Raw genomic sequence first — 67,439 nt, 5'->3', positions numbered from 1 at the left:
ATGCACATATATTTTGCAAAAGAACACTTACTTCCCCTTCGTCAGCTATTACGTTTGCGCGGTGCTTGGAGTCGTAGAACGTCTCCAGTAGGGGGAACATTGGATGAGCCATCCTGCATAGATGAAACGAAGCTTCATTAGTACCAACAATTGCATGTCCTCAAGCATATTCTCGAACTAATGGAATTAAATCTTATCAACTGCACAACTATTTTATGGCATTGTGATTCTAAAGTCATTCCATACTAGTATGGAGCCTATTATCCATTACTCCAAAAAAAAACATTATGATTCTAAAGTCATTCCATACACAAAAAATCATTAGTGCAACTCCGTCATAATTACAATGGAGCCCAAGGATGTCACACCCCATTTCTTTCACTAGTTCTCTTATTTTTTTTTGCCTTGCATTACTCCAACTAATACTCTCATTGCCACTACCTAGCCCTAACAAATGTAATATTTGAGACATGCAAATCATTTCTCTTGTTAAATTCGGGAGCAGAGAAGCAACTGAGTATCACCTAAACATCCATTTATGAGTATACTTTCATATACAACATATATCTTCAAATCAAAAAGCTAACCCTAATTAAAAAAACCACTAAAATCTAGCAATACACAAGAAAAATCGAAGGGAGAATGAGGGCAATACCTTCGGGGGAGGGGCCGGAATGTTTCCACCCACTCCCCCCCTAAAACGACGGATCTAGGAGGTGGGGGGAGGGGGGGTCGCCGGCGGCGGCAGGAACAAGCCGCCAGGCTCGGTTTGGAGGAAGGAGAAAGGGAGGGTGGGGGAGGAGAGGGCCGGCGCGGGCCCAGGACGTAGCGCCTGTCGCGCCAGGTGGGCTGGCGCGACAGGCGTACACGTCACCACGCCCCGCTGGCGCGCCGCCGCCCACCGCCGCCAGCGTGGCAGCCCTGTCGTGCCATCCGCAGTGGCGCGATAGAGGCTACTTGTCGCGCCACTACAGCTGGCGCGACCAAACGGGTTATACCATGTAAATAAAATTCATAGCAGGTTAAAAATAAAATTTTATTAAAAAAAGTTTTAAAAAATCCACTGCTAGCTCCCACTGATGTCCAAGACTTGAACAACTCCTCGAGAATTTGGGAGACCTCTGCAACCATTATCTGGGACTGGGACAGAGCATTGGAGCAGACCATATTCAGATTCCATCACCCCTCGCGTTAGCAACTCGAAGATGGCCCAAGTCCAGCACTAACTAGTAGTTCTTCGCATTATTACATAACCACCACACCACACATGATCTTTGCCCTGTCAACCTGGAGATTATATAAAAATAGAAGATGAGCAGGTCTTCTGCTCCAGATGACATGAGTGAATGCTAGAATATTAACAAAAGACACTTTATGAGTGAGGGTGTGTTTAGTTCGTAAAATTTTTTGGAATCGGATACTGTAGCACTTTTGCTTTTATTTAGTAATTAATGTCCAATCATGAATTAATTAGGCTCAAAAGATTATCTCATCATTTACAGCTAAACTGTACAATTAGTTATTTTTTCAGCTGCATTTAATATTCCAATGCATGTGTCTAAAAATTCAATGTGACAGAATCTTGAAAAATTTTGAGAACTAAATATGCCCTGAGCAAGATTATCCAGATGATAGTAGCATCACATCAACATTCAATACTGGACAGCACAAACAGCTGAACGAGCAACCATGTGAAATTACTGGAGTCTCATCTTACAAACGGCACTGCAACGCAGCAAGTCACACAAGCTACACCGGACAGGAACACAACACAATCTGTATGCAGTATTATTAGTAATAAACAACTCTTCATCCTATCGTCCCAACCATGCACAATGCACTTATTATTACTCAAGCGATAGAGATGACTTGTAAACCACATCCAAACAAAATTTCAAAAATATAATGTGTGCATATCAGGGCAGCATATGTTATATCATTCAGGTCTTTGTGTTACAACCAGTAAAAGGAACAATAATATTTCTACCATAGATTCCAACCGGACAAATCACAAATACAATAGCAAGATGCAACAGGTCTCCTTGAGCCTTCAAAACTGTGGTCACCTCCCTAAAGCTCGTCACAAGGAAGATGTGAGACTAAGCCTTTTTCTTCGATGATTTCTTGAGGGATTTTTTCTGAGGCTTAAGCTTATCAGATTTTGAGAACGTCTCTTTGTCTTTCCTTCTTTGCTTTTCCTTCTTCACCTTGTACATTGTGATTGCCTGCTTACAAAATTGTTCACAGATGCTGTTAGCTCACTCAAACAAAACAAGGAGCAGTACCAATAATGCTGGGGAAAAAATTTAATATACACCATGGAATCCAGGAACTTGCCTTGCCAACATCAAGCTGCTCGTCAGAGTTTCTGGCAAGTAGAGAGTTCAGGATCTTATCGTTCTGCTGTTTCTCCAGGTTGCCCATTCCCTTCCCTTCAGCAACTGGGAGGAACTGCAGAAACGACATGATTCAGCTTGTGCACAAAATCAGCATGTTAAGGCAGCCTGACAAATCAAAGCCACTCAGATATAAAAACCTTTCTATGTTTGCCATGATGCTTTGGAGGTTTCTCGCCAGGCAACTTCGCATCAAACTTCCCACCACTTGCTGTTGCTGATGAAGCCATGCCAGCAACATTCTCAAGGTCCTCTTTTCTAGATTTTTTCAGAAGATCAGCTTTAGTTCCCGTGATCGGCAAGGCCTTTGCAGCAAGCTGTATATGACTGCAATCAAGAGGTATAGAAGAGCTGTTAGATTGTTATACTGGATAATTTCACAAAGTTCCTTACTGATACAAAGAACAAAATTCATTGGAGAGAGGGGGGCAGAAGTAGTAACTAGTGAAGGATTACAACCTTGGCAAAGCGCCAACTTTTGCAGCTTTCTTTAGGTTCTCCAGTCTGTTTTTTTCTTGCATTTCTACCCGCTTCTTCTTCTCTTGTCTTCTTTGTGCAAAAGGATCAACACCAGGCTCTGTAACAAAGGAAATTGTCGATTTAAAGGGTATATCAGATTGCCAAACCAGGTTTAGGACACATTCTCTTCTACTCCCTCCGTATTTATTTACATGTCGTATTAGGTTTGTCCCAAGTCAAACTTGACCAACTTTGACCAAATCTATAGAAAAATATAGCAACAACTATACTTATCACATATATGCACTATCAACATATATTTCATGGTGGATTCAATGCAACAAATTTGGTATTGTAAAGGTTATTATCTATTTCTGTAAATTTGGTCAAAGTTTGCCAGATTTGACTTAGGACAAAGCTAATATGTACTGTACATAAGAACAGAGGAAGTAGATGAGAATCATTGATATCGAGTAAATATTTCAGATTCGGATCTTAAACTATAAAATGACTGCTTATCGAGGGTAAAGCATTGCATAAAAAGCTGGAAAAAATCAGCGAACACAAGCAGATGGCCATGACAACCGCAATATGCTACTGGATTGGGGAGACACAACAGTCTTCTACTCTTGTTGCATAACAGTCAACAGGATTGTTGGTAAAAGTTCATGAAGACAAATTACTAACCATCAGTGGCTTTGGCATCAATGATCGGAACATCTTTGTCATCGTTAACACGGTCATAGCCGTAAGTCCGTTTCCAGGATTGAGTTTGCTCGTCCCATTCACGCTTGTTCTTCTTGCGCTTAGTAATCCCTGCATCATGGTGACCCAGTCAAGGATAAAAGAGTAAGTAAATTTAAATTTGCACAGCAGAGTCATGAAAATATAACACAGGCAATGGTATCACCTTTCGCCTTTGCAAAGAGCTCCCACTTGGTCGGTGGCTTTGGCTTGGGTAGCTGGTGAGAACAGAAACAGGGTTATTAAACATGTAAAACACCTGACAGTACAATCTTTAAGGCATACATCAAGCCAAAGAACTGGGCGACTGAAAATGGTTTCGCTCGCATTCATGGCAAACATTTCTTCGAATCAGTAAGAGTTGAATCAACTAGTGCATGTTTCACAGTAAAAGATTATAATTTAGGGACGAGATTTAGAAAGTTACAAGCAGAGACAATGTGACTAATTCTACAGCAAATCATCATCAGCGGATGGTTCACAGCCACACAGATTAGATCACAAGAATTGATGAAGCAAGAGATTCTCACATGCTTTTCGCGCGGAAGTCGGATGGTTGGCGGCGGGAGGTGGACGATGGGGCCGTCACGGTCCTCGCTGGGCGGCAGCGCGAAAAGGGAGTTGGCCACCGCCTGCGCCAGCTCCGTCGCCTTCTGCAGGCACACCTGCCTCAGCTCCTCCCTGCGTCCAGCCGCCAACCCCAAATTTCGTCAGGACGTTTACAACTTAGCAGTAAAGGTAAGCACGGCATGCAACTCAAAATTATTGGATAGCGAACATTCGCTGCTACCAATCGCAGCGAGCAAACGAATTATCCTCCAGAGCGTTGCCGTCGGAGTGGAACAGGAGGGCCGGGTGGAGGGGGCTGCGGCGGGAGGCGGGCGGAGCAGCGCGGCGGTGAGGTCGCCGGCGGCCGCGGGCGGAGGTCGAAGCCGGCGGCGGCGGGGTGGGAGGGGGTTAGGGTTAGAGATCTGGGTTTCGAGGTGGGCAGTGGGTTTCATGCCCGAGCAGCCTTCGAGGCTAGGTCGCCGGCGGCGGTAGGCCCGGCGGTGGAGGCAGGTTGTGGGAGGCGGAGGCCGGGCGTCGATGGCGCCGCCGGCCGGGCGGTGGAGGATCTCCGGTGGGATCCTGCGCGGTGCCGGCGGCGGGGGCGGGGGCGGCGGAGAGCGGTGGTTCGGAAGGGCGGGGGATGAGGCGAGGGCGGGAGGTGGGAGGAGCGGCACGGCGACGAGTCGCCGCAGGCTGCCGGCGGTCGGCGGTGGTGGAGACGGGCGGCGGCGGGGTAACAGGGAGCTCAGAGGTGGAAGAACGTGAGGTAGAAGAAGATCAAGTAGGAAGAACGCGACAGGGGTGAACCTGGAGGCGGCGGGAGGTGGAAGAACGAGTCAGGGGTGAACCTGGAGGTGGCGGCGGCGTGGTGCGACGGGTCGTATGCCATGAGGTTGCCGAGGTCCACCTCGAAGCTGGAGGCGGCGGCGGGCGTAGGGGCGGCTCCGTCCGCCATGGCTGCGCCGTTGCGTGGCTGGCGGTTGGGGGAACGAAGCGAAGTAGCGAGCAGCTAGGGTTTTACATGGGGGTGGCAGGAAAGATATCTACGAGGCTATTCCTCTAAAGCCATTATAAAAATTCTCAATTCTAAATATATCACTAAAAAAATGAGCTCCTATCCAACCACTAGCCTAATTTTCTCTAGACTTCACTACTATTGTCATCCAACTCCGTCAAGTTGACTGTTAGTCAGACTCGATTTGAACTATCAGGGGAAGAGAAAGTGTCCATTTTACCTCAGATTGCAGGCGGGGCGGGTTCTTAAACGAACCCGCTTACCCGCCCCGCTAAAACAGTTGTGGTGGCCTATGCGGCCCAGCTGCAAAGTTTTGGTGGCCGAATGTTAGCTTACCTACCGAAGCCCGTGGACAAAAAGCAGAAGCCCGCAAGACCCGCAAATACCCGCGGAGTAGCTCCTGCTCCTTCCACCCCAATCCTGTTCTCTGCCGCCACCACCCCACCGCCGTTTGCCGGCCGCCGCCCACCACGCGCTGCACCACGCACTGCCCGGCCGCCGCAAGAACCACTTCACCGGCTCCAATTCTTCCGCAATCCCGTGCTCCGCCTGTATGCCACCGGCTAGGGTTTTCACTGGGATTCGTCGTGCCTGCTCGCGTGCCCGTTGCGGCGCCCCCGTCGCCGGCCGCATACAGGCGGCCCTGCGCCGACCACCTCGCCCTCTCCCTGCGCCGCCTCCGTGCCGCGCTGGCCGCGCTTGAGGCCGGCGACGTCCCCGCTGCGCTCCACACCGCCTCCGCCTTGCAAGAGCCGCTCCACATCTAAATCAGTCGCGTAGTCTCTTCTTCCCAAGGTGAGTGTTGGATCATCACGTGAATGTGATTGGCCCCTAATTGAACTACTCAGATGTGCTTTTTGGTCTGGTTTGTTTAGATGTGCAATCCTAGGCTCTAATCCTACCTTTATTCTTATTTGATTAAATTTGTAGGTGTATTTTACCGTGTTAATGCTATATAATTGTGCGGAAGTTGCTGACAGAATGCTAAAGCAACTGGACGGGCCGATGTCTCTTTTGGTATTAACAGAAGGTCAAATCAAAATGTTTTCTTACTCATACAGATCGAATGTATTTATCTAGTTTTCACTGCTCTTCTGTCAGCAACTTCCGCACAATTATATAGCATTAACACGGTAAAATACACCTACAAATTTAATCAAGTAAGAATAAAGGTAGGATTAGAGCCTAGGATTGCACATCTAAACAAACCAGACCAAAAAGCACATCTGAGTAGTTCAATTAGGGGCCAATCACATTCACGTGATGATCCAACACTCACCTTGGGAAGAAGAGACTACGTGACTGATCTAGATGTGGAGCGGCTCTTGTAAGGCGGAGGCGATGTGGAGCGCAGTGGGGACGTCGCCGGCCTCAAGCGCGGCCAGCGCGGCACGGAGGCGGCGCAGGGAGAGGGCGAGGTGGTCGGCGCAGGGCCGCCTGTATGCGGCCGGCGACGGGGGCGCCGCAACGGGCACGCGAGCAGGCACGACGAATCCCAGTGAAAACCCTAGCAGGTGGCATACAGGCGGAGCACGAGATTGCGGAAGAATTGGAGCCGGTGAAGTGGTTCTTGCGGCGGCCAGGCAGTGCGTGGTGGCGTGGTGGGCGGCGGCCGGCAAATGGCGGTGGGGTGGCGGCGGCAGAGAACAGGATTGGGGTGGAAGGAGCAGGAGCTACTCCGCGGGTATTTGCGGGCTTCTGCTCTTTGTCCACGGGCTTCGGTAGGTAAGCTAACATTCGGCCACCAAAACTTTGCAGCTGGGCCGCATAGGCCACCACAGCTGTTTTAGCGGGGCGGGTAAGCGGGTTCGTTTAAGAAACCGCCCCGCCTGCAATCTGAGACATGAGTGAATGCTCGAATATTAACAGAAAACACTAACTATATGGAAAACGTAGGCCACAATGATGAGTGAGCAAGATTACCCAGATGATAGTAGCATTACATCTACATTCAATATTGAGCAGCAAAACAGCTGAACAACCAACCATGTGAAATTGATGGAGTCTCATCATACAAACGGCACTGCAACGCAGCAAGCCATACAAACTACACCGGACAGGGACACAACACAATCTGTATGCAGTATTAGTAATAAACAACTCTTCATCCTATCGTCCCAACCATGCACAATGCACTTATTATCACTCAATAACTATAATAACACTATTATCTGAACCTTTGGTGTCTGAAACACAAAGAACAAGACACCAAGCTGAGGCCAGACAAGAGAGAAGGCACGGCACTCCCAGTCTGCCCCTCTATGTGGTGAGGATGGGTGGGAGGTAATCCGACTTGGTGCCAAAGACGCGGGCACGGGTGTCGGGGAAGAACTCCATCCCTGGCATCTCGGTGACGTTGCCGTCAGAGTCAATGCCAATGGGGTAGCTGAGGAGGTGGCCCGGGAGGTCCTGCTCCAGGTCATCGCTCGAGTACATATCCCAGTATTTCTCGGCAATCTTGTTCACCTTCTGCACGCACTCCACGCTCTCCGGGCGCTGGAACACATCGTCCAGCATGCCCAGGTGCTCGTACCACAGCGCCATCCGGAAGCCATGGATCTGGCCACGGGCAGGCTGCCTGGTTGCCAGGTGGTACGGCTGGTATCCACCCATGGCGATCTCAGAGTCCCTGGAGCCATCCATGGACCTCTGGTTGATGTTGGCGGAACCGATGATGATGTACTCGTCGTCAACTGGAACCAAAGATGAGAGGTTATTTAGCTTGATCAATAACTGTAAATGGTTTAAGCAGGAATTCGACTGTTCAGTAATTTGCTATATAGAATAGCTGACTATATACCTTGAATTTCTTTGAACAATCAAGAAAAAGTATGAAATCCTTGAAAAACTATATAGTTATTGGTACATTGGATATTTCATTTCTAAGATATTTCTTGGTTTTAATTGCTCTAAACTATAGTTCTACTTTAACAAGAAAAATATGCTGCTCCAAACATATGTACTCAGAAAAGTATGATTCATAACATTAACGCTCTTGGATCTTGGTACCGACATATAGTGTCATGCAGGGATAAAAGTAGAATCAACTCAGTACCTATCATCATTTTGGTGTGAACATAGATCATGAACCTCCTGGCCTCCTGAGCCCGGCTGTAATCAGTGTCAGATTCTGGTTGTTCCTCAGGTTCATATTCCCCCTCCTGCTTCACCTCTCGGTTACCTAGGCAGAAGAAAGTGAGGTAATCCTTGGGGTTTGCAACAATTCCCTTGGCCTGGAGAGCTTGTGTGATGTCAGTGTACATCATCTCCATTGTTCTCCTTTGCCAGTCAAGGATTGCCTGAACAGAACCACTCTCTGGAACACCCTCAGGCCACATTGGCACCACAACATAAACAGTAAATCGTTCCCCAGCTTCAATCTTGCTGACGATCTTCAATGAAAGCTCCTTCGGAATCAAGTGAAGAGCACCAATGTCTTCCGGCTTGATGCCCTCAGGCTTCCAGCCATATGAACTTCCAAGGAAGTACTGGTTCTCAATGTAGATGAAGTTCTTAGCCCTCCGGATGGCATGTATGTATGCATCCTGGATACTCCTGTCGATGATTTGATCCTTTCCACTCACAAGCCCAGCTCTAGCAGCTTCCTCAGGAGTCTCGGGGAAGCCAAAAGCCGCACCACCATCAATGGATCTGAAGAGCTGGACATTCCATGTTTCTCTGTCCTCTGGGAACATCACAGGAGATGGGGGAATAATAATGTCAGAAAGATCCCTGAGATGTACAAGGAGGTCCTTACCACCCTGCTTCCTCCACCTCTGCTCAAAGTTGTAAAGGACATCCCAAGCAATTGGCCCTTCCAGCCGTGAATGAATATCATGCCATGGCTCTCTCGGACCACCTTTCTTGATTGACGCAGTCCCAAAGTTAGGCTGGTGGAAGTCATCATGATGGACAGTGTCAAGTGTCCTAAATAAGGAGTGATACTGTGTATCATATCTTCCATCACAGAGGTCAATACCACCAACGAAGCTGACTATCCTCCTTTGCTGGGAGCCCTGGTTCGGCATCTCATGGTCGACGACTACTATCTTCTGATGGTGTGTGAACATAGTCGATATCTGCAGATCCTGAACAAAGCTGCCAGAGTCATCAGGGTTGCGAGGGCACAGAACACAGTGGACATCCGTGCCATGAAAGTAATTTGCAGTCTCCTCATCATGGGTGGCCATCAAGCCATCTCTCTTCAGCAAGCCAACTGAAGTCCTATCATCCCACACTAGCATGAGGACCCGGACACCTTCACTGGCCTTCCTCTTGAGCAACTCCCCAAGAGTAACATCACCTCCAGGTTTCGGCCTGTTGGTGTCCCTAACCAAGGTGATCTCGGTGTACACAGACCAGCCGGTGATGTAAATCAAGTGTTGAGCATTGCTTATGGCATCAAAGATATCCTCCCAGCATCTGTGTGGCTCATAGTTCTTGCCATCAGCAAGAGGGATCTTGGGAATAAAGTTGTCTGGGACATGAGCATCCTGGTATAGAGTAACCTTACATCCCTGTCTCTGTGAGAAAAAGGTGTAAGGAACACCAGGATACTTGGTGCTCCGGACACCTCTCGCCCAGTTGCGGTCCGTGGCAACATCAAAGTACTGAAGCTTGACATGGATCTTGCTGTCACCAACAGGCTCACGGTTGTCATCACAGATTTGAAGCCACTTATCGATCTCCTCACCATCCAGGAGGTCCTTGACAGGCAGGTAAGCCCTCCCAATGAGGGACGCCCCAATGGGGTTATCGATCTTGACGGTGAAGATGACATCGGCGGCGAGGTGGGCGCAGTAGATGTGGAACGACTCGTACCACCGAGGATTGACGGGCTCGTTGGAGATCATCCGGGTACGCCCGACCCGGGCTTTCTCTAGATCAATGGTGGCATATATCTTGGTGGTGCCTTTGCCGACACCCACGGTGTCCTCGATCCCCTCCACAAGCTATTGAAACGAGCATATGACGTGTTAGATACATCAGGCGACACAAAGAGGCATACACAGAAAATTCGAAACGAGCTCTAGCTTGAGATTTAGTGCGGTAGATTTTTTGTGAGCAAAAACTAGTTTAGTGCAGTAGTATGCCGGTCAATCTAGAAGTCACCAACAGTATAGGCCGATCCTGCACCATGAACTGTCCGTTTTGTCTCTTTCTTCCCAAATCGCATGGCCCATCACGTATTACTGTGCACTCATGGCCGGCGTCGTAGAGATCGTACCTTGCGGATGAACTTGGGGGCGCCGCCGGATGCGCGGTGCGGGTTGGAGAGCGACTCCGCCTCGAAGATGGTGGCGTGGAGCGTGCCGTGGAGCAAGATCTGAGCCATGGCTCCCTCCTCGCGGTCAGCCTACCACCAGTCCCCTGCCTGCGCAGCAACGCCACACAAAAAAAGCATAAGCAAGAGGGTACTATACTAGCAGTCTGCTAGAAGGAAGAAGGAAGCCCGCAGCGAGCCCCGCGCAGATCGGCCCTCGCAACCGCGAGACGAAGGGAAGGACGGCACCGACCAGCCCGAGCAGCGGCAGCCCCCGCCTTGCCCGGCCGAGACCAGAGCAGCGAGCAAGCAGAGCACGCACGGAGGAACCGCGCCGGCAAATGGGGGGAACGGGGCCGGATCTGGGCGGAGCTGCAGCCTTGCAGAGCTCCGCCTGCTAAGCACCACTTGCTTAGAGGATAGCGAGAGGGTTAATGGAGGGCTTACCGGTTCCGTTGCGGGCGGGCAGCGCGCGGCCGTCTCGTGATGATGGTGATGGTGATGGCGATGGCGAGAAGGGCCGCGCTGGGAGGGCGACGCGGGGTAGAAAAGGAAGAGAGGCGGGGTGAGGGAAGCCGATCCGATCCGATCAAGCCACGATTGATTAATGTTATAAAAATGGCAGGTGGGGCGCCGGATCCCGGCTGGAATGGATCGAGCGAGGAGTGGCGCGGCACGCGGCGAGGGAGCGCGGCCGTGTGGGGCAGGGCAGGCGTGTGCACGTCGCGGGGGAGACGAATCCAGCGGCCCAAACCACTCGTCCGTCGCTCCCCACGCGTGGCGTCGCCCCCGCTGCGCCACGGATACGGAGTAGAAAGGGGGAGGAGGACTGTCCGTGACGGGTACAGGATACTCCGTCGCCCAATCACCCATCGCTGCGCCTGCCTGTCGGGTACTCCGGTGGCCCACCACCCGGTTAGACCGCGGCTTGTCGCCGTCCTCCGGTCACCGGTCACCGGATGCGACGTGCCGATCATATACCCACACCAATTCATTTTTGTACGGAAATTAATATTATCCACACCACTCCAAACTACCACCACCACAAACCAATTCGACCCAAACATTTCAACTCATGATGTAATAAACTATTAGCTAAACTATAGTTACAACCCAATAAGAACACATTTCCCAAAAAACAAATTATAGTATAGATTTTACTACACCGTTTTGCACAGAGTAGCTGTCAGTTATAACGAGTCATCTCCAACAAATTTAAGTCAATTTCGATAAAATTTTATAATGTGAACGCGATGTTTTATTTATAGAGTCCGGCTCTTGATGTGGGACTCACGTATAATTCTAGCCACACTGTTTTGCAAAAAATAGCTGCTAGCCATACCGAGTCATCTCCAATAAATTTCAGTCAATTTCGATAAAATTTTATAGTGTGAACACGAGGTTTTATTTCTAGGGTTCGGCTCTTGACGTGGGACCCATGTGTAATTCTAGCCACGCTGCTTTGCACAGAGTAGCTACCAGTCATACCGAGCCATCTCCAACGAATTTTAGTCAATTTCGAATAAATTTTATAGTGTGAACGTGGGGTTTTATTTTTAGGGTCCGGCTCTTGACGTGGGACCCACGAGTAATTCAACCCACGCTACTTTGCACAGAGTAGCTCCTAGTCATACTGAGTCATCTCCAACAAATTCCAGTCAAGTTCGATAAAATTTTATAGTGTGAACACGAGGTTTTATTTCTAGGGTCAGGCTCCTGACGTGGGACCCACGTATAATTCTAGCCACACTGTTTTGCACAGAGTAGCTGCTAGTCATACTGAGTCATCTTCAACATATTTCAGTCAATTTTGATAAAATTTTATAATGTGAACGCGAGATTTTATTTCTAGAGTCCAGCTTTTACGGGACCGATATTTATATATAATCATACTGTTTTGCATAAAGAATTCATTTCAGCTCACCCCAATCTACTCCAATCCATATTTACAGAAAACCCACTCCACCCCACCCATTAAATAATATAATCCATTTAAATGTACCTAAACACAATTCATATTAAAACACAATCTATTAAACCCATTTTAAGCCAAACTGACGTGCCGACGTGCCGACGTGCGACAAGCGCGGCATGTGGAATCCAAGTCCACCTTGCGTGCCCCTAAATCCTCGGTTTTTTACTATAAATCAAGCCAACTTGCGTGCCCCCTAAATCCTCGGTTTTTTACTATAAATCAAGCCAACTTTTCTTGCAGTACTTGTAATTGTTCTAGAAAGCTTTCTTTTTTTTCTTTTTTTCTTTTTTTTTTTTGTTTCCGAACCCGTAGCAGCACGCACTCTTTCTGCCGGTCAGCCGGTCCGTCCGGGTTGAGATGCGAGAGCCTCGGAGCTCGCAGCCTCCTCCCGTTCCGCGACCCCGACGGGCGACGCCGCCCGAGCACGCCACCTGCGCCTCTTGACTTCCTCGGTCGCTGTAGCGGAACTGAATCCGGCGCCTCGGTCCCGACTTCGAGAACGCGAGAACGGTGGCCGGCGGGGCATCCTGAATTCTTGATCCTGGACGGTGGATTCCGGCACGCGGCCGTGCCGACGCCGCTGACGGAGACGGTAGCCGATCGCCTCTCGCGGGTCGCGGCTCGGGCCGAGCGTCCGCCACGTGCCGGCCTCGCCGCGCGCCCGCGCCCGCGCCCGCGAGCTGCTCGATCGGCCGTCGGCGACGCGCCTCGTGGCCTCACCCGTCACCCCGCGTGCCCGGCTGGTCGTTCCTCTCTCGCGCCACGGCTCCATTCCAATCATGCATCCACGTCAGGTCAGGCGACGTTCCCGGCCGGCCGCCCAGGCCACCTCGCCTGCGGTCACTTTCGCCACGGTTCATGCTACTACTTCATTTAGCCTGTCCACATGGGCCATGGATGAGCTAGGTTGTGGTAACGTAATCCATTACTGTGCGAGAGAGTTCAATGCTTGAATGATAGGTCCAGTGATGGAACCATAGGGGACTGACAAGGACCTTGCCCCCTCATCATTATTTAATTCAAATCATGAACAATTGCCTTGTTTATTTTTTTTATCGCCAAGAACATATACTCTGTCTCGCTGCCGCTCCGTCAAGGCTGCGTTTGATTGGAGATGGAGGTAAAATGGAGCTGTTCCAATCTTTGTTTTCTAGGATGGAATGGTTCTTGTAAGAGGTGTTTGTTTGAGGGACGGAAGATTCTATTTCTTGTTTGGTTGAAGGAATAGGATGTCAGAAGTTTTGGATCCGTCATCCTCCGTTTATGGGTCCCACTTATTAGGTTATCTTCCTCCTCTATCTTCTACTCCTTCTCACACGATTCCCATCCTGCCGCTCATCCTTGCTGTCGTGGGCAGTCCCAGTCCATCGCTCGGGCCCTCCACCTCCAGTCGTCGCGCCACCGTCGCCCTACGCTCCGGGTCCGTGGCGCTGCGATCGTCGGGAGCTCCGCCTCGGGTCCGCAGGCACTGCCATGGATCTTCGCCCGCGGTCGCGCTCCGACCGGGCCGCTGAACTCCACGCGCTCCCGCGCCGACGAGGGGGGGTAGGGGCATGGGCGGTGGCTACGCTCCAACCGTGCCATCGAGGTGTAGCCCGTGTAGGGGGACGGGCGATGGCTCCATGCGCTCCGGTCGGGTAGCCATTAGCCAAGCTCCACTTGAGCCCACGCCGTGCCGCCGAGGGGCAGGGGGATGGTGGCTCCGGCAAGCGTGGGCGTTGCAGGGAATTGCCCCACGACGAGGCGTGGGAGGGGGCGAGGCGCTGGGATGGAGCTGTCACCGTCCAAGTAATACGAGTGCATTCAGTTGATTTTTTGGAGCAAGCTCGTCCTGGCATCTGAGAGTATATTTTTTATTGGAGTCGCTCCATCCTACCACTCTCCAACCAATCGCGGGGGCAGAATGGCTCTATCCTCACCTGCTCCTGAACCAAACGCACCCTAGCTAATAGGACACGGCAATAGTGAACTCATTTTTCAGGCTTTCTGGGTTCAGGGGCGTATCTAGGGGGAGGGCTAGGGGGATTAAGCCCCCCTACCTCTCTAAGACCCATGGATACCTCCCTAATCCCCCCCTTCATTTTTTAGATGAAACAATAAAGAAGAAGGGAGGAGGAGGAAGAAGAGAAGGGGAGAAAGAAGAAGAAAGTGGACATGAGCCTCCTATATATTTTTGAGCTAGATTCGCCACTGTTTGGGTTATCTATGGTGCCAAACTGACCACACTAGAAAAAAAAAAGGTTCACTTGTCTGTAAGAATATACTGCTCCGTTCACTATGTTACACAAGCCAAAGATTTTGCAACGTGCTTGTCACTTCCGGTTACATTTTTTGCGGCTGGGTGGTTTACATACACGTCGTGCCCAAATGGCTAATACTGTGTGCTTAATACTATAGTTGAGTGCAAATCATTGATCTGATTTACTTGTTAGATTGACAAAAAATACTCTCCTACTAAGTACTAATTATCTAATTTTCCTTTTCTTTTACACAATAACAATGTTCCAAAAAATGGCGCCAAAGCACACCCAGCAAAAATTATCACCCCGTTCGGATGAGCTGCATCGGCTGGGATGGTCAGCCAGCCGCACTCCAGCCATTTGGCAGCATGATCGGCTGCCGCACTACAATTCTCAGCAGTCCAGCCATTTTTTCCAGCCGAAGCAGCAGCTTCCAGTAGACCCAGCCATCAGCCCAGCCAATTACAAGCAACCGAACAGACTATATGTTATCTGCAATTACAAGAACCACGTGCTAAAACATCGTTGTGGATTTGTTATCTGCCGGAAATGCGAGGCGACAATTGTGGTGGAAGCACACGCATGCCAAGCCCACTGGTGACAAACCTTTCCACCAGCTATAGTTCCCCATGTTCTTCACGGGTTGTGCTAGCAGGCTTTTCTTTCGCAGTTCTGTGTGACTGCGTTTGTTCCAACTCTCTGCATCTGCAAGCAGGTCTCTTTTGCCAGGCTATCATAGAGCACATGATGTCAGCACATGACCTTGTATACGTGTTCAAGTCTAAAATGGGAATCTAGCGACGAATTTCTACTGCTTTCCTACTCGGCAGAATTTTTTTTTTCAAAAAAAAACTCTACCAGATGGGGTATGACGTCCCAACCATTTTTCATTAAAAGGAAGCCTACTCGGCAGAATTTAAATTGAAAATTTAAACTCACACATGGTTCAGCGAATGAACTTGTGCTCCTGACATGATGACAATGCAGTTATTAGTTCTTGCACGACTCGACGACAGGAGCCAGGAGGGGGCCATAAAATATGCATGTCTGCAACTCTACATACTGCCTGTAAACCACATCTTTCAGTAGTGCATGATCCACTAGCTACTCCACTACGATCACGAAATGGCTATAGCAATTGGATGATAGAGAGTAGCACAAGCTCAGTGACGCTATATAACGAGCTATCAGATCACAAAGGACTGCCACAATCAGAATTGTTCCCGAGCGATAACTCGCACTGATCAGAGATTCAGAGCTGAGCTGACCATGGTAGCATCAGAACCGGTGTCTCTTCTCTTTCTGTGCACTGCTCTGCTTCTGCTAAGAGGGTCCTTTGTTCACAGCCAAGGCCTGCAGATCGGATTCTACGACTCCTACCCCTGTTTAGTTGACATGGTCAAAATTCTAAAAAAAAAAATCCAACACCTGCATGGAGACTTAAATCTAGACGAAATAAAAAACACATTGCACAGTTTGTCTGTAAATCGCGAGACGAATCTAATGAATCTAATTAGGATGTAATTAGACGCTAAATTGTTACAGTAATGCTACAGTAAACAGCCTCTAATAACAGATTAATTAGGCTCATTAGTGTGACACCCTAGGTGTCTGCACAGTAATTGTGTTTTGATTATATGCATCATGTGTTTAATTGCTTGAAAAAGGATTTTTTTTGTAATTATAAAAGGTTATTTGTGTAATTATGATTTTATACAAGGTCCTTTCTGTAGTTTATTTGAATAGGGTGTGCAATTATTGCTTTTGTGGAGGGTGTTTTTGCAAAATTCAATGCATTTATTACATGGCAGCAAATTTTGCTTTTAAGTCTAAATTTAAAGTGAAATTACCTTGAAAAAGACAAAATTCCTGGAATTCAAAATCCTTTCCATGTTTTCAAAATTAGCTCTTTATCCTTTGTTCAAATAAATTTTTGCACAACATCAAAGTTGTAGATCTTGAAAAATTGAACAACTTTCATATTGGGCACTTTTCCATTTGAACCCTGGTTTAAAAGTTATTGCTTATTTACAGTTTGGCCCCTGAAACTTTTGGAAATTGCAAAATAGTCCTCATCTTCTTCTCCAGCCTGCTTGCCTGCTCTGCTCCTCTGCGCCGCCGCTGTCCAGCGCCGCCTGCCGCCGTGGGCCGCCCCCGCGCCACCTCCTGCTCCTCGTGGCTTCCACGCGTTGCGCCTGAGTTCCCCGCCGCTCTACCCCTCGCGCTGGTGCCCTCTCCTCTCGCCACGCCGCCCAGAACCGCCCGCGCAGAGCCATCTCGCCGGCCGCCCACGGGAGCACGCCGCCGTCCCCAATTTCGCCTTCTCCTCGGCCGAGCTCATCCCCGAGCCCTTTTCCTTGCTATTCCTTCCACTCTCGGCCTAACAAATCGCTCAGCAGAGCTTTGCTTCAGCATCCCGCCGCCCCTTCCCTCCATATGCGCCGCCGCTCGTCGGCCGCCGTGGAGCGCCCACCTCGAACCTCCACTTCCCCAATTAGACCCTTGAATCGAAACCCCTTGGTCCCCTTAGTCTCCTCGGCCCCACCCCTTCCACTCCCCCTCACCGGACCACCGCCCCCGGCCACCACTCGCCGCCGGCGTGCCCTGGCCGCCGCGGACAGCCCGCTACGGGCTACCCCTACCCCAACTTCGAGCACCTTCTGGTGCGCCAGGAGCCGCTCTAGCTCCCCAGCCCTTTCTTCCCGCCAATCCGTCGCCGGAGCGCCGCCACCGCTGAGCCACCCCTCCGCCGCCGCCACTGTCACGCCGACGAGCCACCACCGGCCGTCCCTGCTCCAACCAAAGCCACCTACGGGTTCCTCTCGACGCCGTGGTGCTTCTCCACCACTTTCCCCCAAACTCTGGTGAGCCCCCTTGCCGGATTTAGGCCGGCCGAGCCGCCCCTGTCTTTCCCCTGCGGCCAAGGACCTCGGGTTGGAATTCGAAGAAGCCCAGGGGGCTGTCTGCAAACCCCAAGACTCATATGAATAGTGCCAGCAGGGACTCCTTTGTAATTTTTGCAGTGAACTTTGAAATTCCATAGAAAATCGTAGGAAATTCAGAAAAATGAAAACTTGGATGTTTTGGAATCCTTGAGAGTAGATCTTTACAGTAGAATCATAATATGGTAGGTGTTTGTTGCAAGTTTTTGCTGTATAAATGGTTTTGTGTCACTAGGTAAATAAATACTAGATGTTTAATCTTTTTCTTATATGATGATTGAAAGCTTGTATTGCTCTGAAATTTTTATGGTAGTTTACTCATGTGACACTAGTTTTTTTATAAAAATTTCGTGATCAGTTCTCTGGTGTAGCTATTTCTTTGATTTAATCCTTGTTTAATAGATTTTAATTATGATAAATAGTTTATACTGATTATAAATCATGGAAATATTTCTGAGTAACCTGTTTGGATAGTTTAGATTGTCCATGAAGTTTGAGCATCATTTCATGACTAGAACAAGAGCTAAAAATAAATCTTGCTAATCTGATGTCTGTTTTGTTTATTTTCTCAGAATTAATTATGTGTAGATAAAATCATTAAAAATTCAAAGTAGCTAAATCATCCATGTATAGGCCTCCTGTTAAATTTTTAGATTCTACTTTGTTCTAGTTTGACCTGTATAATTCAAGTTTGTTCTATGTGCTGTCTGAATGATTAATTTGTTTTGATTAAATAGTTAGATATTATGGCATGATTTTTACAGTGTAGGTTACTTTGTTCATGTTCTGTTTAGTGTAATTTTGGAAAAATTTATTACTGTTTGTACTCTGAGTAGTTGATTTATTAGCAAACTATGTTTTGTTTGTTATAGAAAACCACCCCCACTTGTTTATGAAGTTAGTAAACTTCATTTGTGCTGTTGATCATGATGCCTTGTGTAGTTAGATTTATTATTTAACTACTCTATAATCGATTGCCCATGTGTGTATTTGTTTTGTTTGCTTAGCTTCACTACATTGCGAGTGTGTTTATAATTCTGTTCTTGCATTACATATAGATACGCCTGCTTTATCGGACGGGACGTACAAGCTGATCCCGAAGTCTGACGGAGGTGATCCAGAAGTCCAGGTGAACGCCGCTGAACTAACTGAAGCCCCGAATCAAAGTTCGAAAGAGCCTAGAGCTGAAATAGTTAGCGACTACCGAGAAGGCAAGCCCCGGACATAACCTATACTTCAAATTAATATCATTTATTGTTTTATTTACTTATGCATTTACAGTTCTTAGGATTTGAATTGAAACCCTAGATGCATGATCCTAGGAACCTATGTACTGAACACTAGACCTGAGTTCGACTACTTGCTAAGCTTATAGGACCGGTAAAAGTCGAGTGATTGCCTGTCACTCGCGGGCTTTATAGGAACTGTTTGTTTACTTTCTGTTATCAATATAAGGACGACAGACGGGGTTGTGTTCGATATCATGACCTTTTGCGAGACCCCGTCTGTGTTAATGAACTTGCTAAGATCGCGGTGTGTGGTAGCGGTGGTTAAGTTTTTGAAAGTACTAGCCACATGCCGTAAATATGATACGCGGCAAGCCTAGTAGCCGATTGGACCGGGGAGTGGATATACCTCCCACTCTCTCTTAGGGATAGGTTTTATTTGCGCAACACTACGACTATGAGGGACGAGGTATAGAGTGCCCTATGGGACGAGAGAATGTGCCCTGTGGGACGAGGGGGAGCCCTATAGTCGGGGAGAGTGGCACTATCCACAAGCCGGAAAGAAAGATGAACGGTTGTTTGGGAATGACCCGACGGTGTTCCAGACGTGTGTGCTAGGTTTATCCTTGCAAGGTTGAATTTCGATTCAGAATCGTTCGCCTCTCACGATGATATGAGACTGCTTGATCCCTTTGCCACACAGAGTAATAAGAGCAACAATATTATTTATCAATCTTGTTGTTTGCTTAGTTTTCTACCATGATTGGATAGTAGTTGCTTACATAGAATGGTTAATCAACTAGAATCTTGAAAGCTAAAACTTGAAAGTAAGGACCTACTCTTTATTGCTTTTCAGCAAAAAGGAAAACCAGATCCTCACAAACCTTGCATAGTCTAGCTAAAGTGGGTTAAGTATACCCGTTGACGTTTAAGTCTTGCTGAGTATTAGAATACTCAGTCTTGCTGTTGAAACCCTTTTTCAGGTTTGAGTTTCGAAGAACAGATCGCTAGCTTGACCTATCCTTGCTCGTTGCCTCCTGGCTGGTCCGTAGAGTGGGATACGTCTGCGACCGGCAATGACTATGACGAGTGATACCATACTTGGTCTAGCCTGGTGTCCTTTCACGACGTGTTGTAGCCGTCGTGTTTTATCTTCCGCTATTTAAACTCTGAAACTGTACCCTTATGGTTTGTATAACTGTTTACAAAGTTTGATTTTGTAATAAGTACTTTGAAACATGTTGTAATCACTACTTTGCTTATGTTGTAAACTTGTGGTTGTAATATCTCTGGACTCGCCTTCGTGCGGGGTATGCTTGTTCGATCCGAGAACCAGTGGTTGTATCGGGACGTTACCCGACAGACCAAGAATTGTTCCGTTTGAAGTGTGTTTGAGCTAGTGTTGCCTTTATGGTGATGCCCTGCGCATTTGAGCCGGGATAATTCAGGTGGTTCTGCCACAATTAGATTCGTCTCGCGATTTACAGACGAGTTCTATAATTTATTTTATAATTAGTTTATATTTAGTACTTCAAATATAGAAATATGCTTTTTCAAAAACTTTACAACCTGCAACTAGCCCTGTCGTGACGCCGAGGATATCGTGAGATCGACTGTCGAGCAGTACTACGACAGGGATGCCACCATCGCCCCAGCCCTGCTCAGACTCCATTTCCACGACTGCTTCGTTCAGGTTAGCTCCATCTGACAGTTGCTCAGGCTGCTACTGCTTCTGGGTTTTGGGGATTCTTCGGTTCTTTTTCTTCCTGTCTGAAAATTGTTGCTTGTGATTACTTTTGCAGGGGTGCGATGCCTCGGTCTTGATCTCTGGAGCGTCCTCTGAAAGGAGTGCGCCGCAGAATTTTGGTCTGAGGGGGTTTGAGGTGATAGATGACGCTAAATCTCAGCTGGAAGCCGTGTGCCCTGGGGTGGTGTCCTGCGCTGATATACTGGCTCTCGCCGCACGTGATGCTGTTGATCTGGTATTTTAGTTTTGTAAAAAAAAAGTTTCTATTTTAAGGTCAAGTATCTTGAGTTCTTGACCCAAGTTTCTACATTTTAATGGGAGCCTGATGATTGAACTGTTCTTGTGCCATTTTTGGGGGTTGGGGTACTCAAATGCAAGACTGGTGGCCCAAGCTGGTCAGTGCCACTGGGGAGAAGAGACGGCAGAATTTCATTGGCTTCTGGTGCTAGTGCCTTGCCTTCTCCTGCCGATCCTGTATCTGTTCAGAGACAGAAGTTTGCCGACCAGGGCCTGTCAGACCATGATCTCGTCACATTAGTTGGTAATAACAAACCTGCTTCAGTTCATGCCTACTAGACTCGAGACACATGTTGCAGTCCAGCAATGATCGACGATGCTTGTAGAACTGACGCCCATCACCAACGATCATCACCTCGTGTTGTGTAACCTATTCTGGATCAGGTGCCCACACCATCGGGCAGACGGACTGCCAGTTCTTCAGCTACCGTCTGTTCAACTTCACGGCGACGGGCAACGCGGACCCAGTTCAGAACTGGGTGCGGGCCGGCCTGGTTGCCTGCAACCGCCGTCCTGCAAACAAAGCTTTTCAAACACCTACCACAGCCCGCATTTTGCAAATAGGCCTCAAATGTGCAACCTGTCAGGCCTAGTGGGTAGCCCGACTCCTTCCTTCTTCCGGTTTTCCCAGCATCGGCCATCGGGGCGATGACGCAGACGCTCGGCATCGCGCCCTTGCGCGCCGCCCCCTCCCTCCTGCACTCCGCGCCGCCCCTCCCTCCCTCCGGCGATGCCGAGCTCCACAAAATCCGCGGCGCCGCCCTCCCTCCCTACCTCCCTGCACTGCACGCCGGCCATTTGCCTCCCTCCCTCCCCTGCAGTCCGCGCGGCTACCCCTACCCTAGCCTCTGTGCCCACGCCGTCCCGTCCGCACCAAGCCGAAGCACGGCTGCCTCAGATTCATGGCGCCACCATGCTCTCCGGACCCGCACAATTCTTGTTGCGCCAGGCCACCGAGTCTTCTCCCTCCCGGCCTCCCTCTGCCTGCACGATTCAAGAACAGGTAAGAACATTAGTGGTAACTTGGAAGATGGGATTTCCAACTCTGAGTCGCTTTAAGTTGTCTGCCTTGCACAAGTGCTCCTGAGAGCCAGTAAGAATAATAGCCTAGAGGTCAACTTGGTAGGCCGATAGATACAACAACAACATAGCCTTTTTTCCCAAGCAAGTTGGGGTAGGCCGATAGATAGGGTGGCATTTTTTTCCTGATACATAGGGTGACTCGATAGGCAATGCAAGGTTCTTGAAACTGAAGGGCAGTCTTTTTTCTTTCAATTTCATTGTTCCACGTTCTATGGTTTATTCTGTGGCATATAGGGATCTTATTTGATAATTATGATTACTCAAGTAGGTTTTTTCCTATTCTGTTTGGGATTAAATCTGGCATATCTTTTTGACAATGGATGCATATTCAGTTCATCACTTGTCATGATTGGCTGATAATCGCAAATGTGCCCCTCTCTAACTTGGCCGTAGTCAGTGGCTTATGTCTTCCACCTTTATGTTGATGTTCTGATGTTCAGGGCATGTAATTTCATCTGTTGAGTATATTATGCATTTAATTTGGTGAAAAAGTCTTTGTTGCATTGCAAAGGAGACCTGTTTCATGTTAGATGTGCCGCCCATGTTCTCAACCTTATAGTACAAGATGGGCTGCAAGTGATTGAACTTGTCATTGATAATATTAGAGAGAGTGTGAAGTACATCAAGAGTTCTCAATCTAGAAAGGAAAAATTTGAGGAGATAATTGCAGAGATGGGCATATATTGTGGGAGTCGGCCTTCACTAGATGTTCCGATGCGTTGGAACTCAACTTGTGATATGTTAGAGTCAGGTTTCCCATTTCAAGAGGCTTTTCATGAGTTAGCAGAGAAAGATAAAGACTACCTATATTGTCCAACACCTGAAGAGTGGCAAAGAGCTTGTGCAGTTTATAAGTTTTTGAAGGTATTCGAGTCAGCAACTAGAGTTGTTTCTGGTACAAGGTATCCTACCTCTAATATATACTTTCATGAAATTTGGAGTGTGAAAGTAGCATTGGAATCAGAAGAATCAAGTGGAAACAAAACTGTTGCATCGATGGTTCATCGAATGAAGAACAAATTTGCTAAATATTGGATGATATCATACTTATCTAATTGCATACCAGTAATACTTGATCCACGGTTCAAGTTTTTGTTGATTTTCGCTTAAAGCAAGCTTTTGGAGACACAGCCAGTGTTCATATTGCTAAAGTAGATAGAGCTATAAGAAGTTTGTTCAATGGTTACTCATCTGAAATGGGAGAGTCCTTGCAGTCTTCTACTCAAGGAAATTGCACTGCATCTTCATTAAAAGGTCACTGGGCTGATTGGAGTACACATGTGAGTGCTGAAAGCAATCAAGTCACCGGGGAACTCGTCAGATATCTTCATGATGATCTATTTCCATGTGACGATGACAGCTTCGATATCTTGCACTGGTGGAAGATGCACACAACGAAGTACCCTATTGTAGCACGTATGGCCCGGGATGTATTGGCTGCTCCTGCATCAATGGTACCTTCTGAATCTGCGTTCAGTACAGGAGGCCGAATCATCTCTGACCACAGAACTAGGCTGTCAGACAACACTGTGGAAGGTTTGATTTGCTTTCAGGACTGGCTTAGAGAGTCAGGTTATAATTTACTACCTTTTTGAATTGGTTTATTCATTTGAGATTAAAAACATACTAACTTTTAAATTCTGCACTTTCATCTTACTTGGACATCATAAAGATTAACAGCTCCAGCAGCAACATTGAAGAGCTTGGAGTTGCATGATAACTTGAAAGACAAGGTCAGTCTCTGCTAGTGAAACTTTTGTAAACTGTTGGTGAAACTTTTATAAAAACTTTTTATTGAATCTGTCATCTGTGATCACTATAAATGCTGGTAAAGCTAAGCTGCCTTGTTTTCTTTTCACTAAGATCTGTCTTCCACAAACTTGAGTTATATTTGATATCTGACCCTTTGCCATGTGTTTGTTTCATCACAGGATGGCACTGCAAACTACTTGAAAGGACCTATACTGATCTTGTGTTATCTGATCGTTGCTGCCAGTTTCTTTGTTCATGTTGATCCGCAATCGAGTGAGTAGCATTTTCATAGTTGGTCATGTTTCTTGCTACTTTCTCTATTCCAGTTAGTTTAGTTAATTTACATGTAAGAAACTAATGAATTGTGCATGCCTTCCCTATTCTAGTTATATATATAATTAGATAGATCAATGTGCATGGCTAATCTGAAGTTCTCTGAAAGTACTCTCTTAATTGTTTTCCACGCTAGCTATAGGCGCCGGCGGACTACTTGGCTTTATGCATGGCTTACCCACTGGCTTAACTTGCTTGAGCGAGCTAGCAAGAGGTACTGTAGGCCATTGCACATGGAGTCCATTATATTTCCTGAATCCTGAACCCGTAGTCTTTAACAGGTGCATGCTTTTTTGCTATGTACTGTGTCAATTTGTTTTGGCATCTGCAAGTATGCAATAGACATATTCAAGTTCTTTTCCTATTTCAGTTACAGCTCAAGAGGAGGAAGTATATCAAGACTGTTTTCTTCTGAAGATTTTGGTGATCCTTGCACTACGTGGACACTTGACTACTAGAGGAGGAAGTGTTCTACCCGGAACAGTAGAACGTGCTTCTTTTTTCTTTCTTTTTTTTGGAGATAGAAGAGCAGAACGTGCTGAAACTACATTGAAAACTCTGGAGCCAAGCTGTACTTCATTATCCCATTCATTGTCTTTGTTGTGATAATCAGGAAACCTTCTCTATTGGTTATCTCCTTAACGTTGATGCAAAGTGTTGTGCGTCTTGTAAAGATTGTTGCACAATATTGAATGTTGACTCTGAGCTTGTGGATGATTTCTCCTAATTGAGTGTCAAGCCTTATCTAGCTTGCGGCGGTTGCGGCGGCCTGGGCGGTTGAGTGACAAGCCTTATCTAACTTGCGGCGGTTGCGGCGGCCTGCAGGTGTACTTGCATGCTCCGGCAAGGCCTAGCAGGTCAACGCAGGATGAAATTTTTTAGCACACGGGCTCCTGCAGAGCAAGCCGCATGTGCGCGCGGCAGTTGCGGCGGCCTGCAGGCCCTCTGCATAGCGGCCCGCTTACATCCTGTGGCGTTCCTGCCGCAGCTCCGGGCGCTGTGCCCGCCCGGCGGCGACCCGGGCCGGCGGGTGGCGCTGGACAAGGACAGCCCCGGGGCGTTCGACGTGAGCTTCATCAAGAGCGTCCGGGACGGCAACGCCGTGCTGGAGTCGGACCAGCGGCTGTGGAGCGACGCCGCGACGCAGGGCGCCGTGCAGAAGTACGCCGGCAACGTGCGCGGCCTGCTCGGGCTCCGGTTCGCGTACGAGTTCCCCAGGGCCATGGTGCGGATGAGCAGCGTCGCGGTGAAGACCGGCGGGCAGGGCGAGGCCAGGAGGAGGTGCTCCAGGATCAACTGATGCGGCGCAGGCGGCAGAGTTCTACCGGCCGTGTCCGTGTGCGCGCGAACTGGAACTGCTTCGTGTGTTGGCACGTCGTGCTCGGCTGGGGATATGAAACAAATGGTGCCAGCATGCAATGGTTCTTTGCTAGTTTTGGATGGGCCCTGCCCCTGTGGTGTATGCGTGTGTGGCTTGTTGCCTGTCACTTTCTTGTTCTGTATCTGAAGGTAACATGCATAATTCGGCCAACATCTTGTGCCTAATCGCTAGCATTCGAGCGAACTGATTTGTGAACGTTTGTGGATGTGCAGCTCGTACTGTAGCTTGGCACGGAAGATTCCTCGTAGCCTTTGTAACATGGATTGGATTATTCATCCGAATGCGCAAAACATATGTATTTATAAACATTTTAGTGGAGAAGCTAACAAGACAGGGCATTTGGTCTAGTGGTATGATTCTCGCTTAGGGTGCGAGAGGTCCCGAGTTCAATTCTCGGAATGCCCCAGTTTTCCAACTTTTCATTTCTTTTTGTTGCCCCCAGTCCATAACCTATCTGTCCCCAGTTTTTTTCTTTATTTCTTTTTGTCCCCACCGCCCCCCCTCCCTCCCCTTATAATCTGTACTATCCCCCAATTCTTTTTCCCGACCATTATTTATTTCGTGTTGCTTTCTCATTAATCCATGACCTCCATGCCCAATTTCCTAAGTAAAACCATGCCCGGTTTTTCCCATGTCCATTTCTTCCACGGGAGTCTCGTGGTCTCGTACTCTCGTGGACACGGGGAACCCCATCGTCATGCAATGGTCCTGGCGTACTGGCACTGATGCATGATGGCTTGAAACTTGTGGATCATGGAGAGCCACTTCTGCATTGACAATTTGACATTGCCTGGCACAATAATGCGGTTGGTTGGCATTGACACAGACGGGTGGGCCAGCAATAAGTTTTCAATTTTGGTAGCTCAGATCATTTGTTTTTTTTCATATAATAAGAAAAGAAAAACATCAACAGATCAGGGCGACATGAACATCAACCTTGAGCTGCCGCCTAGTACTTAAACTGCCGCCTAGTAAAAGGAACACCCACGAGCTGCGAGCAAGACTAACCAACCACCACCGCCTCCCTCTCCACTTGTCCAGCTCCGGCCTCGCCAATCCCACTCCTCAAGACCTCAACAGTAGTCAACAGCCAATCAGCCACCGCCTCGATCCAGCAGCCATGGCCTCCCGCGCAGGACCACCGCTCCGCCGCCGGCCGTCGCAGCGCCCCGCCCTGCTCGCGCTGGGCGTCCTCTCCTGCCTGCAGCTGCAGCTCGTGGCGTCGCAGCTGTCGTCGACCAGGCCTCTCCCGCGCGCCACCGCCACGGCGACGACAGTACCGCTGCGAGCGGGCGGAGATCAGGCGGAGGCCGGCGGCGGCGTCGCGCGGCGCGCGTGCACGTACACGGTGGAGATCAAGACGAGCTGCTCGTCCCCGCGCGCGTCCCCGGACGCGGTGAGCCTCGCGTTCGGCGACGCGTACCGGAACGAGGTGTACGCGGCGCGGGTGTCGCCGGCGTACGGGTTCGAGCGGTGCGCCAAGGACACGTTCCGGGTCTCCGGGCCCTGCGGCTACGGCGTCTGCTACCTCTACCTCCACCGCTCCGGCCGCGTCGGGTGGACGCCGGAGTGGGTCAGGGTGTACGAGCCCGCCTCCGGCACGCCCTCCACCTTCTACTTCGGCGACCCGCTCCCCAACGGCGTCTGGTACGGCCTCGACCGCTGCCTGCGCCGCCCGGCGGCCGGCGGCGGCGCCTCTCCCGACGCCGCGGCCCGGGCGTCACAGTGAGCGCCGGATGGGGCTTGGTTGCGCACGGTGGAAGCAGAAGGAGGACCACTCGTCGTCAGTCGTCACGACGCGGCTGGCTGTGAGCCTGTGACGCGATGATCGTGGAGGCGAGAAATCACTTCACTTTTACAAGGTAGTGGGGATGCACGGCAAGTATTTCAACACAAATTATTTAAAAATATTTGTACATCAAACGACTACTAAAAATAAGCTTATTTATTAATAATTTATTTCTTTGATGTAAGTCTATATATAAATAACAAATATCATTACTTGTGGGTGCAGCTATCGGTCCGACAATATAGAAAAATTAAATACACTAGAATCATGCCCGTGCGTTGCTACGGGCAGAAAAAATTATAATACAACACAAAAATAAATATCATAAAATATTAAATATTACGAAACCACATTGTATATAAAGTATAATGGTATATCACAAATAGTTCATCCAATTTGTATCACAAAAGGAGATAATTATTATTAACCCAAAAAAGGTAGCGAGGGATCCATGGCTAACGCAATCTATTTTATATCTTTCCCTGTGATGCGCCTAAGATAGTGTTTGACGTCAGCAGGAAGTAGATTCCGGTATGCATTTGCCTCGTGTGCCAGAATATCAACTAAGAAGTTCCATCGCATTGCTCTCCGATCCTGTCCAAAAGTCATTTATATACTTATACTGAAATATTAAATATTAGCTCATGTAACATATTCAATTATTAAATTAAGCCAAAAATAAATACAACATATGGCTTTTAATCATAGGTATATACTAACCGTACAAATGGGCGGGCCCGGATTATTATTAAATGTCCCATGTACTGTAGAATGAGATAATCACTTGAATGCCTGCATGAAAGGAGAGATTATTCTTATTTATATCATACTATAAAATTATTACTTTAGAATAAGATACTAAAAATTATTTGTGGAAATGTTTCATAATTACATACCCATCAACGTCATTGGTTTCTAACAACCATTTTTTTCTAAAAAAGTGATAATATTTGCTTATGATTTTGTTGCTTTTGCCTGTTGCAATGCACGGGCATGTACCTAGTGATGGATCAAAGATGTAATATCTGGTAGGTGTTTTTGGAGAACTGTGTCCCATGCAAGTTCCAGAATCAAAATATTTCACCAGTCTGCTTACATGTATGAAGTCATGAAAGAAAAATGAGAAGGGATAAGGCATGTTAGCTACAAAAATAATAACCGGAAGAAAATTATTTCCAGCGTTCCCAAGTATTCAAGGTCTAGTGTCAAAACTGTTTGGGTGTGGTTTTTCTAAAGCAGAGTCCTTTTGCACTGGCCATGTCAGGCAGCTAATTCCACTGGATGTGGATGGACAATTTGAAGAGCTGTTAACTGGTGTGTTAGATAAAAGAGAATGGCTATATAATGTTGTATTGTGTTACTTAGCAGAAGAAGATGATATGAGTGCCCTGAATCTACTCAAACAAATTCTGAAGGCTGGAGAGGATTCTGATCATCTCAAAGAACTTGCCCTAGCTTCAAGTGGCTGGAGTTGCAGAACTGTTGCTTGGTGTCACGCTTTGTAATCAAGTTAGAAGTGTCTGAAACAGATAGAACTGTTGGCAGTGTGAGGCACTGGAAGTGCTAGGGAAGGCTGGCAAGAAGATGCACAGGAAAGATTCTAAAGTATTGTACAATCTCAGCCTTGAAAATGCCGAGCTGAAGAATAACCTGCTTCTTTTTATGCAATGAAGCTGGTGAAATTTGGATCAGAGCTGAGGAGTTGCACTGGCTTCTTTTAGCTCAAATACTGAGTGCTCAGAAGCACCGATGCTAAAACAATTGTTGGTGCTACTCTAGATCAGGCTGGCAAATGGATTCAAGGGATCTCTTGCGAACCAAAGCCAGAATTCAGGCTGCACATGGACAATTCGGAGATGCAGTTGAGACATGCAGCAACTATTTACTGATCTTACACTGCAAAAAATTCAGAACTTCAGAATTACTGTCAGCAATGCTACACAATATCCAAGCTACGGTTTCTATCTCATCAGTATGCTTTACTGAACATCTGTCTCCATGCGACCACTGAAAAACGCAAAGACTGTCTCAAACAATTCTGAATGGCTAATTTGGTTCAGTCACAGGCAATTCTGAACGTGGTAATGGGAACATGTTGTTCAGAAACAGGCAATCAGCTTAAACTATGATCTGGCAAGACATGGCAAAGAACTAAAAACTAAGAAAAGTAGCTCTGAGATGGTTCAAATATTTGCTCAAGAATTCCTCCGAAAAGCAAAGAAAATGCAGGGGTGCAAGGATTCAAAAACCTAGAGACTCTGCTGCTCAATTGTTTTCTCTTTCACTCATCAAGGTGGCCCTGCTGCAATTCGAATTTTTAAGCTGACACTCAACAATCCCTTTTCAGCCTGAAACAAAGCCAAAATTTGTAGGATTTTGAGTCCAACTTAAGCCAAAAATACTTATATGCATAGTTCTCAACAATTAGTATTTAAGAACTCAAGGGTGATACCATATTGCAGAATAAGTGCACAATAACCCGATGAACATAACCATGGTTAGGCTATCGAAGTAACTCCACAAATCTGCAGTGATAAAAGAGTGAAAATATTAGAAGCATTGAGATCAAACTTTTCATACAACAGAATTGGTTTGAAAAATAATTAATAAAGTTTGGAACCTTTACACTATGACGTTAATACCTCTTTGTATACAATATTTTTCGCAAAAATACCAGTTTTCAATGGACTACTTTTTTGTCCTCCTTATTTCCTGACATGTGCCACTGGACTAAATGTTCTTATTACTGTAAGAAACATGCTCTGTTTCATCCAAAGCTTGGTTGCACTCGGAAGAAGCAAAGAGTTAATAGCAGGTCGCAAATAACAAATTGGATCATCTGCAACTCTAATTTGCTACTGGGAGCTGTACAACTCAACCAGAAATAGGAAAAGTCACCCCGCAGGGAACTGAATAAATTGGTTGCGCTACCATGATTAAAAAACGTCAATCTAGTAGGAACTGATAAAGTAGTCAGTATTAGAGTAGTTCATATCAGCATTCAGCGATCAGCGACGGAAGGCGATGTAGCCCCCGTCAAGCCTCCGGATGAATTTGTGATTCAAACATTTTGAAAAGCAAGTGACAATACCTGAAAGCCTGAAACCAGTCGCAATGACGACAGCAACAAGCGACGCCAGCTGCGACGCCAGGACACCGACGCGGGGAAGGAGCAGCGGACGATGCGTGGGTCATGCGGACCGGGGCGGCGTGGGTGATGCGGATCGGGATGGGAAGGGCGGATTCGGATGTGGCCTCGGGATGCCTGCTGCCGTCGTCCGAACTCAGGAGCGGGATCTGCGGCGAGAGGCGGAGCACGGGGTGGGCCGCGACGCCAGCGGAGACCGACCAAAAGGGAATTCCGGCGCAAAATCACGGCAAACTGCGGGGGATCAGGGCGCCCGAGGCCGACGGAGGTCGAGGTCGGGGGCTCACCATGGCGACGGGGATGACGACGTCGCCCAGGCGTAGCAGATGAGGATAAGGAAAGGTGAGCGACAGGATGAAGGAAAGGCGAGCGACCCTGCGAGGATCACGGCAGGAGACGCGCGCTGTACGCGTTCTTGAATTCGAAATCGACCCAGGTCGCACGATCAGACGCCGCGCGGAGCTCAGCGGCTGGACTGACGTTGATCGGACGTTGGAGACGGCTTGCAGGCTGAACGAAAGAAACATCGTGCGGATCGCACGCCAGAGACGGACGACGGACGCGTGCGTCCCTCTTACGAAATTTTTAGTAGTAGAGATTTCTCGGTATATTTGTTTCTTATGGAGTGGACAACAGCTCTTATATTTTTTTTTTGGAATGTTCAATGCGCTACCATTAAACTTACGTTTCAAGACTTCAATTAGGAACCATCTTCTAAGAACCCCTAGATCCTATTGAGCAACAAAAATGTTATTGGTACAAGAAAAGTTGAGTGATAATGGAGAATATCTAATGGATTGTATTACTGATCATAGCATCTCAGATAAATACAGGGTAGGTTGATCGGCATCCTGGTGCAATGGTGGCGAGCAGCACGCTACGGGCGTCGATCGTGACTTGTGAGGATCAACACAGGGTAACCAAAGTAAAACAGTAGAATGCATGCGGAAAAAAAAATCAAATGTTGAATGGATAACAGAATCTTACCTCTACAAATTTCTATGCAACATTGCATCCAGCGATGAAATGACCAGCGCAGCTTAATTCACACCTCTAGTGCCAGATTCTAGCGGGACAGGGGCGCTGGTGACCTCCAGGGACAACGAGCGCTGGTGACAACGACAAAAATATCTTATTTTGTCCTTCTCCATCTTAACCTCTTTCGGGGTAATCTGATCATCAACTTGTGCTGTGCCGATGCCAAATAGCATGACACAAGTAACATTTGTTCTATCTACAAAAACAAACAAGCAATTATAAAGCATTTAGTACATACAACTTATTTTCACGATAAAAAAAAAGATGGTACAAGAAAAAAGTAAGAACCTTCATTTGCTGCAAAACTGGCAAAAATACCATAGATTATGCAATTTCTACTTTCTCCTTTTTTTGCATTCCTTTTGCTTTATAGTACCATCTGGTCGACCTTTCTCTTGGCTTTTCGACCATTTGCACTATGTGAGACAGTTATGAAACATGCGATGGAATAAGGATAAAAAATATTAGAGCAACAGCAGCGTGAAGCACCCAAACACGTCACGAGGTAGAGCTCTGGTCATTTTTGATCTAGTGTGAAGCACCCTCTTGCCTGGTACCCAGCCAACTTTCCCCTCATTCTCCCACTTGTCCTAGTGAGCCACGTGCAGACAACAAGTTCAAAAATATATTTTTTACTCGTAGCACCCGGTGTAAACTAGGGAGGTGCTTCCCAGCACCCTTGGATCTAGCGTGAAGCATCCTAGGAATCTTGCTCTCTCTCTCCTCCAAGCACCCTCTAAAACTCAACGCTAGAGCTGCTCTTAGTGAACCAAGAACTCACAGGTCTACACTGGTAAGGTTCAAATATACACACCAGATATTGTGCATGGAGTATTGATACACACCAAATATGCGTTCCATCTGCATTCATATATATGAAAAAGTGAGCACCAGAGAGGGCCAACAAAGGAGTTAAGACATCACCTTGAGTATACGTCGTCGGATTCAGGTTTTCCGTCTTACCACTGGCTAAATTCGGCCGCGAGGTTTGCTGGATCGCTGAGGGGGAGGGCGGCTATGACCTTGCACATGAGGAAGCCGACATACTCTAATAGGGAAGAAGCCACGTTCGGCCGGACGGCCGCTAAAAACTGCCTCAACAACGAGAGGATGGCTGGACAGAGCTCGATCTTTGCCCTACTAGAGCGAGAGGATGGGCGGCCGGTGGATTGCCTCAGGGAGGAACGTCGTTGCGCCTCAGGGACGAACGTGGCCGTGCAAATGTCATCTCATGGAGGAAGAAAAGAGCATAATAGGAAACATAATCAACCACCGCACAAAGGAAAGTTAACCAGCCCATGAAAGGAACGTAAATAGGCATACAAAAGAAGGTCAGTCAGCTCATAAAATATTTTAGGATGTCTTACCAAAAATTATGGTCACCTGATATCTATACAATGGAAAATAATAAGTGGGTATAAAACAGAAAGAAAAGGAGAGTTTTTAGGATGTCTATACTAAAAATCAAGGTTGCTTGGTGAGTGGGTATAAAATGGAAATAAAATGAGAGATTTTAGGATTGACTTACCAAAAATCGGATGCCTTACCAAAAATCATGGTCTACTGATATCTATACAATGAAAATTAATAAGTGAGTATGTGGATGGGTAGATAAAAGTGCTTGATGTAAAAAGTATTAGGGTTTGGTGGAAATATTTTTCTTCTATCAATTTCGTAAATTTATTCTCTCTTTCGCCAAATCTTTAGGTTGCAAATGGGACCTCCGTGAGAAGTAAAGCGAGCCTAATCTTGGTAAGAAAGAATTTTAGTTCTTTCAACTTTCATAGTATAGAATTTTTTTTCTTATACCGAGTGGATACATCATACATGATACATCCGTGTGTATACGCTGCAATTACGTCATGTAAAAACCTTGGTCGTATTTTTACGAGTAATAAGAGCATCTGATCAGCCATGTTTTCTTGGCGGTCACATTTCGGTCACTTTTCTTTTCTGGCAAACATTTTTTTATGAAACTTCAGGCAAGCATTATATTTACCATGGCTAGCTATCTGGAACGCTGATTTCATGGCCGCTACGAAATCCGCGCTCTCCGCTTGCACATTCCAAAAGGAGCACGATTCTGTCTTCTCGAAATGCATAATCAAATCTCGGCCGCATGATCACAGTGAACGGAGAGCCGCGATCGAATGCTGCTGGCCTGCCGCCACAGATCTTGCTTGTTACTATATTAGTATGGAATTCAAGAAGAGATAGTATCAGATCATACAGTCCATATAAGGCTAGCTCTCTGACTTACTGTGCATATAAGCGGAGCACACCATTCCTCTCGTCCCACCAAGAACACCATTCCTCTCATCAATCCAAGAACACTGCGTCCAGAACTTCACCTCGCCTTGAATTGGGTCAAAGCAGGTTTGGGCGTCAGATTAGCTCTGGTAAGCATCAGTTTAGCGTTGTTCGTTCATCAGCTCGAGGTTTTTATGCAGTTTAATCTACTAACAACGTGCTTCTTTCCTCTCACTTAGGAAATGGCTGCGATGACACGTGCCTTGCTGCTGCTTTTTGTGCTGGCCATTTGGTCAGCAGAAGGCCAGCAACGGGTCTACAACGTCCTCGACTTCCATGCGGCCGGGGACGGCAAGACAGACGATGCGCAGGTAACAGTAGCACAACCCCATGAGTTCTTGATTCAGGTGACTGCATTCGCATGGCTTGAGTTCCTGTCACCGTCACTGTCAAAAAGGCGTTCTTGGCGGCATGGCAAGCGGCTTGCAGCGACGGGGGCGAGCCGGTCATGGCCATCCCCGGAGGAAGGACGTTCTTGCTGAGCCAGGTCTCATTCCAGGGTCCCTGTAAGTCACCGATAACAGTAAAGGTAACGAGACCTTGCCATTTTGAATCTGTCCCTAAGGTACTAGTACTAGCACACACGAAGCACGGCATCTGAACTTGTGATCTGCAGCTGGATGGCAACATTATGGCGCCAAACAACATTTGGACCGAAAAGGAAGCCAACCTCCTGACCTTCTTCGGCGTCGACCACTTGACGTTGGATGGGGATGGCGAGATCGACGGCCAAGGCGCCATCTGGTGGGATTGCTACATCCGGAAGGTAGGCTTCAGGCTTCATCACAATTCACATGGAAGCTGCATTTCTTCATCTGATTTTCTTGAAAATAACCTGATGTTTTTCTCGCTTCGACAGACATGCCAGGTCCGGCCTATTGTAAGTGCACACGTATACCCTTCAATTTAGTTTAGTTTCAGATTAATCAGAGAGCCATGTAATTTTGTAAGTCATGCTGTGTTCATGTAAATCAGTTGCTGGGTTTCGCACGGTGCAACAATCTGACGGTGACAAGGATACATCTGAAGGACAGTGCAGAGAAACACATGACCTTGTTCCAGTGCAGCCAGGTGATTGTGGACAGTGTCTCCGTAACTGCGCCAGCTGATAGCCCCAACACAGACGGCATAACTGTGGCATTGTCTAACAACACCTACATCTCCAATTGCGCTATCCAAACAGGTAAAAGCACTCGCATTGTGTAAAAGTAGGGCATTGCAATGTAGTATATGTAAATGAAGGGTCACTAATGAGTGAATGGTAGCCTCGAATGTGTTTGAATGCTGACATTGGGCAAATGCAGGAGATGACTGTGTATCAGTCCTATCAGACACCAAAAATATTACAGTCACTCAAAGCAGGTGTGGGCCTGGCCATGGCATCAGGTAAGATTGCATATACACTTGAACTGATTTAGTTCTTTTCTAGTAATGTGTAACTTTGTGAACTTCTGATCTCGTGTAGTGTGGGAAGCCTTGGAGGATCTGAGACAGCAATGGTGGAACAAATTACAGTTTCTAATTGCAGCTTCGTTGGGACTATGACGGGGGTGAGGATCAAATCCTGGCAGGTAACGAAGATTGAGGTTGAAAAGAATTTGTAATGGACTTGCGTTGCATACACTCTATACATGCTCTCTGGGAACAAAGGCCACACCAGAGACATGCCTTCTAATGTATGAAGTTATGAATGCAGGGTGGGAAAGGTTATGCAAAAGGATTCCTTTTTCAGAGCCTCAACATGACTGAAGTTCAGAATCCCATTGTCATCGACCAGTTCTACTGTCCACAGGGAAATTGTCCTATAAAGGTGAGGCATGCTAAACATATTATCATGCTTATTATCGCCTAGTAGATTCGTCCTTTAAAACAAAGATTGAAATGAATCTGCACTTGACTGTGTTTGTAGAATGGTGGTGTGGCAATAAGCGGCGCAAAATTTATCGACATCCAAGGGACGTCCTCCGAGCAAGAAGCCATCAGATTACTGTGCAGCCAGAGTGTTCCTTGCCAAGACATCTATTTCAGCAACATTAACCTCTCTTGGGCGAGCAATACTGCCCCAGCAAATGCCACTATTTTGAATGCCCATGGAAGCACTGCGGGCGTGGTGGTACCAAGAATACAATTTTCAGACCCTTCAGTGCTAGCACAAAGCTAAAGTTGTGCTTAGATGAGTGCTTTGTACACAGGTAGTACTAGGCTACAATATGATCCTACCGATGGTTCATGCTACATCATGTATGCAGATTATTGGTATCTGATCATATAAACTAGGTGTCAAGGCCTTGGGAGCAGCAATTCACAGTATCTCGCATGCTTCCGTTTCAGATCGGCCAAACACAGCGTACCTGTTGTTTGCAACATTGTCGTATGCGAAGTCCCTCAGGAACCTAATTGTCGCAACAGAATCAGTATGAATGAATTGAATTCATCTATAATGTAATTATGTAAACTGATTTATTTTTTAACAAAAAATCAGGTGCGCACAAATTAAGCTGAGCAGGGAGATAGTTGAGCTTACAGAGGGACAAACTTGAGGAAGATGGCAAGCTGCGGGAAGGGCAGGTTGAGGTACTCCATTATCCTCAGCACTGCTTCAGACTTGATGTAGGATCTGCAAGACCCCAAGTAACAAGATTACACCACTTCATACATCAATAACCAAGCAGTAAGCTAATCGGCAGTTCTTGAAGAAAGCTTATGGTTGGCCACCTGTCCTTCTCGACGAGAACCACGCTGGAGATGTCGTCGGGGGATCTCCCTGACCTCTGCAGGAGCTTCCTCCCCGACTCGCTCTGCAGCGGCACGTACCTGATGCTCCTGTTCGTTTCAATGGCAAATCCATCAGCTCAAGTGCTGAACGTCTCAGCAACTCCACTGACAGTTGCTGAATGCAATTGCTGAATGTATCAGCACACCAGGTGAGGGAATTGAGCAGGGAGGATGTACCTGTTGGGGTCGTGCTCCCGCACGAACCGGACGCCCCCGTTGCATAGGTTGCACACGCCTGCACACAGTGACACAGGGCACACATGAAGCCGCAGATTGGAGATTTTCAAAGACGAGAGGCGAATCTTCGGTGCGCACCGTCGAAGAGCATGATGGGCCTGGTGTCGGAGGGCTGGAAGAACTCGGCGTCCGTGGCCGCCTTGATGGTGTCCTCCGCCCGAGCCCCGCCGGCGGCCGCCTCCACATGCAACCTCGGCCACCGCCCTCTTCGCGCGGCTTGTGGCGGCTGCTGCCGCAGGAGGCCGTGCCGTCGGTGGAGCGGCAGGGTGGGCGACGTGTAGTGCCAGGAGGAGCGCTGAGCGGCGGTTGCCATCGTCGTCGGCTCGGCTGCGAAGCGCTGAGCTTGCCGAAGATTTACCAGACTTTGTGGTCATTTGTGGAGACAGCACTCCACTCTCCACCACAAGAGCTTGGTGCACATGCTTCGACGTGGCTCGTCCAAGGCTCCAAGCAGCTCAGAAATGTTTTTTTCAGATGAGCTCATAAATTGTTGAGATTACCGAAGCCTTCTTAGAATGTGACATGCCCAAACTGAACTACTTTATGTGAAATTCTTTTCCATTTTAAACTAGGTTTTTTTCTCATTTGGCACCGGAAACAAACCAACTGTTACAAAGACATGCATATCTTGTCATATTGTATTCTTTGTATACGTTTGGTCAAGCAAAGCTAATGTGTTGTATAGCTTTAAGACTTCAAAATTAAGATGAAAATTTGCATACGCACCAGACAGGCACCAACAGAGAATCACCTGAGTTCTTTTTAACAGAGAGCGGACTTTTTCAAGAACATTAAGTAGCAACACAAACAAAGCCAAAGAAATAAGCTGGCTGTCCAAAATGTGAGGAAACCATCATGCATCATCATCATCATAATGAGCTCGCTGGCACTCCCATGGGAATGCAGTCAAACAAGAAAGCGTGCCATCTCTAATGCACGCAGTATTAAACAACACTAACAGAGCACAACAACAGATGCTTGTCGCTAGAGCTCTTTATTAAGCATGCTCCTCGCCATCTTCCACTTCTCCCCTCTCTTCCGCAGCAGCAGCCATCAGCTCGTCAAATTTGTCGCTCTTTCCCAACACTATCTCAATCTGAGGGAATAAGGTCAATGTCAGTTCAATTTTCAGAACAATAAGAATCACATGCAGTTAAAATGGAATAACAAATTGGCAAATGTAACGAATAGTTCACACTAGCACTGGAGCAAGGATATATCATAAAATTTTCTGACCTTGGCCTTTTGGAATGGGCGCCCTCTCGACTCATCATTTATTTCCACAGTAGATGTTCTAATCTCTATGGACAACAGAACACAAAGGGAAAATTCAGAGCGCAGAACAATGAATCATGTGAATGTCCACGCAGGAAGGTTGGAGATAAAGTTCTTACTCTTTTCAACAGCAAACCCATTGTTTTTCAGAATCTCCGCCACAGTCACAACTGTTGCTATTGCTGCAAAACAGAACAATCAACTTGGTTAGTTTGCCTGAAACAGTACACTGATGCAAACAAATTATGTAATAAACGGAAATGGTCTAAGGTTTATGTCATATATCAACAACAAAAACATCAAAATACACTGACTAGCAAAATAAACTGATAGATTAAGTGGTGCTAGAAATTATCCAAGGACACGTAGTTAGCTCCTCCATGTAAAGTTCAGGAAATGTATCAGAGAAACAATAGTACACTACTAGGGTTTTGTGATGGATGATTATGTTTTCTTTTTCTACATCTCTATTGGGTACTTTGGAGTTTGGATAAGCATGATTTAAAATCAAATCCTTACAACCAAATTCTAAAATCCCCAAAGTATTGCCAAATGCCAAGTGGAAAATGGCTATCAGATATGAAAATGTGAGGCTCTCTCTGTGATTACACCATAAGATGTGAGCCATGTAACACCAACAGCATATATCACAAGGCAGATAAATCAGGTCTAAGTCGCAGCACTGAATTCAAGCTGGGGTGTGGCAAATTATCTATTAATACAAGATAAGTGCCGACTAGAAACACCAAACACCATATAAGAGACATTAGGGTTTAGCAATAACCAATACAGATCTATAACATTCAGAAGACAACAACTACACAGCGGATTCTTGCATCTTGCGCATCATATTATGTAAGCAATAGAGCGAATTCGCGTGGAAGAAGCGTTCACCTCAAGGTGAATAAATAAAATCTAAACCTAACAGGTGAACCACGAGCGACCATGTACATCCCTAAATCAAAATCAGAAAGAAGCGCGAAGGATTGATATAGAGGCTCACCCATTCCGAGCGCGGAGAGCTCAACATCGCCGTGCTGCTGCATATATCTCTGCAAAGACACCCAACCAACCAACCAAAGCAGTCAGGACCCATGAATCGGGGGCATGAAGATCACGGAAGGAGGCGTCTAGGGCAAGGACGCCGGCGACGTACCTTGGCGAGGTTGACGTAAAAGAAGAGGGGCTTCTTGGTGTTGGACACCTGGATGCGGTTGCTGCTGCCGCCGCCGCCGCCCCTCTTCTGCCCCTCCCCGCCGGCGGCGCCACCTGACGCCGCCGCGTCCCCGGCGACGCTGATGTTCTTCACGCCCTCGGTGATCTCCTCCACCACCATAGTTGCTAGTAGCTACCACGCCGCGCCGCCGCCGCAACCGGATCGATGGGTGGATTGGGTTTCCTTCCTGCGGTGGAGCACCTCCTCCCCTCTCTCTCGTCTCGTGTCTTCTCGGCGTTGCGGCGGGTTGGTTGAGGGGGAGGAACGGGTAAATCCACAGAGCCCGGAAGCGGCGTGGGCCGGCCAACGCCCACGCGCCGCTCTGTTGTGTCCAGGCCCACGGGCTAGAAGCAGCAGCATCGCCACGTTTGGGCCCTTGGGTTTCCACGTTCGGCCCAACTGAGGGCAGCAAATCGACGTGGCACTGGGGTCAAAGGGATCGGGTTTGCAATGGAGAGTTGGAGACTGCCCGCGCTCTGCTGCCTCCTGCCCTATCATGGGATTATTGTGAACGTATTATAGGTTAACGAGAATAACGACGACTAACAATTGGCTAATTGCACTTTCAGCTGCTGGTTAGTGATAATTATAGCTCGCTGCCTTCAGTACTGCAGCATGCGAGGTTTGTGTTGATAATTATTATATAGCTCGCTGCCTACCTCGAGTGCTACACGCTGGTACCAGCGTGTATATTTTTCATATATAATTATATATAACAATATTATAACACATACATAGTGCAAAAAAACTCCACACCAAAATTAGTATGCAATATATATATTGTACTGGAAGTAAATACTCCCTCCATTTCAGATCATAGATCACCAGCATAGTGCCCATACGTTGCTACAGGTAGTATAAATTTTGTCCAGATCTACATGAGACTATCAATTTTGTGCTCTTTCACTCCGTATACAAGTCGTGCCGTGACCGCGCGAGGTATTGATTGTCCGAGTTTTTTTTTGGATTTGGATTTATTTGTTCATGTTCTGATTAGGATTCCGATTGAATTATCCGAGTTTCGATTCGGATTCCGATTGATTGACCGTGGAATCATTACTTGCTTTAGAAATAGTAGAGTTTGGCTTTTCTAGATACGCAATATTTGCCATGCAGTTAGATACACAATATGTCTAAGAAAAATTATAATCTAGAAAATTCGTCAAAACAGTCTATCATTTGGAACAGAGGAAGTGCTTGGAATCGAATCCCAGTGAAACCAGTGCACGCAAGTGCACACTCAGAGATCATGCGTCCAGTCCAGACTGAATAGTTGCTGTCTGCCAACTTCTCGCATGATTACTCCCGGTTCTTATTTAATTTGTATACCTGATAATAATATCTCGGAGGAACAGTCAAACCTTCATCATTCAGAGACCAAACTTGATCTTGTTAATTCGTTTCTAGGGCCCTACTGTGCAGCTAACCGAGCAGCTAGCCGGCCCGGGATAAACTAAGACGACGGCTCATCCACTTATTGAAGATGTGCTCATCTGATCTGTTAGCCATCATACGAACTTATTACAAGTTGGGAACAGGGGTTTGATGCATGACGGTGCAAGGTCTCGAGTACTCCGATCCACTTCACTACACATCGTTCGGCTCTGATACTACTGACGATGGAGGGATGAACTTGGATATAGTACCATTGAAATGCAGTGGTGTCCCCCAGCAGAGGTTCAAGTTAGACAGGCAGATGTTGTGCGCCTTAACTTAGGTCCTGTTGGCGTCATGATCAAGAATTCAAGATGCATGCAAGTCCCACTGCAGGACATCATGCCTCGCACGTTGAAAAAAAAAGAGGACATACATACGGATATACCCCACACGCGGTTGGGCCTCGGCCCGTTGTCCATAGTAGTACATGCCGCTGTTAGAATTGCCTAAACTTAATATTAGTGGCACGTTACCTAGAATCTTAACATAACCTAGTTCATGACAAATCAATTTAATACGGAATAAATGGTAATCATTATACCAGCGTTAGCAGTAGCAGCAGACATTTACGTCTTGATCCGTAGAGGACATACATACGGATATACCCATAGTACACACGCGGTTGGGCCTCGGCCCCGTTGTTGGCTGGGCTGGCCCATAGATACGACGTTGACACTATTATTCCGTTGCGACGACGCGGATGCACGTGCAGTGGTGATTAGTCCGGCGCGCCTGCGACCGGCGTTGTCCATAGTAGTACATGCCGCGCCTAGCTCGATCGCTATGTGTGCAATTCATCAGTAGACCAACGTGTACACTCTATCTGTTGGATCGGAAGAGATGGTACAAATCGTAGAGAAACTACAGCGGCGTCAGGTGGGCCAGCTAGCTACTACAGTAGCTTGCATGCAATAAGTGGATCTTTGTAGGACCGGACACGGTTCTATTTCGATCTGTAGGTGACTTTGTTTTTAGTTTATCATCTAGGATAGATTCTATGGCGGATCGGAAGTGATTCTGTGCGGGACGGACTTGAACCACCACAATGGACAAGTTCTACAACAAGGAACCTAAAAATTATAACCGCGCGCGTCGCACCTTAATGGTCTACCATTACTGAGATGAAGAAATGTATCGCTCAGATGCTGGCTGTTAATGTCGACCCAAAATATCTCACGATCGAGCAAGTAACACGCGCGCACAAGCACAGCACAATATTACCGCCATCACGTGCCATATATATACATGTGGCCATGACCGGTAACTTCCTTGTGTACCTGTCACGCACGGTCTTTGACTCTTTGTACGTTTTTTGTCATACCCTCATCGCGGAGGTAGTCAGCATCTTTGTACGCACTCAGATATGATTGAGCAGCTGGTAGCTAGCCTCCAGCCGATCGATTTCTGTGGACGGACACGGCTCCAGCCTCCAGGGTGTCAGGGTGTGGCTGACGAGGATTGCCGGATTGGCATGACACGAGCGTCTCGCGCGAGCTGAGAGTGACGTGGATCTGGGACGGACGTGACGCGCCCTTATCTGATCGGCCAGGCGGGGCGGCGGGACACACCGCGCACGGCGAGCTCCACCTCCGCCGGCCGATCCCTGGAACCCACCGGCACGGCGGCCGTGGCCGCCCGGGCCCACGGACAGCGACATGGTCTCGGCACTTGTGCTCGTCGAGGTTCACATGCATGCATGGCCTTGCCACTTGTCGTCGAGGTTCATCGCGGTCCATGCGAGACCATCACCGATTGACGCGTACGACGCGGCCGGCCGGCGACGTCGCCGTCGACCTCGAGGGAAACGTGCGCCGGGGCGGGCGTGATGGATGCACGGCGGATGCGACATGGACGGGTACGAACCCGGGGAAGTGGAGGAGCGAAGAGCGATGATGGATAGAAGCGGCCGTCGTTCGGCGGGCCCCCGGCCGGGCGCCATGGCCCATGCCTGCACGGCCTGCGGCCTGCGCGTCGCACCGCGTTCGACCTAGGCTAGCTGCAGGGCCCGCGGCAGCGTGCATGCTCGCTTACCTCGATTCCCGCCTCACCCCCTAGCTCCCTCTTCTACATAAGCGCGGCGACCCCGGAGCGGAGCAGAACATCATCCAGAGCTGACACACACCATTCCATTTCCATCTCGAGCCGGCGTCCCCAGGCCTCGTCTCCGTAGTCAGTACCTCGCCGGCGGCGATCTCTATCTCTATCTCCGTCGAGCAAGGCAGCTGACAGCCTGACACACATTTCCCGGCCTCCGCCGGCGTGGGGACCTGAGCGCACTGCTTGATCGCCCGCGAAGCAGAGCACCGTGTGTGAGCTCCTTGGAACAAGCAAGATGGTGAACACGAAGCCCGTCGAGACGGTGCGGAGCGGCGGCCTCCCGCTGGCGGCGCTCAACCACATCTCGGTCGTGTGCCGGTCGCTCGAGAGCTCCGTGCGCTTCTACCGCGACGTCCTCGGCTTCGTCCCCATCCGCCGCCCGGGCTCCTTCGACTTCGACGGCGCATGGTGCGTCACGACCTCACGGGCTAGCTTCCCTTGGCTCGATCTCTTTCTCTTCTACTGCTTGCTGCACCCATCCGCCATTGGCATTGCGAGCTCTGCAGCACGCCGATGCATGGTGGCTTAGCTTGTTAGCTTCGCTCCTGATGTTGAGCTAACAACTGATCGATGTGTACGTATATACTGCAGGCTGTTCAACTACGGCATCGGCATCCATCTCCTGCAGGCGGAGGACCCCGAGAGCATGCCCCCGAAGAAGACGGAGATCAACCCCAAGGACAACCACATCTCCTTCCAGGTATGCAATGTGCATCATGCCGCCGCACTAAGCATCATAATAAACTGAGAATTTCCGAAATAAAATAAAATAAAACAAAAAGAATCATACCTGAGATACAGATCCTTAGCTGCGGCATTATACATGCACGTCTCACCAGCTTGCGCTTATATATATGCAAATAAAGATACGTTTCTGAGTTGTCTGGATCGACCTGCTGATCTTGCTGAAGGATAGTAAGGCTGTGTTTAGATCATTTTGCATTTTATATTTTTGTATTTTTGGAAGAGAATTTTCAACATTTAAAGTATTAAATGTAGACTAATTACAAAACTAATTACAGATTTCGTCTGTAAACTACCAGATGAATCTAATGAGCCTAATTAATTCATCATTAGAGCATATTTACTGTAGCAATTTAGTGTCTAATCACGTCCTAATTAGACTCATTAGATTAGTCTCACGATTTACAGTCCATTTGTATAATGCGATTTACTTTTCGACTGCATTTAGTACACCATGCAAGCGATTTACAAAAAGTTTCGCATTTTGTGTTTTGGGATGTCCTAAACGTTTCATAGGCACTGACATGACAACTTGGAGGAGAGGAAATAAATGAACAGAGAAATGCATGCCTCGGTGTCATCAGAGTAGACATCGGGGAATCTATATAGAGAATAGGATTAACTAGCTTAGCTTGGCAGTTGCAGCTTGCATTTCGGCTCCCTGATCTTTCTGCAGATCGACCTCCTCCACTACCCTGAAATCCGGGCGTGGATTTGGCGTATTCAGAAGTAGACAAAACTGAAACGATCAGGTTCCCGGTCGCATCCACGCAGCTGGATGACACGCCTCTTTTTGGCAAATCCATCTCATGTTGAACTAATTTGATGCCATCCCATCTGCTAAAACATTTCGATCATTTTGCTGCCATGTTCATGCAAAGATGGTAGCTACGCCCATTATTAGGAATGATAATAATAGTAATAAGCCACGCCATGTTTTTTCCCCGGTCCCTTCTGACCATCATACAGATGCTTTTCTACTTGGCTAGATCTGACCCACACTTTAACCTAAAGAATGGCGCCTGACAGCGTCCGTGATCATGATTAACATAAAAACACGACTAGGATAATTGATAAATGGCTGTATATCCCATTATCTAAAGTAATGGCTATACTACAATTTCTTATGCACTGTGGAGCAATGTAGATGGTAGGATCTGAGCACGTGCATATGGTTTATAATATTCCTTCTCAAATGTAAGTAAGCATAGTCAACATGCATGAATAGCTATAGCTTAACGCCTGAACCCCTAATGATATATCCCATGCACTTGATTAGCTTCCGGTGACAGGCGATTATATAGGACTGGGACATCATTGGAGTATATATATGTTCTTGATCGATTGCGCTTGTCCCATAGTAGCTTGCATGCGCAAGTCGACAAAGAAACGTAGCTTTACGCTCAACTGTTTTGATAGGGATTGACGCATTGTCCGATTACACAACACACAACAGTAAAAGCAGAAGGGGAATGGACATGCATCAACTTGAAAACTTCCTCTCTTTTTTTACTAAAAAGATAAACAAATTTGAATACTTCACGCAGATACGTGCATAATAATTTGCTTGAACGAAATCTAATTCTGATCGGCAATTGACGTGGATGGGTGCAGTGCGAGAGCATGGAGGCGGTGCAGCGGCGGCTCAAGGAGCTGGGCGTCCGCTACGTGCAGCGGCGCGTGGAGGAGGGCGGCGTCTTCGTGGACCAGCTCTTCTTCCACGACCCCGACGGCTTCATGGTCGAGGTGTGCACCTGCGACAACCTCCCCATCGCGCCCCTCGTCCCCGTCGAGGGCAACGCCATCCTCGGCCTGCCGCCCGCGGCGCCGGCCTGCAAGAGGCCAGCAGCAACCCTCAGGCCAGCGCCGCCGCTTCCCGTTCCCGTGGCGGTGTCGGCGCCGGTCTTGTCCGCGGCCACGTTGCCGCCTGCGCAGCGTGTTCCGGCGAAGGCCGCCGGCAGCTGCGTCGGCGAGGTCGAGGCGCCGGGCATCCCAGCTTCCGCGATCAGGTCTTGCCCGGAGCACGCGTGCATGCAGGTCTGATCGGCCGACTCGCCGATTGAGATGACCGAGCTATCATCGGAACACCGGCAGCATTTTGAAGACCCAGTGAAGATTTTTTTTTTTGACTATCCTGTTTAATTTCCTTCGATTCGTCGACCATGAAGTTGTATGTACCGGGCGCCTTTCTTATTAGTGGCCATCGCTTGCACACACACACACACACACACACACACACACACACACACACACACACACACACACACACACACACACACACACACACACACACACACACACACACACACACACACACACACACACACACACACACAGAGGAGTGAGGCGATCGATCCGCTGGTCGATCTGCGTGCTGCAGCTAGCTGCTGCATGCACCTTGTAACACTGCACATATATATATATGTATCCATGCATGCATGTTGTAATCTATTTATTATATAAATGATATATCCATGATCCATTCATACTCGATGCAATGTGCTCGCTCTCGCATGATATGAGCTGCACAACATTTGCGCCCGTGTCCTCTGCTGAGCGTTTTCCCTCCGGTTCTGTCAGTACTGCTACTCCTACACCGCCTGAAGCTGAAGACGGGCCGCGCCGTGGAACGCGTGCAAGGAAGGCCAATACTCGTGCACATGGGCCGGAGTGGAAGTAGCCCAAGGTGTTGGCGTGAGTGGCTTGCCGTCTGGCAGCGCGCGTGTCCAGCTGCGTCTGGCGTAGTGGTTAAAAGGAAGAGAGCCGTGAGGAAGAAGATCACGATGCTTCCTCCCGATCTCAATTCTCTCTACCCAATCCCCTGCTTCTGCTAACATATCTGGCATCAGAGACAATTTTCGAGGTTCAGATCACTGTCAAGTACAAGTACGACCCCCATGATTTGATTGCATCTGCCTAATAATATATTCTGGCATTCTGCTGCGAGCACTAAGCCTCGTCGGCCTGCAGCAGTCTAAAAATGTAACACGTAAATGCAGCATCACATTAGGACAAGCGATGAATTCTGCATTGCACTTGCATCCAACCCAGCAGGTTGCTAGAGTTCATATCTTTGTTTTCGATCAGGGCACAGCATGAAGCAACAAACAACCGGTAGGAATCTGGTACGTAACATCAGCAAGCAGGATGCACTAGCACTATTGAGATGCACTCTAGGAAGTTACAGAGTTCTCAACTGGACAATTTAGCAGTCAGAGTACCTACATAAATAACATCACGGGAGCCCGCGAGGAGAACCTAGCAACGGAGTTCTCGCCAGGCAAATGTTGGTACCACTACTTAGGAACAAACAAGCAACACCACATAAGTTGACGGTTTTTACGATGCCCACCACACAACCGCAGTAGAGTCACCGAAGAAGCTAGGCATAACTTGGACAACGCATCTTCTTCTCCATCTACTGACAAGATCTTGCCTAACCCCCTCAGGTATTTACACGAAGTGGGGTAGACTTTGATTGAGGCTGTGCCATGTTACAATCCAGCGAGCAGTTCAGGTCAGATCAGCAGTTTACACCGCATTGCCCCCGGGAAAGAGCTTTCTGTGTAGGCGAAATGAAAGGATCGATCTTCACCCACAGCAGCGAGAAGATGGAAGCGAGGAGGACGGACCAGACGATGACGATGGTCGGTGTGCGGTTCTGTTTCCCCATGAGACCCTTCAGGAAAGGGTAGAGGTGGAGGATCACCCAGATTGAGAAGAAAAGCTTCCCAAAAAGGGGACCCCAGGATTGGTAGCCACTGTTGATAGCGTATGACACTCCTGCCACTATGCCCACCAAGTTGATCACAAGCACAGTGGTTGGGGGGATTAGAAGGCTTGTCCACTTGAACACATATAGCTCAGCAAAATCACCCTCGTCGTCAGTCGCCTTTGACGTAACCGTAAAGTTTGTGTCAATCCCTGCCAACACTTTCAGCAGACCTTGGAATACAGCAAAGAGATGTGCAGAGGTGCCACCAATGACCCAAAACTGCTCATTTCTCCACCAGTCCTCAATACCGACACCACTCCATCGAAGCTCCAGAATTCCAGTAGCAAAGATGGAGACAAAAAGCAGAATGAAGAACATCCCAGCATAATTGCTAATCTGCAAAGTACAAGAGAAAGGGATGTAATATACTAGGAAAGGCTTGTCGAAGAACAAACTTAACAAAAGAAGTTTCACTGATTACCAATACAGTGAATGATACCTAGAGGCCTAGACCAGAAAATTAGGAAATAGAAAAATTGCTTGTTATGTTACTGTGAACTGGTATCTATTGTTTATTATTCATGTTCGAAAAATTGATAATTTGATATCCTCAACGATTAACACAACGAAATGCAAGCTAATTAGCCCATGAACACATGATGGGCTCCAAACTCTTCCCAGGAGTCCTCAACCATGAAAGAAAAACTGTAAACAAAAGTAAGTTGGGAAAAGCATTATGCATTCCTCAATAAGATAACTAGCTTATTTTGAAAGGTCAGAAAGAAACACTCACAAGCAAACATAACCAAGAAGATCAATTTATTATGTGCTTGTTTGTTAACTTCATGAGCACAAGAGAACATAAGTGCAAGGCATTCGAATACGGTGGATAAAGGCCAAGGGTTCTGGCGAACTTACCTCAGGAATAATGAATTTGTTGGTAAGTAGACAGATAGCAGGAAGGACGCAGTAGGCTATTAGTGGGATAGATGTAATTGGATAAACAATGGTGTTGATGTACGCCAATCTCTCCAGAAGCTTTAGCCTTCCATTATAACCGTACCAAATAGGACAGTGTCTGCTGAGCAGAATTTCAACTGAACCAAGAGCCCAACGTAAAACTTGATTGAGACGATCAGAAAGGTTAATTGGAGCAGAACCCTTGAAGCAAGGTCGAAGTGGCATGCAGTAGATGGATATCCAACCTCTTGCATGCATCTTGAACCCAGTTAAAATATCCTCAGTAACAGAGCCATATATCCATCCGATCTGAAAGAATACAAGATCAAAGGCGAAAAAAATCATTCACGGTCATACAACTTTGTTGAAAGGCGAACTCTAGTGTATATAATAAATAACTGGAAAAACAAACTACTATCTGAAGGGCAATAAAGGAACTCTGCCTTCCTCACTGACCTCTTTTCCCCATTCTGTCTTGTCCTCATATCCACAACTGATGACATGGATAGCTTCCTTTAGCAGGGAAGCTGGATTTGTTGAAGGTGGTATGCCACCTTGAGTCATAAAAGTGGACGCAATAAAAATTGGAGACTGGCCAAATCGTTTCTCCAAGCTTTTCTGGGACATAAGCAGTGATCTTTCATCCTCATAACCTGGTGGGAGTTCACAATTCACATTAGTACAAGCTAACATACCTTACCATGACAAGAACTTTAGTACTCCCTCTGCCCCAAATTATTAGTCGTTTTGGCTTTTTCTATGTATCTAGATATATATTATGTCTAGGTGCAATAGCAAAATCTATGTATCCAGAAAAGCCAAAACGACTTATAATTTAGGACGGAGGGAGTATCAACAAGAGTTGCATTGCATTGCATTGATCAAGATAAAATGTATAGCAGCAACTACAGACCTTCAAAGCCCTCTTCTATATCTTCCATGTTGAAGATAGGAGCAGAAGATTCGGTTCTCTTCATAGCACGTTTTTTCGAGTCAATATAGCTCTTGTCCTTCTTTCTGCCACCACAGCAACTTTTAATGATAATGTTAGGCTCCAAATCAGCTTCTGTCAATACAGGATCATATCCATACAAGGCCTGCCTATTAAAACAGCATCCTGTTCCCACATAAACCGGCCCTTGAATGCCATCTAAACCCTTCATATTAATCTGCACAGGGCGAAACCATGTAAGAAACATGAAATACTTGCAAATTTGGTCAATAAAGGAACCACCAATACTTACATCAAAGAACACAATGTTTCGGTTCGCATATCGATCATGCAAGTCTATACCATCAAATCTTTGAGGAAACTGGACATAGCAAGTTTTCCTTCCTAGTGCTGGATCCATCATGAAGCACATAGCTTCTCTAAGAGCTTTGCTGCTATTGAAGTAGTGATCACAATCCACATTAAGAAGATAAGCACCATTTGTCAAGACAGCTGATACTCGAATCTGTTCATCAGTAAAGAGTTAGATCATAAAGAGACAGACAAAACAAATTGACATTTGTAGCTGAATAATCATGTGAACATATACCAAAGCATTCATGGCACCAGCCTTCTTGTGATGTTGGAAGCCTGGCCTCTTTTCACGAGAAACATAAACGAGCCGTGGCAACTCATTTCCATCAGTGTCAAGCCCACCACTGTGCCCCAAGAATACCTAAGACAAAAAAAGAAGAGTTGAATACAGAAGGATAAGATCTTTACCAAAGTTCATCGCATGAAGAGAGAAATCTACAGCGCAGGGGAAACTCGGTTGAAAGTTCTTTCCAGTCAAAGTTGAGGAGCCCAAAAACCCTCGATGAATCAAGGGAATTTCAAGAGAAAGGGCGGCTCTCGTACTTTATAATATTATTAAAAAGACATACCTGGATCATCCCTGGATGGTCTCTTGGGTTATTTCCAGGCCAAGGAGTGCCATCAGCCATGGTCCATCCCTCTTCAGGTATTTTTTGTGCTTTTGCTACAAGGGCATTGATCCGTACCTTGAACTCTTCATACTCCCTCTGTCAGGGAAAAAGAAACTCCAGGGGGTCAAGTCTCGCAACAAAAGCTCTGTGGGGTGAGTATTCTTACTATGTGCTACCTTATCTTACCTTCATAGCCCGCCTTTCTTTCACAAAAGAAGGTTGTATCTTGTCCTTTAGGTAATCTATCTTTTGAGCAAAGTAAAACTCTGGAGCCCTGGGTTCAATGTTGTGTTTCTTGCAAAAGGGAACCCATTTCCTTGCAAACTCTGCAGTTTCTGATAGTGCTTCAAAAGTCAACATAGCTGAACCATCATCAGACACATAGCATGATACTTTGTCAACAGGGTAATCCACAGCAAGAATGGACAGGACAGTGTTGGCAGTAATCAGAGGAGGTTCCTTAAGTGGGTCCACTGTACTGACAAAGACATCAATTGGAGCCAACTGCGATGGCTCACCCTCTCTATCATATCTGCAAATTTGAATCAGAAATCTCAGTGCGAAACATAATGATACCTAAATATAACATGTGATACATTGCCAATATCCTGTAAGCAAACATCTAGAAGTACAACTTGCCTCAATGCAAGTCTATCCAGGTAAGTTTCACGGTTGATCGGATACCACTTTGGGAACTGATCTAGAAGCCAAGACAAGGCAAACCAAACTTCACAAATAACAGATACAAGCCACAATCCATAAGCATCCCATACTGGATGAGTTATACGATACTGGAAGAAGAAGCAGAGGATGATAAGCCGGAGAACAATCACTATTCGATAAAGGTTAAGCTCATTAGGAGATATGGGCACTATGCGACTTAGAGGTAGACGTGCATCGTCAGCCCTGCAGAAGAGAAATTGATGTAAGTAACTCAGCAAAATTAGCTGAAACAGGTAAAATAGTTATTAACACAGATCTGCAGTATAATTCTTGAAAAAAAATTGTGGTAACAATACACATTCTAGTCAGCTCTGACAGAGAAGCTAAATAAGCGTGATTAATTATTAATACACAGAAAAACTACCAAAAAATAGCCCCTAAATTAAAACTAATGGAGGATTTAATACTAAAAAGAGCATATCTTCTGATATTGTGGCCAAAAACTTCTCTAGCTTTCTGAAGTCAGATCCACGACTCAAATTGTAAACAAGAGTATAAGATCCCAGGCGGCAGGCACAACGTGAATGCATTCTATGCAGATGATAACATACTAATTTACAGAACAGAAGGCAGAGAGACATAAGTTAAGTCCTAAGGATCATACATTTGCAGATCTTCACCATTTGAGCCAGTTCCTTCAATATCCCCCTTCCCTTCTGCTGCATATTTATGAGTCACCTGTATCATATTTTTCTCCTGTTTAACTCTCCAGCTCTCAACTCTTTCTTTCCAGTCAACACTTCCAACACCATAAGAATTCAAGTCCTTTGAGGGGTCCACAATCCTTACAGGTACTGATATCATGACAACAAATGAACACATTCTATTAAGTATGCAGAACTGGTCATCAATGCAACTATATATTGCACGATAGCATACCTGGAATGCTTGGATCAACATAGCTTGGTGTTGGGCTTCGAATAGAATGACGGTCAGGAGAAGCATCAGGGATATCTCCAGATATCTGAACATAAGCTTCAAAGTTTCAGTGCACAACAAAGCAAAATATTCTTATGGTAGCATTCAAGTTCAACAAAATGAATATCTAACTCATTGGAATTATGTCGGAGGAAAATGCATTATATGTTGGAGAGTTGGAGAGTATAATCTCTGTCTTTCTCAAATGAGTTGTACGTCTCAAAATTGGTAGCCAGTATTTCACCAGCCTAACTATTTTTATCCAGTAGCAAGTAGGGGCACCCAGCCAACAATTTCCTATATATGGCCTCACAAACAGCTTAGAATGCACTTTTAGAACACTTAATAACCTAAAATGAGTAAGTAACTAACAATACTAGAGTGCCAGTGTAAAAGTGAGGCAGTCACTCAGCTAGCTCCATCCAACCTTCAAGCTACAAGGCTAAAGCAGAGGAACAATATTTGATAGTAGGAATTACTTGCTGAAATTACAGGACCAATTCCCTGCAAGAATCTGACTGGCATAGTATAGCAGCCCTATATGTGTTATACCTGCTGCCCACTTGTCAGGCATGGAATCCTATGATGTGGTTCATGCCGAGAAGACGAAGAGAGATCAACATCTTCCCCTTGTCCCTGCAGCTGCCACTGAGGACCTTTGCCATTGCCTTGCGTGTAATTGAATTCATTATCCAAATCATCAACTCCATCCTCCTCCTCATCTCCAGGAACTCGAGAGCTCCCTAAATTTGAAGACAAATATTTTACAACCAAAGGATTATTGTGTACATAAATACACAATTCATTTTCCTTTATACGAAGACGTTTCCAAGATCAAGTAAAAAGATTTATCCTGCAGTTTGAACTCGGCAAACAAATCAGTAAGTTCAGTAGGAACATACCTCTGTGCCTCTTGTATCTGGTCTTGCACTGAGGACAGCACTGATTCCCCTCCTTACGCTCATATTCATAGCATGGGCGACAAACTGGAAAGGCACATTCGTTGCAGGCGACAAAGACGTCGCCCGTAGCTGAGAACCCCACAGTGTCACCGCAGATTTGACAAATTTGTTCGTTTGCATTCTTCAATTGCTTAGCCTGCAGCACCAACGCTGACGTAGGTGAGATTGTGACGACAACAAACCCAATCAGAAATATTATTAAAAAGGTCATATATCCCAACACGAAGCAACAGCTTGCCGCATTCATAGCCGGGCAGTAGTAGATAGGATACACTAGTGAAGAGCAAGGCTCGACGCAGCAGTAGCTTAATAGTTTAATGTCACCGAATTGGAGGAATCGAACGGTCCTGCGAGGTTCAGATAATAAACCCGCAATATAAACGAGTCGGCAACGCGCTAAACCCTCAAATGTCACCACCATCTGACAGTCCATTTCAGCTCAATCCCCTCTGCATTTCTCAACGAGACAACGACGCCACCCCACGCTGGTGGCGAGGCGAACACTGCAACCAATCGACCCCGCCAATCGACCAGCACGCCGCAACGAAATCCCCCACGCGAGCCCGACAAAAACCTAGGCATCCCGAGCAACTACCGCACGGCCAGCCAATCCGACGCGGAGCCGACGCAATCCGCCCGGCGGAGCACGGCCACCCCCGCAGATCGACGGGTGCCCCCGCGCCAATCGAAACGAGACTGAACGACGCGGGGGGGGGGGGGGGGGGGGAGCGGGCGCAGAGCGCGCAGGCGGGAGGAACGCACCGTGGGGCCGTCGCCGTCGTGCCGGATCGTGACGACCCCGTCGCGGGAGCCGGCCACCATCCCCCTGTTCGCCGCCATCGCCGAGGAACGCCAATGCCTCGCCGCGCCGCCACCGCAGCCCTTCCTCACCCTCTCCCCTCTCCACTCTCCTGTCGAGGGGAGGGGGTGGCCGGCGAGGGTGGTTGGTGGGGGAAACGGCCGTCGGCGAGCGGGTGGTGGAGGGCGGCGGCGGCCTTAGGATCCGGGGTTACTGGGGGTGGGGCGGCTCCACAGACACCGGACCTAGAAGAGAAGGTGGGGGGAGGAATCGACCGGCGGTGGGCGGTGGTGTGTGGGCGGGCGGCGAGGCGGCGCGGCGGAGCGCCGCCGGCCGGGGTGGTGGGCGCCGGCGGCCGGGCCAGGTCCCGGGCGGGGGCGTGGCACCGGGGAAGGGCGGGGATGCGACCTCGGTTAGCGTCGGCGGCGGTGGAAGGCGGCGGCGGCGCCGGAGCCGGGGCAGGCGGTGGAAGCGGGGGCGCGGCGCCGGGAGCTTCTGCGATGTATCGACGGCAAATCGCACAAAGCGATGAATAGACACCCCGGCGGGCCGTCAACGTCGCCGCGTGGCCGCCGTCGCCGTCCCACAGACTGTTGGGCGTCGGCGCGTCGCCGTGTCCCGTGTGCAACGGCCTGTAGCCAGTGGAGCCGTGGAGATGCACAAACAGGCAGCCGGACATTAGCACCGAGTTACAAGAATAAACTCGCCGCGGAGCGCTTAAATTTTCCTATTAACAAAATACCTATAGATGCTTATGTACACAGCCTCGCTAATTTCAGATATTACGAGTTATGCATTTAAAAGTATATTTTTCCTAACGAGTCTAGTAGCGTCAATCTATGAATCTACTCCGTAAGGGGGTGTTTAGTTTGAAAAAAAATTTCTAGTACTCGTCACATCAAATCTTCGGACATATATATATATATAAAGCATTAAATATAGTTAAATAAATAACTAATTATACAGTTTAACTGATTAGAATGAGACGAATCTTTTAACCCTAATTAATTCATGATTGGACATTAATTATCAAATAACAACGAAATATGCTACAATACCTAGATTCAAATTTTTTCACCAACTAAACACCCCCTAAGTGTTGCAAATCTACACAAATTTCAGATATTGTGAGTCTTTTTTTAGCCACGGAACTAGATTCCACCAGGGTTCACAAAACGGTTGGGAACCGGTCCGGTTTGACCGGTTACCGGTCAAACCGGTCCGGGCCGGTTCCGGTTTGGGCCGGTATCAAACCGGCCCAAATTCAAAATTCAAATTTGAATTCAAAAAATGAAAAATTCTCAAAAAATTCCTAAAAATACTTCAAGATGAGACGAATCTAATGGTGTCAAATTTTCTCAAAAATTCGTTCATTTAGTATAGTTTGCGGGGATTTGAAGTTAAATAAAAAAATCGTGCATACAAAAATATACATATATATATATATATATATTATATAGATGGAACCCACTAAACATCATTAACTCTGACTTTGTTGCAACCACATGAAGCCACATCATCAATTAAGTCTACACCGTCTGATTTCATCCTCCCTGTTCTCCTGTACATCTATTTTGCTGTACGTTAATCCACCATCTCACACAAGACCATTCATCTACCAGGAGCCCAAGAGTTTGTTCATGCAACCCAAGCCACGAGCTCGCATACCGCATACGCCTCCTTCGATTCCCTACGCGGCTATGCCGTCCTCCAGATTCCGCGGGCCCGTCGCTGCCATGGCGTTGCGCTCTCTGTTCGTCAAGTTGAAGGACCTCTCGCGTCGGATCTCGATCTCGGGCTTTGGCGCCTTTGTCCACAAGGTTCGTCCCCCATCTGCCATTTCGATCCCTTCCCCTCGGAAGTGATCACCCCACTTGAATAGATTTATCGTTGCCTGCGTACGCGATCCATCGTACCTGATACATGTCCAATTGATTCGTGTTCATGATGATCAAGTTTGAGTCTTTTTTTCTGATCAATTTTCCCCTGGAACTATGGAGCTGCAGGATAACCCAAGAATTCTAGATCCTTACAAATATGGTTCTATCGAAGAGATGATTCAAGCCCTGGAAAAGAAGTACAAGCCCTACTTTCATATGACACTCGCGTCACTGTGGCATGCAGGAAGAGCACCGTGAATGATTGTTCCAGGTCTCTTCTCTTCAATGTTACACATTCATTCATTATGTTCTGATATTGATACTTTGTTTGGTTCCTCCTTAATATTTTACTGTTTGATACAACTATATTTGTACAACTATATTTCTAATTATCAACATTTCACACACAACTGCATTCCTCACATTTCATTTAAAAAAATATTTGCATAAATTTCGCTTAGCCAAAGAGTCGATACAAAGTCTAATCACTTCACAAAATGATGCATACTTTTTTCCATTTTCTCCTAGAATAAAATTAAAGCGATCTTACCATACCAATTACGATTCCTCTTTTTATCAGTTTCATCAACTTGAATTTTTTATATATACTTCAATTTTAGTATTTAAGCATATCTTATATACAACCATGCCATATATCTCTAATGCTAAAATTGACTACAACTTCATATCTCCATCTTTCCAATACACTCAACTTCAACATTTTTGTTCACAAATCCCGCAGCATCGCGCGGGGTATTCAACTAGTACAATGTAAAAGTAGTACAAAAGAGGGTTAGAGGGTTCATTTAGACTAAAACATGTTATACAAACATTCATTTAGTATACTTTGCGGGCATTTGAATTTAAACAAAAAAGAAAAAAAATTTGAATTTGACATGTTACCAGTTAAACCGACCAGTATACCGGTACGAACCGTTTACACAGAGGATTTTAAATTTAAATTTGACTTCGACCGATTAGACCGGTTTCCGGCCAAACCGGTCCGGTATACCGGTACCGGACCCCGCCGGTTTGGCCAGACTGGTCGGTACCGTAAACCCTGGATTCCACACGTATGAAACCACAAGCTGAACCCTAGGCTCCTGGCAGCGGCACTGGAGCTTTCACTTGCTAGCTGGCGGGTGCACTCTCTATTTTCTACGCACGCAAAGGCATCTTTTAACTCCCGTTTTGAACGCAAGCAAATGCACACTGGTCTTGACTGGATGTCCCGACGGACGACCTTTGCATCGCAGCACCAGCACGCGCTTGACCGCTGGAAGGCTGATGCGCCACCTTCTCGGGCGCTCCGGGTCTCTCCGCAGTGTGCACTTTTAGCCTGGCTGACTCTCTCTGGCGGACGTATTGCGGCCCGTATCAAAGCTGAGGTCATCATGGCCCAAACACTTTACGAGCAGGCCCAGTAAGAAAAGAGGTATCGTGATTGGGCTGCGTGGGCTGTCGTCTCCGCATCGCGCCCGCTGCCTTGCATTTCGGCCTCTCTAGCGCCGGCGGCGACTACCGACCCCGCATGCAAATGTCGCCAGCGCCGCGCTCGGGCCCTGCGGTGGGCGACTTCTCGAGGGACGGGACAAAAGCTCGGCGCTTTTTTCTTTTTTTTATATTTAAAAAAAATTAAAATTTCAAAAATATATGTCTGTTTGGGAAAATTTCAAAAATATACCCCGGTCGCCCTATGGCGGGCGACAGGCCCTAAATATAATTTTTCCTTTCAAATTTGCAACGAGGTCCCTGGCCGGGGGCGCGCGGGTGGAAGGGGGGCCTGTCGCCCCCCTCGGGCGACCGGGGGCCCCACACACAGGCGCGACAGGGGGCCTGTCGCCCCCCCCTCGGGCGACCGGCCATTCCCCTCCTATATAAGCATTATACCCTCATTCTCTCCTCATTTGAGCCCAAAAATTCCACCAAAAATCCAGAAAAAAAGAGAAGGGTGAGGAGAAGGGAAGCGACGAAGCCCTACCGGATTGCGCACTTGTGATCTGTAGGTTAGTACATTTAGATTATGTATGTTTCCATTGATATTGCAGAGTAATTTAATTTAATTAGTGCTATAGTAGAACCATTTAAGTAGGAGTTTAATGATACTTTAGTTACGTAGTAGTAAATTAGTTTAGAAAATTAGTAGTTACGCAGTACTATTAGAGACGTGTTTATAAATTAATTACGATTTAGAATAAAATTTCGCATATGCAGTATAGAATTTGAGTGTCATCACGTAGTTATGAATACTTATATGTTGTAGTTGAAATCCATACTTAGTTTTTATGGATTATTGAATAAGGTAGTGAAGTAAAGAGTATAACTCGATAAGTATTCTGTGATATACAGATATGTCGAGCAGGATGCAGTTTCAAGTATTTTTTGGTGACTACAATGTTTTGTATGTGCCAAATGGAGTAGACCTTTTCGTCTTTAAGTGCACATCTAGCGCCATAGATAAACCTCTGGAGAGGAGTTTTGGTTCCATATGTAAGTGGCTGCAGTGTGGGTTCCGTGTTGATCCGGAGACACATGTGATGACCGTCTAGTCTCTTGTTAATTGGGAGGTAGAAAGTGATTTATGAGAATTGATGATGATACACAGTACTGATGACTGGCAGAAGTACATGCAAGCAGCTCTAGAGCGTGGGTGCCCTCTGGCCATTATTGTTCAAATCCGGGAGAATACACAAAATGAAATCCAACATGGTGCAGATCAAGCAACTCCGAGTATTCGAAGAGAGACCAATTATGTTGAGCAAGATGAGTCAGAAGAGATAGAGAACCAAAACATCGGACCATATGACCTTGCTGATGAGGGAGAGAGGATACAAAGCATTGTGGACGAGATGGAGGCAGAAGACCAAACCGCAATAGAGATGGAAGAATATGTGGGCTCATCTGATGACGAGCAGTACTCATTGCCAAAAGAGTGGAAGGAGCATGATTTTGGCAATCATGTCGCAGAAGACGTACGAAATCAGGAGTGAGAGTACAGAGGGAATGAGGTAGTGCAAGGTGCAACATATCCAAACATTGAAGCCGTAAAAGATGCTGTGAGACTATGGGCAATATTATTGAAACGAGAATTTAGAGTCGTAAAGTCTGGCAGTAAAGAATATGAGGTGAAGTGTGTCAATGATGGATGTCCATGGCGAGTACATGCATTCAAGGGAAAATGAAAGTCGAACTGGAAATGTTCCATTGTGACAGAGCACACTTGTTTGCTGTCAGAAGTTCTTCCCTCGCATTGCAATATATAATGCTACTTTGTTGCAAAGCAAATATATGGGTTGATTATTGACAACCTAAATTATGAGAAAAAATTATTGTTCGACACATTGAGCAGACTTACCAGTACACCATTAGTTATTTGAAGACATGGCGGGCTAAACAAAGGGTGTTCGAGATGCGGTTCGGCACATACGAGGCATCAGATGATAACCTACCTCGTATGTTATCTCAGGTTGCTGCTAGAAATCCTGGAAGCTTTTATGATACATATCTCGTACCAGCCGTGACTAGGGGGCAAAGCATTCTACAACGAGTCTTCTTTTGCCTAGGTGCCTGTGTTAGGGCATTTCAGTGTTGTCTTCCGGTGATCTGCATTGATGTCACATTTCTGACTGGAAGGTATAAAGGTCAGATACTCACCGCAATCGGGGTAGATTGCAACAACCAAATAGTTCCGCTCGCATTTGCATTTGTTGAGAATGAGAACTTAGACAGTTGATATTGGTTCCTTGAACGAGTGAAGGTTCACTTTGTTGTTGCACATCCAGATATGTGCCTTATTAGTGATAGGCATGTAGGTCTGCTACAATCAATACTGAAATTGCAACGTGGAACTGCGACAACGCCTCCATTGTGGCCTGATGTCCAAAACAGGTGGTGCATTAGACATATGGGTGCAAACTTTTATGACCACTTCAAGAACAAGGATCTTAAAAACATATTTAAGAGGTTGTGCACCCAAAATCAACAGAGAAAATTCAATGCATTATGGCAGATGCTTGATCAGTTGACTGCAGAGCTAGTGAAGGTAAGGGCATCAGGAACAAGCACGAGTCAGACTGCAGAGGCTAGGGATTCAATTGAGAAGCCATTTTCACACTGGATTCGAGGTGCACCTAAGGAGAAATGGTCATTCCTTTATGATACCAACGGAATACGGTATGGTATTCAGACAACGAACCATGCAGAGTGTTTCAATATGGTTATGCGTTCTTGTCGTGCCTTTCCTCCTGTGGGAATTGATGAGTTCATCATGTATGGGTGCATAAAGTATTTCAGAGAGCGTTACATGGCTGCAAGCATAAACATCAGCAACCCCCAAATTCAGTTTTGCACAAGAGTGACACAATATATGCAACAGAAGATTGAAAAGGCCAAACTGCACCGCGTCATATCGACATGTACAATGGAGCATAGATTTGAGGTTCTATGCAAGGATAGTACTGGTCGTGGTATCCGTAGAGATATGGTGGTACAGGAGAATTTGATTACAGTAGATGGCAAAGCCTTCTGCTCCTGCATGAAGCCTAAATTATTGCATTTGCCATGCTCATTGCGTCATGTGCAGAGTCTGGGTTGCAGCCAGGAGTTTTTGTTTCACCTTACTTCAGCAAGGAAGCAGCTGTATCCACCTAGGGACATGAGGTATATGGGATTGGAATAGTGGGACCTTTCATTCAGGATAATGAGGATAAGATGTTCATTCCTGATCCAGCCACTAAGAAAGGCAAAGGCCGCCGTCAGACACGTCGTATTCGGAATGGTATGGACGAGTCCGAAGCAAGCAAGGCACAAAAGCGTTGCAGCCAATGTGGAGCATTGGGTCACAACTACAAGAAGTGTCCTCAGAATGCACTTCACGATGCTGCTGACGTCGATCCTTCCGGAAACCCCAGAGATGGAGCACCTCCTACGTTCAAACGACCATCGACGAGAATTGCTCGTGGAAGGAACTCGGTGTCATGATCCACCAGTGTGCAGTTTGTACCTATATACTAATCGTGCGTGGAGTTTGTATCGAACCTATCTGTAATATGTAGTAATCGTGCGTCCAGTTTTTATGGAACATATCTGTAATGTATAAATATCGTGTGTGGAGTTTGTATTGAACCTATCTGTAATATGTAGTAATCGTGTGTGGAGTTTGTATCGAACCTATCTGTAATATGTAGTAATCGTGCGTGGAGTTTGTATCGAACCTATCTGTAATGTATAAATATTGTGCGTCCAGTTTGTATGGAACATATATGTACCTATGTGTTCTCATATATTTTTGAATGCAGGTATGGAGATGGACTCCTTGCTAGACCCAGTTATCGACTCGAGCCACAGGTCTTTCTTTGCAGCAGTTGAGCACCGAGCCCTAGAGGTGCTACGTCCTCGTCCACCTGGGGAGGCGATCTCTATACACCACGATTGTGTTGACAGGTATGTAATGAAATATTATTGTTTATCACTTATGAATTCGTCGGTATTCTTTTGTTTCGACAATTTTGTTTATTGCAGGCTACGTGAGTCCGGTCTACTGACTCTGGGCCGTCTTGTCGAGGGTGAGCCTATTCAGCTCGACCGATCCCTTCTGACGGCGCTCGTTGACAGATGGAGGTCGGAGACACACACGTTCCACCTCCCGTGTGGGGAGATGACTCCTACGCAGCAGGACGTGGCCTACCTCCTCGGCCTCCCTATCATCGGGGAGGCTGTAGGTCCGCGTGTGGTGGCGGCCTCGTGGAAGGATGACCTGGAGGCCCGTTTTGCCCTGGTTGACCGCGTGGAAGAAGTAGGTCTGATCAACCCGCACCAGCGAGCAGCAGGTCCTTCGAAGACCTGGTTCCTATAGTTTACAGTATGTATTCATTGCATATTTAAGATTAATTGTTATAATTCACATGTTGCATTGTCAGTTCAAACCATTAATCTTAATTGTTTATGCAGCCTACCCTGTTGGCTGCGGATGCCGACGAGTACAGTGTGACCAGGTCGCTTGAGGCGTACCTACTCTAGTTGTTTGGTTACATCATGTTCAACAACACTCATGGCAACTCGGTCGATAGAATTCTCCTTCCGTATGCACGGGAGATTGCGGATGGGGACGAGGACGTACCGGCCTACAGCTGGGGTGAGGCGGTACTTGCAGCCACTTACCGTGGACTCTGCGACGGCTGCATGAAGACACATGGGAACGCTATCCTGGCGGGGTGCCCACTACTGCTACAACTTTGGTCGTACGAGAGGCTAGCCGTTGGTCGGCCCATCGTCAGCCACGAGCCTTACCACGAGGCCATGTACGGCGACGAGGAGGACGACAGGCCAACTATGGGAACTCTCTGGATCTGGCGTCAGGTACGTTCGCAACAAATCTAATTTTGTTATTCATTGTTACATGATGCATTAGCGCACTTTTAATTTTACTTATTCGGACTGCAGAGGTCCTGGGCGCATGCGCAGGTTAGACGCGTATATGCTGAGTTTGTTTCGGAGCTCGACATGCTGACGCCCGAGGACGTTGTTTGGGAGCCTTACAGCCCTGAGGCTATGGCTACCCGTGCACCAGTAGGCCTGTCTTCACACTGCTCCGCGAATGCGAGCCTGTGGTTTACTACAGCCGTCCTGGTTTACGACATCGCGGTTGAGGCATATTGCCCCTGGAGAGTCAGGAGACAGTTTGGGCAGCGCCAAGAGTTTCCGGTGCCCACCGCGTTGGAGCATGTCTGTCGCCAGGACCACAGGTAATTATGAATGAACTTGGCTCATACATTCGTGTCGAATCTAACGATTCTTCGTGGTCCACTTTTGTAGGTTATCAAGGAGTGGCTTGCCATGCTCTGATGATTGGCTCACCAAGATGCAGGCGTGGGTGGACCAATGGGAACATGCAGACGAGCACTTGGTCCGTCCAACAGGACCACACAACAGGATCACCTGGTACTTACCCCGGACTCGGGCTCGTCTGGTTTATGTTGACACTCACCCGCAGCCACACCAGGCGAGGCCTCAGGATGGCTATGCCCGGCACCACGTGGAGGCACTAGCTGGCGCGGTGAGTCTCTTGATCATATTTGCATATATATATATTAATATTCATAAGATAATTCATGTGTTTCTAACTGTTCCTTTACTGAATGGATGTAGTTTCGCCTTTGCAACATGATGGAGACGGACTGCTCGACTTACCTGACGAGGGTACGTGCCGGATCCCTAATGACCCAGTTTGAGCAGACAGAGGCATGGTCGAGACAGCGTGACCAGTTGCATCAGGTAGTGCACAACTTGGGAAGCCGTGTGCAGTACGAAGACAGCCACGGGTCGTCCCAGGCCTCGTCGTCGTTCTCATATCCGGCGACCGTGCACGGGCCGACGTCGCAGTACTACACAACTCCAGGTAACGTAGATATCTCTTTAAAATTAGATCAAGCGTTGCTACATATTTACTAATATCACAAACAGAATACGATCCAGCTACTGTGTTCGGCCATACTGGAATGTTTAGAGGGGCACCACCAGTTGGCGGACCGTATCCAGGGATGGTACCGGGGCCACAGATACCGGCCTACACAGGTTCGTTTATGTTTCGTATTTCGGTTTCTACATGTCATGACGAAAGACACGAGCGTACGCTAACATCCGCATTTTATGCGTAGGATTCTACCCCAATGCGGGCGCCGGACCTTCTTCTTCCTCCTTTCGACCTGGTACAAAACACTTTCTCAATACACTCACTAATTTACCACACAACATATGTTGGTTTACGTTTATATGTTACGCAGGATTTGTTTCGAGTACGTTCGTTTCAGATAACGAGGGCTTCACCTTAGACGAACTCGACAGCTTGACTCCAGACTCACCTGGCGCGCACGGTGACCCCGATGTCTTGGGTTATTCACAGCTAGGAAGAGCACCACTTGGGATCTCTCAGCAGCAGACACCGCAGCCCCTTTTGCGTCCTGAGCGACATGTGAGGTCTCTGGATCGTCACACCTATTCCGAGGGCCATGTCCGTGCCCAGCAGAGGGCTAAGAGGGTCCGACGCCCTAGGGGTGGTTAGATATATCTGATGTTTGTATCTCTGATGTTTATTTGTAATGAGATAGCTGTGGACCGCTTATTTGTATCCGATGTTTATGATTGTGGTAGTTTACTTGTCATTTGTTTCTATAGATATTATTGATGTGAACTTGTTATGTTTGCGGATTCCATAATGCTCGTGAAATAAGGGAAGTTCTTGCGAATTTTTCCGTGATTTAATGAAGGACAAGTTAGGTGCGGTAGGAGTTAGCGGCCGAGATCCCGCCGACGATGACGACGACTACCACATACAGTGTAAACTTCGTGACACGCTCGTATAGCTCAAAATAGGGACCATAGTGTATCTAGCTGCGAGTACGAGATCACAGGTTGCCACTGCTCAGCACGGCGATCACGGGTTTCCCATATGTCGCATTGTTTGCCCAGACATACGTGACAAAAGACGACAACCCAATAGCAATGTCCTTTCACCATTTCAAAAAGATGTGACAACACGGCAACCACACCAGCTCACCTTCAAAGCAGTCTCTCTGGCGAGGACGACGGACCTGTCGTTCTACAGCGAAGGACTGTGGTGTGTAGTGGGGAAGGAGGCATCTAGGCGCGATCGACCGAGCGGCAGCAATAAAGTGCTGTGAGTCTGCATGCACTTAGATGCTCTACATGCACAAAGATGCATCGAGTAGTCAGTTCAAGAATCGAATCTAGCCTTTTCAGTGTTAGGTCAGCTAGCCTCTTCACTGTGTTGTCATGTAGGCTTTTCAGGTGCATTTACACTCCACACTCCGGGTAATCAGACCTTTGTGCGCCTATAAATACTCCGAAGTTTATGAACTCCCAGCAGCACTCAAACACCAAAGCTCATTGTATACCTAATGTTTGGAGGTGGGTCTAGCGGGAAGAATTACTACGGTTTTGGAAAAGGAAAAGGGGGAAGAAAGGGAGACCCCATAATATGGGAGGGGCCTCTTGGACCTGATTCCTTTCCGGAACCAGTGTTTGAGTTTCCGCCACAGCACAAGAGTGAATTTACCAATGAGACTCCTCTTTGACAATACGATAACCGTAGAGAACCGTGGCCAAAATATAGACATGGTGAGGACTGCTTAGTGCAGATGTGCACCGACGGGATGGATGGCGGTCGGCGTTTCTTTAAATGTCCACACGCATGGGTAATACTCGGTTGTTTCATTTCTTTATCTTCATTGAGACACCCTACAAGAAATTTGTTTTGCAGTCTTCCGATGCTCCAAAAAACTGTGGTTTTACTAGGTGGGTCGATCCTGCACCAATTGATTCAGTTCAGGAGTTCATCGAGTACCTCCAGATAAAGATCTTTGATCTAGAATGAAAGGTGAACCATTACGAGGAAGTGAGCGAGGCTAACAAAGACGACGAAGATGATGATAGCAGCAATGCGGCCGCTTCACAGGATGACCCAGCCAAAGGATACTAGCCCAGTTGGTTAGTCACTCCAGCGGCACCCCTCAGGTCCTGAGTTCGACTCCCCGTGGGAGCGAATTTCAGGCTGAGGGTAAAAAAATCCCCTCGCTGGCCCCGTGTGCCAAAGCACTGGTTGTGAGATGGCCCAAGTCGGCCTGAGGACCCTTACATGGCCCAGTCACAGTTCCCAGGGGTTACGTCTCCCAGTGTCAGGGCGGGGCCAGGGTTCGGGGATTTTCTCGGTCGGGGAAGCCGATGCTTCTTCTTAAGTTAATACTGGTGGGGCGGTCTTTCCCCACCCGGCTGAGTTTTTTTTTCACAGGATGACCCATGCACTATTCCTTACTGCAACTGCCCTTGTCACAGGAAAAAGGGCCCTACGCCTCCGCCACCACCGTCTGCACCACCTGCAATGGGTGGATACTGCGGAGAAGGCTCAATGCAGTTTGCTGTGTGGGGGTACGGCTACTAGAACTACCCTACTGCTAGTGACATGCTGCATCGTCGTGTTTGTTGTGTTTTTTTAAATTACATAAGGCATGTTAGGTTAGTCCAGAATCTGTTTACCGTAATTTGCAACGGGTTTTGCCTTACCACTGCATGTGTGATGTGTGCTTCATTACCATTGTATTATGACATAAAGTTGATGGTTCACATTATGTAATGCATTTCTTAGTTCTTATTTCTTATCGTTATATTAATTAAATGTGTGCTTTTTTAGTATTCTAGTGACATGAAAAGCTCCGAAAATATTAATGACAACTTCAAAGATTTCATAGATTCCCGGCTACAACTGCAAATTAATGGTAAAAGTTACAACACACAGAGTCAAGCTCTCAACTAAAAACATAAATAACTAATTGCAGTGGCATGTGCACGCGACAAGGTAATTTCTTGTTGCATCTAAATCTACCATGCCTTATGGAATGTAAAATGCCGAGATTACATGGTACTACTCTACTGAGTGCACCGAGGATATTTGCCCTTCCTAATTGCTTCGGGCCCGGCTTCCTTCTCACAGCGTGCCCTCTCTCGCTTTCTCTCCCTGTCAGGTTCACGTTCCGCCGCCGCCTTACGATCCACCTCCTCCATCCTCTTGCGGATCTCTTCTTGCTCTTTCTTGCGCTTCTCCTCTTGCTGTTCCTCATGCTTCATTCAGCGCCATCTTTCTTTAGCCCACCTTGCTTGTTGTTCCACAAAGTCCTTTGCCTGCTGCGACTGCACGGTGTCGAACCATTGCATAAAATCATAAAGAGGCGGAGGAGAGTTTGTCCAACAAAAGTTAGAATCATAACTCAATGTTAGGTCACAAAGAAAAATAGCGTCTGTTGTCCTGCTACCTTGGCCCGGTCTTTGCCGTATCGCTTAGGTGGATCATATTCGTAGTTCCCACACATAAAGAACATCATGCCGTAGTCATCTCCTAAAACCTCAGATTGCATGAACTTGCATAACGAACCGCAGAAGCACATTGTCACATCAATTCCTTCGGGTACGGTGGCTTCACACTTGCTCCACGGAATGTAGGTTGATCCTGACGAAGACATTGGTGCTATAGTGTGGTGCGCCAAATGACGAACAATGATTTCAATAATGCACCTATCGTATACCAAATCGATGCGTGAAAATATAGGTACTGTCATAATTCTATTGCCTTATGCTGCAATATCAATAAGGTACTGTCATAATTCTATTTTAATTCATAATTAATTTAAAAATAAGTCTGTAATAGTACTGAAATTGTAATACTAAACGAGTGTTCTAAAGCACCAAATCTAATTCAGCTAATCCGCTAATTAAATTAAATTGTTATACAATATCAACGGATTCATACGGAAGTTACTGGTAGATCACAAGTGCAGAATTCGGCAGAGCTTCGCCGATTTTCTTCTCCTCACCCCTATCTTTTTTCCTGAATTTTTGGGCTCAAATGAGAAGGGAATGGAGGCCTGGACTTATATAGGGTGGGAGACCCCCGTCGCCCGTTGGGGGGAGGGGCGACAGGCCCCCTCCCCTGACCAGGGACCTCTTTGCAAATTTCAAAAAAAATTTACATTAGGGTCCTGTCGCCCATTGCTTGGGCGACATGACCCTGTCGCCCCTGGGCCCGGCAACCGGGGGTATTTTCGAAAATTTTCAAAACGAACAAATATTTTTGAAATTTTTATTTTTTTAAATATAAAAAAGAAAAAGACGCCAAAAGTTCACGACGTCGCACGCCGAGGTGTGGCCCGACGCCTGACGCGACCCGGCCTGACTCGGCAGTGACGGGGTGGGTGACTGCGCCGGATGGAGCCACGGCCGCCTGAGTGCACGTGCACGGCCCTATCATTTTTTCTTTTTTTAAGGTGTGCACCGCTAGGGGTGGTAATGATTCACAATCCAACTTAGGCCATGTTTAGTTTCAAAATTTTTCAAAATTTTCTATCATATTAAATTTTTAGACACATGCATAGAGCATTAAATGTTGTTTAAAAAATAATCAATTGCACAGTTTTGCTATAAATGATGAGATGAATCTTTTGAGTCTAATTAGTTCATGATTGGACACTAATTACCAAACAGAAACGAAAGTGCTACAGTAGCCGAATCCAAAAACTTTCGTGAAATAAAC

General features: G+C 47.1%; 9 protein-coding genes, 1 long non-coding RNA gene and 1 other non-coding gene across 13 annotated transcripts; 6 read left to right on the top strand and 5 right to left on the bottom strand.

The window, feature by feature from the left end:
* Positions 1 to 1,815: 1,815 nt before the first annotated feature.
* On the bottom strand, positions 1,816 to 5,184 carry LOC120674426 (ribosome biogenesis regulatory protein homolog). Its single transcript, XM_039955610.1, has 8 exons — positions 4,997 to 5,184; positions 4,130 to 4,280; positions 3,766 to 3,817; positions 3,543 to 3,671; positions 2,856 to 2,973; positions 2,537 to 2,723; positions 2,338 to 2,451; positions 1,816 to 2,225 (listed from the first exon to the last, which is right to left on the bottom strand). The coding sequence occupies exons 1-8, from the start codon at positions 5,101 to 5,103 to the stop codon at positions 2,100 to 2,102; spliced, it is 984 nt and encodes a 327-aa protein (XP_039811544.1). The 5' UTR covers positions 5,104 to 5,184; the 3' UTR covers positions 1,816 to 2,099.
* A 1,898-nt stretch (positions 5,185 to 7,082) lies between these two features.
* On the bottom strand, positions 7,083 to 11,118 carry LOC120673941 (phospholipase D alpha 1). 3 transcript variants are annotated; one of them, XM_039954987.1, is made up of 4 exons: positions 10,874 to 11,118; positions 10,391 to 10,537; positions 8,219 to 10,115; positions 7,083 to 7,856 (listed from the first exon to the last, which is right to left on the bottom strand). In XM_039954987.1, exons 2-4 carry the CDS (start codon positions 10,496 to 10,498, stop codon positions 7,423 to 7,425), a joined length of 2,439 nt encoding a protein of 812 aa, XP_039810921.1. In that variant the 5' UTR covers positions 10,499 to 10,537; positions 10,874 to 11,118; the 3' UTR covers positions 7,083 to 7,422. The 3 variants fall into 3 exon arrangements, with proteins under 3 accessions (XP_039810921.1, XP_039810922.1, XP_039810923.1); XM_039954988.1 differs by having other exon boundaries at positions 10,680 to 10,883; XM_039954989.1 differs by lacking the exon at positions 10,874 to 11,118 and adding an exon at positions 10,684 to 10,857 and having other exon boundaries at positions 7,092 to 7,856.
* Positions 11,119 to 19,266: 8,148 nt separating this feature from the next.
* LOC120674465 (peroxidase 25-like) lies at positions 19,267 to 25,554 on the top strand. The gene is made up of 9 exons (XM_039955644.1): positions 19,267 to 19,278; positions 20,389 to 20,502; positions 20,612 to 20,791; positions 20,935 to 21,097; positions 21,238 to 21,435; positions 22,496 to 22,838; positions 23,609 to 23,669; positions 23,868 to 23,961; positions 24,921 to 25,554. Exons 1-9 carry the CDS (start codon positions 19,267 to 19,269, stop codon positions 25,319 to 25,321), a joined length of 1,566 nt encoding a protein of 521 aa, XP_039811578.1. The 3' UTR covers positions 25,322 to 25,554.
* Positions 23,515 to 24,721, top strand: LOC120676796. Its single transcript, XR_005675993.1, has 4 exons — positions 23,515 to 23,669; positions 23,868 to 23,961; positions 24,158 to 24,302; positions 24,392 to 24,721. It is a non-coding gene; the product is annotated as an uncharacterized LOC120676796 (long non-coding RNA).
* Positions 25,555 to 25,735: 181 nt separating the features above from the next.
* On the top strand, positions 25,736 to 25,807 carry TRNAP-AGG. Its single transcript has one exon. It is a non-coding gene; the product is annotated as a tRNA-Pro (tRNA).
* A 564-nt stretch (positions 25,808 to 26,371) lies between these two features.
* Positions 26,372 to 28,346, top strand: LOC120672496 (embryo-specific protein ATS3A-like). The gene has a single exon (XM_039952919.1). It carries the CDS (start codon positions 26,523 to 26,525, stop codon positions 27,129 to 27,131), a length of 609 nt encoding a protein of 202 aa, XP_039808853.1. The 5' UTR covers positions 26,372 to 26,522; the 3' UTR covers positions 27,132 to 28,346.
* Positions 28,347 to 33,878: 5,532 nt separating this feature from the next.
* On the top strand, positions 33,879 to 35,951 carry LOC120674464 (probable polygalacturonase At1g80170). Its single transcript, XM_039955643.1, has 9 exons — positions 33,879 to 33,998; positions 34,304 to 34,453; positions 34,547 to 34,567; positions 34,663 to 34,870; positions 34,992 to 35,049; positions 35,153 to 35,258; positions 35,384 to 35,497; positions 35,597 to 35,800; positions 35,937 to 35,951. The coding sequence occupies exons 1-9, from the start codon at positions 33,879 to 33,881 to the stop codon at positions 35,949 to 35,951; spliced, it is 996 nt and encodes a 331-aa protein (XP_039811577.1).
* LOC120672497 (DCC family protein At1g52590, chloroplastic-like) lies at positions 35,648 to 37,079 on the bottom strand. Its single transcript, XM_039952920.1, has 5 exons — positions 36,778 to 37,079; positions 36,640 to 36,697; positions 36,403 to 36,510; positions 36,212 to 36,304; positions 35,648 to 36,080 (listed from the first exon to the last, which is right to left on the bottom strand). The coding sequence occupies exons 1-5, from the start codon at positions 37,010 to 37,012 to the stop codon at positions 35,990 to 35,992; spliced, it is 585 nt and encodes a 194-aa protein (XP_039808854.1). The 5' UTR covers positions 37,013 to 37,079; the 3' UTR covers positions 35,648 to 35,989.
* Positions 37,080 to 37,431: 352 nt separating this feature from the next.
* On the bottom strand, positions 37,432 to 39,445 carry LOC120672498 (uncharacterized protein At2g34160-like). Its single transcript, XM_039952921.1, has 5 exons — positions 39,131 to 39,445; positions 38,978 to 39,026; positions 38,094 to 38,156; positions 37,936 to 38,000; positions 37,432 to 37,795 (listed from the first exon to the last, which is right to left on the bottom strand). The coding sequence occupies exons 1-5, from the start codon at positions 39,308 to 39,310 to the stop codon at positions 37,697 to 37,699; spliced, it is 456 nt and encodes a 151-aa protein (XP_039808855.1). The 5' UTR covers positions 39,311 to 39,445; the 3' UTR covers positions 37,432 to 37,696.
* A 3,230-nt stretch (positions 39,446 to 42,675) lies between these two features.
* LOC120672281 lies at positions 42,676 to 45,654 on the top strand. Its single transcript, XM_039952604.1, has 3 exons — positions 42,676 to 43,132; positions 43,316 to 43,424; positions 45,083 to 45,654. Exons 1-3 carry the CDS (start codon positions 42,960 to 42,962, stop codon positions 45,509 to 45,511), a joined length of 711 nt encoding a protein of 236 aa, XP_039808538.1. The 5' UTR covers positions 42,676 to 42,959; the 3' UTR covers positions 45,512 to 45,654.
* Positions 45,655 to 46,591: 937 nt separating this feature from the next.
* Positions 46,592 to 53,585, bottom strand: LOC120672280 (probable cellulose synthase A catalytic subunit 1 [UDP-forming]). The gene is made up of 14 exons (XM_039952603.1): positions 53,426 to 53,585; positions 52,604 to 52,799; positions 52,254 to 52,444; positions 51,663 to 51,747; positions 51,388 to 51,577; positions 50,700 to 50,966; positions 50,247 to 50,592; positions 50,019 to 50,156; positions 49,685 to 49,810; positions 49,388 to 49,600; positions 49,057 to 49,312; positions 48,600 to 48,796; positions 48,102 to 48,452; positions 46,592 to 47,579 (listed from the first exon to the last, which is right to left on the bottom strand). Exons 1-14 carry the CDS (start codon positions 53,501 to 53,503, stop codon positions 46,992 to 46,994), a joined length of 3,222 nt encoding a protein of 1,073 aa, XP_039808537.1. The 5' UTR covers positions 53,504 to 53,585; the 3' UTR covers positions 46,592 to 46,991.
* Between the last annotated feature and the right edge of the window lie 13,854 nt (positions 53,586 to 67,439).

The sequence above is a fragment of the Panicum virgatum genome, chromosome 5N (genome assembly GCF_016808335.1).
Source record: "Panicum virgatum strain AP13 chromosome 5N, P.virgatum_v5, whole genome shotgun sequence".
Classification (NCBI taxonomy): domain Eukaryota; kingdom Viridiplantae; phylum Streptophyta; class Magnoliopsida; order Poales; family Poaceae; genus Panicum; species Panicum virgatum.
Note: the sequence above shows the minus strand (reverse complement) of the source record. Positions and strands in the feature narration are given on the sequence as shown.

Excerpts from the sequence above, each read along its gene's own strand:
- LOC120674426 (XM_039955610.1), bottom strand. The coding sequence starts at position 5,103 with ATGGCGGACGGAGCCGCCCCTACGCCCGCCGCCGCCTCCAGCTTCGAG. Across the intron at positions 3,818-4,129 it reads GACTTCCGCGCGAAAAGCAT|CTACCCAAGCCAAAGCCACC; the intron begins GTGAGAATCTCT and ends TGTTCTCACCAG. Across the intron at positions 3,672-3,765 it reads GCTCTTTGCAAAGGCGAAAG|GGATTACTAAGCGCAAGAAG; the intron begins GTGATACCATTG and ends ACCATGATGCAG.
- LOC120673941 (XM_039954987.1), bottom strand. The coding sequence starts at position 10,498 with ATGGCTCAGATCTTGCTCCACGGCACGCTCCACGCCACCATCTTCGAG. Across the intron at positions 10,116-10,390 it reads CCCCCAAGTTCATCCGCAAG|CTTGTGGAGGGGATCGAGGA; the intron begins GTACGATCTCTA and ends TCGTTTCAATAG. Across the intron at positions 7,857-8,218 it reads TCACACCAAAATGATGATAG|TTGACGACGAGTACATCATC; the intron begins GTACTGAGTTGA and ends CTTTGGTTCCAG.
- LOC120674465 (XM_039955644.1), top strand. Across the intron at positions 21,098-21,237 it reads TGATCTCGTCACATTAGTTG|GTGCCCACACCATCGGGCAG; the intron begins GTAATAACAAAC and ends ATTCTGGATCAG. Across the intron at positions 22,839-23,608 it reads AGAGTTGTTTCTGGTACAAG|ATTAACAGCTCCAGCAGCAA; the intron begins GTATCCTACCTC and ends GACATCATAAAG.
- LOC120672496 (XM_039952919.1), top strand. The coding sequence starts at position 26,523 with ATGGCCTCCCGCGCAGGACCACCGCTCCGCCGCCGGCCGTCGCAGCGC.
- LOC120674464 (XM_039955643.1), top strand. The coding sequence starts at position 33,879 with ATGACACGTGCCTTGCTGCTGCTTTTTGTGCTGGCCATTTGGTCAGCA. Across the intron at positions 34,568-34,662 it reads CATGCCAGGTCCGGCCTATT|TTGCTGGGTTTCGCACGGTG; the intron begins GTAAGTGCACAC and ends CATGTAAATCAG. Across the intron at positions 35,259-35,383 it reads TGAGGATCAAATCCTGGCAG|GGTGGGAAAGGTTATGCAAA; the intron begins GTAACGAAGATT and ends TTATGAATGCAG.
- LOC120672497 (XM_039952920.1), bottom strand. The coding sequence starts at position 37,012 with ATGGCAACCGCCGCTCAGCGCTCCTCCTGGCACTACACGTCGCCCACC. Across the intron at positions 36,698-36,777 it reads GCCCATCATGCTCTTCGACG|GCGTGTGCAACCTATGCAAC; the intron begins GTGCGCACCGAA and ends CACTGTGTGCAG. Across the intron at positions 36,511-36,639 it reads CGGGAGCACGACCCCAACAG|GAGCATCAGGTACGTGCCGC; the intron begins GTACATCCTCCC and ends TGAAACGAACAG.
- LOC120672498 (XM_039952921.1), bottom strand. The coding sequence starts at position 39,310 with ATGGTGGTGGAGGAGATCACCGAGGGCGTGAAGAACATCAGCGTCGCC. Across the intron at positions 39,027-39,130 it reads TTTACGTCAACCTCGCCAAG|AGATATATGCAGCAGCACGG; the intron begins GTACGTCGCCGG and ends GTGTCTTTGCAG. Across the intron at positions 38,001-38,093 it reads TGGGTTTGCTGTTGAAAAGA|AGATTAGAACATCTACTGTG; the intron begins GTAAGAACTTTA and ends TGTTGTCCATAG.
- LOC120672281 (XM_039952604.1), top strand. The coding sequence starts at position 42,960 with ATGGTGAACACGAAGCCCGTCGAGACGGTGCGGAGCGGCGGCCTCCCG. Across the intron at positions 43,133-43,315 it reads TTCGACTTCGACGGCGCATG|GCTGTTCAACTACGGCATCG; the intron begins GTGCGTCACGAC and ends TATATACTGCAG. Across the intron at positions 43,425-45,082 it reads ACAACCACATCTCCTTCCAG|TGCGAGAGCATGGAGGCGGT; the intron begins GTATGCAATGTG and ends GGATGGGTGCAG.
- LOC120672280 (XM_039952603.1), bottom strand. The coding sequence starts at position 53,503 with ATGGCGGCGAACAGGGGGATGGTGGCCGGCTCCCGCGACGGGGTCGTC. Across the intron at positions 51,748-52,253 it reads GCCTGACAAGTGGGCAGCAG|ATATCTGGAGATATCCCTGA; the intron begins GTATAACACATA and ends GCTTATGTTCAG. Across the intron at positions 50,967-51,387 it reads AATGGTGAAGATCTGCAAAT|GGCTGACGATGCACGTCTAC; the intron begins GTATGATCCTTA and ends TCTCTTCTGCAG.